The sequence below is a fragment of the Dermacentor andersoni genome, chromosome 8 (assembly GCF_023375885.2).
Source record: "Dermacentor andersoni chromosome 8, qqDerAnde1_hic_scaffold, whole genome shotgun sequence".
Classification (NCBI taxonomy): domain Eukaryota; kingdom Metazoa; phylum Arthropoda; class Arachnida; order Ixodida; family Ixodidae; genus Dermacentor; species Dermacentor andersoni.
The window spans coordinates 115,149,218-115,209,740 of NC_092821.1; the positions used below are offsets into that span (position 1 = coordinate 115,149,218).

Consider the following 60,523-nt stretch of genomic DNA (forward strand, 5'->3'; position numbering starts at 1 on the left):
ATTTCGTTTGCACTTTTCGTCTAAATAATGACATGGGGTCTAGTTCATCGAATGATCGCGTTTCTTCGTCTAACAAATGTTATCGCACAGAGCAGGGCGCGTCAGTATGTATCGGAAGTTTCTGGAATGTTTTCGATGCTTCCATCCGCTGTCTGTGGTAGCTAACCTTGTGCAATCTGATTGCATGTATAAGCGACGCGAATAGTGTATAACGTTTTGCAAGTCACGCGGGAACGAGCGATTACTCTGGAACGTTCCATGGCTCGTGTATAAAAGCTGACGTTCTTCACCTGCTGATCAGATTTTCGACGATCGCCGACTGTGTTTGCCCATATTGTTGTGCTTTGAGTGTAGCCTGTTTTTGAGGCCACAGGTTCGCTCAGTAAAACACTAGTTTCGCCATTCGCAGTTTTGCTGCTTTCTTCGCCGTTACAAGCGCAGAAGATACTCGCTGGCACTCCTCACTCAAGGCAGCGCCGCGTCCAGATCATCTGGGCCCCTGCTCACTCGGGTCTGGCTGGAAACGAAGCGACGCACGATATTGCCCGAGCTCTCACACACCGGGCTCATCATCCTTCTCCTGAGTCTTCAGATCTTGACCAGCCCTCTGTTCTGCATTGCGGTCACGCGCGGGACCGAATGGTCGAGTTCAGGGAAGTCCTCCTCCACTACACCACAAAGCGGTTACGCTATCCTACCGCACACAAAACACTGTATAAATCTCAATCCACCACTTGGCGACTACTTCAGATGCGCACTTACCCGAACCCCGTGCTATGCAACCGCATTTACCCCGATGCATACTTCCCACTCTGCAAAGCGTGCGAAGCCCGCGCTGACCTCGGTCACATTATCTGGCAGTGCCCCAAAGCCTCACCCACCAACACCTACCGCACTAACACTACACGCATCATAACTACGGCGGAGCAGTGGGAGACTTTGCTGCTCAGCTTGGACCCAGAGGAGCAGCTCTGGGCCTTCCGGATGGCGGAAGACGCCGCCAGAAAGCAAGGATTGGCCGCCGTCTGAGGAAGGAGGGGACTGGGGGTTAGTATGCCGACCGCCGCCACCCGTGGACCCCATCAAGGACATAATAAAGTTATATATCTCTCTCGCCGTCACTACCACGTGACATCTGGTGGAGGTGCTAGTTCGTAAATGTACCGGACGCACTCGACAAGCCGTGATCGAAGCCGGAACCGCAAAGACAACAACAACCTCGTTCTGGATCATTGAGCAAGCCGCCGACTGCAACAGCTGGCCCCGGAGCACGGACTTCTACCTGAGATTAATAAGAAGGTCGTGGCCAAGACAAAGGCAGTGGCTGCCCCAGTGTCCACCATTCAGCTGCAACAACATCGGGACCCACCAACGTTCCGTGGAACCTCGACTGAAGACCCAGAAGCCTGGCTGGATACCTACGAACGAATCGCGTGTTCCTCTAACTGGAACTCCGACGACAACCTGTGGCATGTATACTTCATCTAGGAAGGCGCCGCCAGAACGTTGCTTCACAACTGCGAGTTGACCCTGAAAACATGAGACCTGTTCCGTAGCGGCTTCCTGCTGACATTTACATACGTCGTAGGCAAGGGCGCAGCTACCCTAGAAGACCAAGTACAACGACCCAACGAGAACATTGTCATCTTCACCGAGGAGATGACACGCCTGTTCCGCCACGCCGACCTGGATATGCCTCAGAAGAAAATTTGGTCCCTCATGCGTGGGGTAACGCAGGAGCTCTTCGCCGGATTGATACCCAACCCACTCAGGACTGTTGCTGAATTTGTTTCCGAAGCCACAACCATTCAGAAGACGCTCGATGTGCACACAAGGCAAAATAGCCGCCGAAACTACACGGATGTTCAAACACTCGGTAGTGACGGCATGCGAGAGACTATCGAAAGGTCGTTCGCGAAGGACTGCAGAAGCTCTTCCCAAGTTCCAGCCTCAAGTGGCCTCAATCACCGGCATCGTTCGTCAAAGAAGAGGCCCAGTGATCACTTGGGGCTACTGAAATGCCGCCGCCATCGCCTCAGCCCCAGCTTGAAGCGATGACATACGCCGTCGTCACCCGTCCCCAGATCCCCCCTCCGCGCCCGCACCAGGGCCCCTTGACACCACGATTACGTTGCCAGATACCGCCACCACCGCGACCCCGCCCACCTGTCGGTCAGCGAAACGTCCGAGGAAGACAGACGTTTGGTGCAGCCCCAACCACCGCCCGCTCTGCTACCATTGCGGAGAAGCGGGCCATGTGTGTCGAGGCCATCTCCGAGGTTACAGAGTACATGACGATTCCGCAAAAGGCCAGGAGGCATATTGATGCCCCGCCTCTACCCCGCAACATGGACCCCGAGTTCCATCAGGGCCGCCGGCAGGCCCATAGTGAAGCCATTTGGCGACGCTACAGCTCGCAAGATGGAGTAGTTTATGCAGTCGCAGTGAGAAACCCTTGCGGCGACCTCATGACCGCGGTGGCAGCTGATCACAACGGACGACTGATAGAACACAACAATCACGGCTGGCCGAGTGGTGGAAGCAGAATCGGAGGAAACCGCGACTGCCATGACCATACACGATGAAGCGAATACTATCATCAGCGATAGCAAGCAGGCCATCGGCAATTTTGTCCGCTGTAGAATTTCCGGACAGGCGTACCGTGTCCTCCCGCGGCGCTCCCTAAGTGGCTGGAAAACCATCGTGTAGACCCCCGCTCACGCGGCTGTGCGCAGCAAAGCGTCAGCTCAGAGTTTGGCCCTAGATCTCGCGCTCCGAGCCTCGTCCGCGGATGCGAACGGCGTGAACGATGAGGAGATACCCTAGTAACCATGCGAGACGTATCACGAAATAGCTCATAGGCATCGCTTGAGGTATTGCGCGCTCCCATCACCGGCCAAGCGACTGAATAAAACGCAAGCGGTCGCGGTGAGGTGACTCCAGGCAAACACATACCCACACCCAAAATACGTTAACAAAATCACAGGGGGCAAGGAAAGCGACCTATGTAGGATCTGTTCACAAACAGGGAGACACACACACACACGGAAGTGGTTCTTATGGGGAAGGAGGAAAGGCTAGCACTACTTTCTGCAACCCATGCGGGAGCACGGCTCAGCGCCAGCAGGGTGGAGGAGATGGCATTAAAAGAGTGATCGAAGCATGACACTCACACACATAATGTGGTAATGCGCATCGTTCCCGTTCTCTCATTCCCCCGTCACCATCGAGACTGGCTGGACAACCTGGCTCAGGTCTGGGGACGTCGACCGACAGCTTGAACTAGTGGACTGGGAGAAGTAAGCCAAGCTGGCGCAGGGCCATACTTGAGCCCGATCCCTCCGCCACCTCTCTCTTTCCCCTTCCCGCTTTCAATAAAGCTTACCACCACCTACCGCCGGTGCCCACACCGCGACTTGGGACTGCGAGGGTTTGCCGTCAATGCGGTGCGTCTACAGCTTGGGGAGCGCCCTCGCCAATTACCTCGCCGCCACTGAATGGAGCTCTCGGCACCGTTCCTATTCCCTGTCACCAGGCCACCACCAGTCGCTGCAACGATGACCATACACTGGCCCAGCCCGGGACCGGTCTGCGAGCCCTTATTCGGAAAACTAAAAACAGCAACCGATGAAGGCGCGGTTGCTGCGCGTCGAACTGACGAAGATCCTTCACAGCAGACGAAGACCCCGAAAAGACTATCTCGACGATATATCAACAAGACGCCGCCATTCAATGAAGCCTGGAAGTAGAAGCCAATACGCCAGCAAAAGAACACTCCATGGAGACAAGTTCCAACCACAGGTCAACACGACGCAGCCGTAATCCGACGCAATGACATAACTGTAATGCAAGACAAAGACAAAAAATCAGTGTCATTTCACTTTGAGAAGAAGGATGACCAGCGAAGCTGTTTATGTGGGCCCCTGAATGGCGAACTGCACCACCGTCACGGGTAGGCCCTGCATTGCACTATCTTCGGGATCGGTCCACGTGTGGGGAGCGCTTAACGCCTGCTTCACCTCTGCTGCGTGTCGGGTCGGTAATGCACTATCTTCGGTATTGGCCGATGCATGGGGAGCGCTTAACGGCTGCTTCAGCTCCGCCGCGAGTCGGCCCGGCATTAACCTATCTTCGGGATCGGCACACATATGGGGAGTTTTTTTGCTTACCATGCCAACAACGACAAGAAATTTTCCTTGGACGCTAGAGGTACACAGCTTCACTGTAAAAACAGCCTTCATCACGCCAAACGGCCTCTACGTGTTCAAGGTTATGCCTTAGTAAGATCTTAATGAGGGCTAGTTGGTTCATACTTAGAACTGAGGTGAAACAGCGCGAAAAAGACGAGGACATAAGGAAACAAATACCACAGACCGCAGGTCTGTGGTATTTGTTTCCTTGTGTCCTCGTCTTTTTCGCGCTGTTTCACCTCAGTTCTAAGGTTATGCCATTCAGTCTATATTTGGCGCCTGCAACGTTCCAGCGCGTGATGCACACGGTATTAACAGGGTTGAAGTGGCAGACCTGTCTTGTCTACACGGATGACGTCATCGGCTTCGCCAGGAATTTCGAAGATAAACTTAGTCGGCTTGCGATAGTATTCATATCATCAAGTCATTCGGGCTCACTCTGAAGCCAGAAATGTTTCGCTTCGCTTACGATGAGCTTATGTTCCTGGGCCACGTCATCAGCAAATCTGGAGTCTGCCCCGACGCCCACAAGGCAGCTGCCATCGCAAAGTTCCCGCAGCCCATCGACAAGAAGGCAGTGCGTAGATTCCTCGGCAAGTGTGCCTACTGTAGGCGCTTTGTAAAGGACTTCACATGCATCGCGCAGACGCTAACACACTTACCCAAATGTTATGTCGAGTTGAAGGGGAAAACGCCGCAAGCCCGCGCATGTCAAGAACTCAAACGACGCATGCAGTCGCCGCCGGTACTGGCGCACTTCGGCGAGGACGCCGATACCGAAATCCACACTGACGCCTGTAGCCTAGGTCTCGGTCTCGTCCTAGTGCAGAGGAAAGACGGACTCGAACGGGTGATATCTTATGCAAGCCAGTCGCTTTCAAAAGTGGAAGGCAATTATTCTACGAATAAAAGGAATGCCTCGCCGTCATTTGGCCTACAGCGAAATTCCACGCTCACCTATATAGCACGGCATTCAAAGTCGTCAGGCACCATCACACAATGTGTTGGCTAGCTAACTTGAAGGACCCTTCAGGACTGCTGGCGCAGTTGACCCTCAGACCTCAAGAATATAACCTCACGGCAAACTACAACTCCAGACGAAAACACTGTGACGCCGACTGCCAATCACGCGCCCCCTTCCGTCCGCCGCCGCAAGACGACGAGGACGATGACCCCTTCCTATATTAAGCGTGAAGACTTCACTAAACAGCAACGAGCAGATCCGGAGCTAAAGAGCCTCGCCGAGTATTTGGAAGGGAATGCCGACGTTGTCCATAGTGCATTTAAGCGAGCATTGTCTTCATTTTCGCTGCAAAACAACCTACTCATAAATAACTTTTTACCAGTCCGCGGCACCTACCTTCTTGTTGTTCCCTCAACACTGCTTCCAAAAGTACTGCACGCCCTACATGACGATCCGACCAATGGGTAGCCCAGATTCTCGCGGATGCTATTGAGGATACAAGAAATGCTAGCCGCGCCTGGAATGCCAGTCCAGCGACCATGTTTGGATTTGGACCCAGATACGCCAGCGAGGACTTATCGAGAAGCTTTCACGCCGCCATTTCGAACCCTACAATATCATCCGTCGCATTGGCGCACTCGTTTATGAGGGCGTAACAAACGACATTTCGTTATCACAGCACCGCCATGCTGTGCGACTTAAGCCATTCTATCAGCTGTGACGTACTTTATAGGACTTTGCATAGCGGAACTTTGTACTTCGTTTCGATTTTGTCACTTTGGGTTTTGTTTCTTCGTTGTTTTGTTACTTTTTCTTAGTATTTGTGCTTTTGTTTTTCGCTCTCCTTTTATGTTTTGCAGCATCGCGACGATGCTTTGTAAGAGGAGGCATTGACACGAGTAATTATTCATCAAATGACCGCGTTTCATTATCTAGCAAATGTTATTGCAAAGCTCAAGACGCGCCGAGCTGCATGCATCGGAAGTTCCGCGAACGGTGTCGAAGGTTCTATCCGCTGTCTATTGCCGCCGAACCTTGCTTAGTCTAATTGCGCGACGCTACGCAACGCGAATGCTACAGAACGCGAGCACCAGCGATTACTCTGGAACGTTCAATGGCCCATGTACAAAAGCTGACGAGCTTGACACCACAGAGCAACATAGTAAACGGAAAGAGTGGACAGTTCCATAGGCGCCTGCGGCCCGACTTTGGCTTTCAGCGCATCTATCGGAATCGGCGAAACGCCCCAGCCTCCAAGATGGTCGCGCATGCCGCCGAATCTCGGAGGGCCTTATTTCAGTTTCGTTTCTTTTTTTTTTTTTTTTGTGACCTATAACGTTGTTTAAATCGAGTGATTTCATGCAGGCGCTTGTGCCGCTGTTTATATGTTGTGACGACGAGTGCGCAAAGGTGTTTCACTTCATGTTAGTTTCATTTAAATTCATTCTTGCTGTTTCAAGCTGTAACTTAGGGCAACTATCATGCCAACTGTTGACGAAGTAGAACTTTATTGCTTATGATATTGTACGTCTAGTAACTCACGCCAAAAGGTGTACCGTAAATAAATGTGCCATGTTCCTTAAATATAAATCAACTAGCTGCACAGTCAAGAACAGGAAAATAGCAGACAACAATTTGTTGCAGCAAGATTGTTAGAGGCAGACACATGAAAACGGGAAGAGCGAAATGCAAGTAATGCGGATACACGGCGCGCCCAATCCGATTTGAATTTCTCGCTCGCGATTGGTTCTCTTGAGCAAGCTGCGCGATGGAGCCTATAGCAGTCGAGAATTTCGATCCGGATCGGACTTGGTCGCGATCGCAAGTGGTCGTGGGACACCGGTATAATTGAGAGCAGTTGGAAATTATTGGCATGATGGCAATACCTTTGCACAAGCAAAACACATAGAAGACGTGTTGCAACTATCCAGATAATAAAAAAGAAAACTGAGCATACACGCGAGCAAATAATTTGCTGAATTCTTTTAGAAGGGAAAACATATTACGTTTCTTCTTGTACTTCTGCGAAGGAGGGTGAATTAGGGTAGCAAAATTATGTGAGTACTTGTTTGCCGGAATAAAATGGCTGCAAAAATAATTGAGCCTGCACAAACATCCTCATCTCGAATTTTTAGGCCGGTGTGTCCGTCATTAAACAGCTGCAACTAACATTGTGTTGGGGGTCTTCACCTGCTGTCTTCGAAGCCCTGCAATCGTATTCTGATACTTGGAATTTTGCCTTTGAATATGCATGATGTCCTTAGGCTGCACAGTGTATTTTGAGGAAATGGTGGAGAGTCCTGCAATACGTAGAATGACAGACAGAAGGTAAGCAATACTGGAAGGTGCAAAGCTATTAAGTGTAGACGCTACGTTCCTTCGTATAAGCAATACTGGAACCTGCAAAGCTTTATAATGGAGATGCTGCCTTCCTTCATGAAATGCGAATTTTCTTTTTGGTTAAGGAAGCCCTGTATTAAATATGGGGAAACGCGACAGCATCGAACTTACAGAAACTCTTCCTCGTTGAGAAAAAAGCACTTAGATCAATAATATATTCCTCGTTCTTAGAACACACAGAACCACTCTTTCACAAACATAAAATTATGAAAATCCACAATAAATACAAATACAAATTATTAAGAACCTATAAAAACGCCCCATTAGGTATGGCGGATCTATTCCAAGAATTATCAAATCTCAGGAAAAGTACAATTTCCTACCCTTTCCGATATCAACCGCCATACTACGTTCCCTTCTCGCGCACGCATGATGGGAAAGAAAGACTTCACAAAGCACTGGCAACTACACTAAATGAGCTAGACCGGAAAAATCTGGACGTTCTGGGCATTACTAAGAAAATTTTATTTGATTTGTTTGTTTGACTGTATTGAATCTGCTTATGCTTCTAATTGTTCATTCAAATATGTATGCTGTGTAATTGTTCTTGTAACTGCCATTTGTGATGGAAGTGTCTGATCGTTTCTTTATTTTCCAATGTTCCTTTATTTGCTAATGTTTATATAACGGAATACATATAACAAATCGCCGTGCCTAGTGGCTAGAGCTTAGTCAAGCTGCACAGATGCAGCTTGAATATTGCCCCCTATTGCAGCAGCCCCCTATTGCAGCAGTAACAATGTATTGTCTGCGGCGAAAATAGAACTTTATTGATTGATTGCTTGATTACACGATGCGCACCCTGACTTATGTACATATTTTACTCTCTCTTTGGGCAGCCGAACCCTTGCTCCGGCGGATACAAAAAGCGGCCAAGCATCCCGTCGACATTGGCGGCGTGAGCGTTGTCGCTAGCCTGAAGGGCATCGCTCTTCCTGAAAAAAAGAAAATAAGTGAACTGCGGCGTAGCAGGTTGGTAATGAACTACTACACTGGACGGATCATGACATCGGAGGGTAATTGAATGACGTGAAGGAAGCACATACCTTTTCCTCTGCTACGTGAGGCGAGCGTTTCTAAAACATTTTGAAAGAGTCTATTTGACGAGATTGTTTGGTTGGCGTATTGTGTATTCTGAGCACGAGACAACCCCATTTGCTTCGCCTGAAGTAGCGACTCCAGCAGCGGGATATAAAGGTGAAAGCACAATCAACTGTGGCGGATTGAAAGCCGCCCTGCATAAAACTTTCAAACACGATGACCATAATGAGACTTTGCTGGAAGTTCTTCTCCATAGTTCTGTTGATGATGACGTTTGCTTTCGTGTCGCTAACCGTTGCTCAAGTTCACTCGAATATGATCAGCGTAATGGCGGCGTCAAAGGTGACGGGGGCGCGCACACTCTTGATTCTCGCCAACTCCGACACAGAACGTTTTTATCCTGTGGTGAATGAGTTGCCGACTGCTGTAAAATTTGTGCCTCTGACGCGCCGCGCTATAGAATGCGAGTTTTACGCCATCAACAATGAACGGTATTGCGGTTTATCGAATAAACAGAGCTACTACTCTCCGGTTTTAACCAGGATACTATATCTGCCCTTCCTATCGAATATCCCTCAGTTTCATGTAAGAAAAATTATGGGGTTACGGAAGTACCATCGCCTTCAATTTATTATTTCTTCGGAAGGGCACAATCGAACACTGCGACTTTTTTCTCCGGAGGCGCTCTGCCATGTGGTGAGCGTCACTTCTCGAGGCATCAACGCTCCTGCTGACCGTTACCGGAGATGTGAACAACGCGTCAATGTCACAGCGTCCTGCCTTTTCTCTGGCGATGCAGCATTGCGTGATAAGTTTCCCAAAGGCCGGAAATACCGAGCAGCCGCGCAATTTCTCGGTAGCAAAAAAGCAAACATCAATACGCCGCCAGAAGTCTTGGCGATGATGGATGCCTTTAGAGTATTGAACAACACCGTCAACGTGATGGAAGTCCCAGGCCGGCCGTGCCTTTTGAACAAATCTATAGACTTTGTACTACTTCCGGTAACCACGGAATCTGTTACTGAAGCCGCGCTCTTTGAGGACGTCTACTATTCACCCGTACATTGTTGTTTTTACACCCGAAGACGAATCGACAATCGCATGGCTTTCCCCGCTTCTTCAAAGTCGTTTCTGGAATTTCTGATAGCTCTCACTTTAGTTGGCACATTAGTCGCACTGTGTGCGCATATTCGTAGCCGTATTCTGTTCCGTGGGCGAACGTTGCTAACGCTGCCAGCTTTTCTCTTGTTTATGGTTGGCACGTTCTTCGGTCGGTGTCATGCAATACCTGGGGCGCAGGTGCCCTCTTACCGTAGTCTGGCGTTGATGTCGTGGATGCTGGGAATGATTTTTCTAGGCAATTACTTGCAGACGAGCATCACGGCGATTCGCGTTATTCCCAGTCTCTCGCCTCCCATTAGGACGCTGGAGGAACTGCAACCGCACATAAAGACTTGCGCAATGGCTCCGTGTTTCAGTGATGTTTGCACAGGCATCTTCCTTTCTCGCTCACTACCCAGTCTTGAGCCATTATTCCCATTTCTACTAAAATCGGTGCTGGGGTGCAGGAAATTGATTTATACCCCTGGAGACGTTTCGCCATGTCACGCAAAAGCGCAGGCTGGTACCCACGTGGTGTTGGCGGCGTGCAGCGACCAAGAGATATCTGCAGCATCACAGTGGGGCCTCGTTCCCAGCGACGACCGCTTCACGCATCCTCAACTGTTCGCCATGCACTGGCTGCATCCCGCAAGGTGAGAGTACTTTTGCTCACTTGCTGCCACTAAGGTTGCTAAGTATCTTGCGGATCAAGTTGCACAGACGTGGCGTCCACACTATGTGAGGTCGCATTTCATAACAGGCAGGCATCTCCGGAATGTTACAACCGCCGCATTATCATTCGAGATAACTAAACAAATAAAAACTTTACTTCTTGGATATCATGTAGCAAAACGACGATCTGATTATGAGGCACGCCTGTTAATGAATGACTGGATTAATTTTGACCATTTGGGCTTTTTTAACGTTCAGCCAATGCACGGTACATGCGCATTTCTGCATTTCGCCCCGTATAAATGCGGTCGCCGTGGCCGGGATTCGATTCCGCGAGCTCGTGATTAGCGGCGCAGCACTAGAGCCGCCATGCAATCACGGCGGGTGAATCACTTGACAATCATTTGTGTTGAAAGAGTATTAGGAATTTTATCTCCTTGTTTTAGTGGCGACGCCCTCGTGTTTGTTCGACACCATTTTTACCTTTATTCTTGAAGAGATTAAATATGAATGAGCTTTGTAAACGTGGTTTAGCGCAGTGGGAGGAGCGAGTCGAGAACATCAGTGCGATATTGCCCTTACGTCTCTGTCGATGTAGAGCTCAGTGTAAAAATCAGGTAACCAGTGGGAAGTGAGGCGCGGGATCTTTTTGCAGTTTCAAAAATAACGTTGCGCAATGTTTTGCGTGCGTAATGCTTGTCGCATTTAATGCACGATGTTTGTATGAGGTCTTCAAGTGAACGCAGGAAGCACTGTGATGCGTATGAGGCCAACTTGCCACGTCGAAGGAATCGTCGCATCTGATTGGAGGCTTAGGTTAGTGATGCAGCCTGTAAGAAAACGACACGTAATTGTTTTTTTTTTTCTTGCACTTGAAGTGGCACATGATCAGCTGTTAAATCGGGTAGCACCACAACGTCACTTCCTGTTTTCGAGGACGCTCGTAACTGTGTTCCACCCACATGCGCAGATATCAGCATCGTCGGATACTCTTCGCCATCGCGGAACATGGCCTGGCTGTACCTTTCCGAAGGCGCGTCCCCCCGCAGATGATCGACCAGGACCCTGGAGCGGAGTCGTTTGATCTGTACTTTGGGGTCTACCTCGCGGGCTGCGTGATCTCCTGTGCTGCTTTGGCCGCAGAGCTGCTCTGCAGGTTAAAACACCGACCGACAGTGGGTGACATACGTAACCCCGATTGTTAGCGGTTGTCTCGGGGTGATCGACGTTGCTCGCGAAGGTAAGAACAAAGCAAGAAAGAATAGAAAACAGGAAAAGAGATCAGAATGCATATATACAGCGATTTAGATGACATGGTCGACACTTTAGCCGCGAAAACAGTGAAAGTCCACAAAGTGCGGGAAAATATGTACAGTCGCGGTCAAAAATACGCGGCCCACGGCTCCAGTCGGCGGAGCGGCCGCGAGCCGCACCGCGGCGCTCGCGTCGGCGCTGCGAGAGTTTGCGCTCTGACGACAGGTATCTCCCTCGCTCTCGGGCGGATACGTAACGGACGATACGTAACGGGCGGATACGTAACGGATACGGACGATACGTAGGGAGATACCTGTCGTCAGAGCGCAAACTCTCGCAGCGCCGACGCGAGCGCCGCGGTGCGGCTCGCGGCCGCTCCGCCGACTGGAGCCGTGGGCCGCGTATTTTTGACCGCGACTGTACATGCGCTGGTCAAGCGAGAATGCAACAAGTCGCGTGGCGTTTTGCAGCGAAGCTGTCAGCCTCTGATTGGTCGAAAATGTTCGAGCCGGCGTGCGCTGTGCTCACACATATATGTGGGCCGATCCCGGAGACCGTGCCTAGAAGCGGAAAGGGCATAGTGGGCTGCTCCTCTAAGATGCATCACATGACTTCATTAGGGGACATCATCACTGGAGGAATACTTCATCGTATGACGTCATGTTTGACGTGATGACGTAATATTATTATTTCACCCCGCGATATCGTAACGTGACGATGCCGGTATTCTGGTATACTCGGTTTGTAAGAATATTTGTACATTTGGTATGTTCGGTTTGCAAGTCTTACTTTCGTATTTCCGCTTGTCGGAGCGCCTATGAGATTGAGGATGTACCCTACACTGCCGAATGTGTGCGTGCGCACGTGACTTTCATGTGCGTGCAATGTATCGGTCCTTGGTGCGTGCTCACTATAAACATTGCATCTGTCATACAGCGTGTGCTGCTATCGTAATCAACACTATGGCAAACAGTGTCAAAGAACCGCATCTCCACCAAGAGGCCCTGGCCTCTCATTCAGACCTCAAACGCAAGCTGGAAACGGGCTTTGTGTATGAGTTTCCGCGTTGCAAATTGTGTTTTCTCGTGTATTCAAATTACAGCGCGAAGCTCTCATGTCTAGCTTGTAATCCGGTATTGAAAAATTTTCTGCCAAAAGTTACTTTCTGAAATTGCATTATCTCAAAAGGACAGTTCCGCTTGGCGGAAGGCCCATAGGAACTAGCACGTATGCTGCACTTCCACACATGTGCTTGCACGCGTGAAGTACATCGCTTGTGGTGCTTGTTTAACGTCGTCGAACGTCGGCAACAGCTTCGCTGTACATAGAATTTCACTTGGTTGAAAAAAGGCAGATATTTGTAGTTGGCTGCACACCTTTCTTTATCGTATTTCGATGTTGTGCGCTGCTGTTACTACACGAAGAAATATTTATTTAATATTAAGGCGGTCATAACCTGGAGAACGTGCCAGCGGAACCGGTACTTTGCACGATGGTAAAGGTGAACGGTTCGAAAACGGACAAGAGAATTAGGCGTTAAAAAGAAATGGAGCAATGGGCGTGCACGCCTGATAAATGCACACGAAACCCTCTAATATGAATGTTACATTATGCACAAACACCATGTCTGCACATGCGTGGCAAACAGTATCATATGTTTAATAAGCAAGCGGGATATTCATTTATTCGCATCGCATTTGCATACACACCGGCTGACCGATCCAAGCCTGAAAAGGTTTTTTTTTTCCATCGGAGGGTGAACATCTCACCAGGCACTCGGAAATCTTTCCTTCAGCACCGGGAGTCGAATCAATGCTGAGTCTTTTTACGTTTTTTTTTTGAGCTCTGTTTCTTAGTGCATGTGCATGGGGTCATTGTGAAATTCTGCGGTGCTCAGAAAAAGCTCAAATCAAGACTGTAACCATGTGCAATATTGTGTACGCTATTAAAGTGCATATTAACACCATATCACCGTTGCCGTTGAACCACACCTGGTGTTCACCGGTCCACACTGATTTCATCATCATCATCATCAGCCTGGTTATGCCCACTGCAGGGCAAAGGCCTCTCCCATACTTCTCCAACTACCCCGGTCATCTACTAATTGTGGCCATGTTGTCCCTGCAAACTTCTTGATCTCATCCGCCCACCTAACTTTCTGCCGCCCTCTGCTACGCTTTCCTTCCCTTGGAATCCATTCCGTAACTCTTAATGTCCACCGGTTATCTTCCCTCCTCATTACGTGTCCTGCGCATGCCCATTTCTTTTTCTTGATTTCAACTAAGATATCGTTAACTCGCGTTTGTTCCCTCACCCAATCTACTCTTTTCTTATCACTTAACGTTACACCTATCATTCTTCTTTCCATAGCTCGTTTATGAAACCATTTATAAAACCCTAAAACCCATTTGAGAAACCGGAGGTTGTGATTAGGATCGCCACGTTGTTCCTCCATAGCTGTCCTCATAAAGCGCGAAAGAAGGGCGATGTCGCTTGTTCAGAAGAACGTGATCTTTGCAGAGGTTCACATTCGTGTGCGCCATGGGTATTTTTCTGTTTCAGTTTTTTCATTGCCTGCATGTTTGTCGTTGAGGACTCGGTACGTACTGAAGTGTTAGCACGTCTGAACTATACGGCACGCTTCACTCAGCAGGATCTGTATCATGAGCGCATCCTTGGGTACAATATTGCACCTTACTTCAAGTGAAAGCCACCTATGCTAATCTTGTTCAATTTACCATGGTATTTATCTCAATAATCATACATTTAACCCCATTGCCATTAAATTTATTATGTAAGCCAGGAAATTTTATTTCACGCGCAAGAAAATTGTTTCGCATACGAGAAGCTATACAACGCAAGTTTTGAAGAGGAATTCGTTTCGACTCGAAAATAATTTATCAGCCCCATGAAACGCACATTTGCAGTCTTACGTAAGCTACAGAATCGATGTCACCTCACTCGGAAGCTTAAGTGCAGCTTCTGCTGGAGCTGGTGCAGGCGTTGACATGTAAGGTTAACTTGATAATTTTACGATAAAGATTGTCAGAAGTTTTCAGCAGCGGGTTTTGGGTGGCGTAGCTCAAGCTGTCTGTGAAGGATGGCATGTGTCGAGATGATCAGTATCAAATATCAATCACAGAAATTCCAGCAAAGCAGTCTGCGCGGATCCCCGAATGTGCTTTGAAGCGTTGTCTCAGTTATTATAAATGGAAGGTTATTTCGGGCATACGTCAAGCAAATTATAGATCACTTCGTAGTGTGCTATATTGCAGCGAGGAATATTTTTTCTCACGTCGGGTGTTTTACCGGCTCCTAGCTCATAGTCGTATTGGGGTGGCCGAAATCGACAGTCCTTTCGACGGTATCCCTGTGAGCCTTTTGATTAGGCAAATTTTAGCACCTATACTTAGGAGTACGTTGGTGTTGCGCTGTTCCTTTTTTACCATTTTAAAAGCAAAGTGCGAGTCTCAGTACAAAGCTCGCTTATTTGATGATGCCTATTAAAAATATTCTTAGTTTTAGCCGAAGGTGAAGCATCGAGTGCGACAGCATGGCTTAGCATTGCACTACAGGCGTCTGAGGCGTTTTGCGTGATGTGCGTGCGAGTTGCGTTTCAGTTATCGACCCTAGATGGCGCACGAGATGGGATTAACAGAAAACACACAAACGCTGCTCGGCGCCATCGGCTCTTTGCACGTTCCAGCTTGACCTTGGCTGAACCCGGTCTGATTTACGCAACCAAGCATTTGCGGGGTTTGCATCTGGAGGATTAGAGCCAACGCTCAGAACTCTGTGTCCTAAAGTGCCTAGATATCCGGCAAACTTGCTCCCTCCACCACCTAGCTGATGGCGTGATTACGAGGAATGGACCGTTGCAACGCTCGACAATCGTCCCCATGCGGCTGTTCAGCACTCAAAAAATGCAAGAAATTCTTGCCATTGTCATTTACACGCCTCTTCGAGAGGCTTACCTTTTTTTTGAAACCATCTTTGTATATTTTGTTTCCTTGCGTTTCAAAACATTCAGTGACTTTTGCTAAGATTCTGAGCAAATGAATGACAGTAATAAATGCTCAATCTGCGCGCTGCACTAACAAGTCAAACCCATGTTTTTCGTATTACGAACTTATGTAGCTTTGTGTTTGGGAGCATCGCGCGGTCTCGGAAGTGTTTGCTTTTTCTGCTGAGTGAGTGAGTGAAATTTTAATCTAAATGTCCGGCGATTTGGGCGGGGTGGAGCCATAAGCACCGCAGCCTAGGTGATGGCCTCGAGTCGTTGGACTCGGGCGGCTTCATCGGAGTGCCGGACCGCCCAAAGTTGATCAGCGAGGTCGTGGCTGAGCAGGGCCGCCTCCCAACGCGCCCCTCGGTTCGCGACTGCCATGTCTACCCCGTTAAGTCGGGGACTCCTGCTGCTCGCTACCGGTGCATACCCACAGCATGTGCTGCAGCTTCGCTCTGGCTCCGCACGCTTTACAATCGTCGGACGAATAAATGTCGGGGTAGCAGAGGTGAAGTATCGGCGGGTTTGGATGTGTGTGTGTCTGCAATTGCCTCCAGGCAATCGCCTATTTCTCGTTTAGTTTGGCGTGCGATGGTGGGTATTTACATCTGTTCAATGTGCAGTGTTGCGTGATGTCTCTGAAAGTGGCCATGCGATCAACCCACGTCCACTCCGCCATCGCTCTCACGGTGTGCGAGACGTCGGGATTGCCGGCGGGCGCCGCGGCTCGGCATGTAAGTCCTCGAGCCACGGCGTGGGCCGTCTCATTTCCCGGGAGCGGAGGGTCCGTGTGGGCGGGGGTCCACACGAGGAAACTGTCGTTTTTGCGGCAAATATTGCCCCGTATAATTTGCAGAATGCGGGCCGCTTCCCGGGAGATCCGGCCGCTAGCGTAGTTGCGTATCGCTACCGGCGAGTCGCTTATTATCCCCTGGGCGTCCGCGATGGCTACCACGAGGTAGCCATCAAAGTTGATAGTCGGCTTTCGTGTTGTCCGCTTCTCTTCTCTTGTGTCCATGTCTGCACGCCTTACCCCTTTTTTGCATTATGGCCAAACTTCATCCGGAGTCCTCTACACTGGCGTGCTTAATAATCGGATCATAGATTTATCATGTAAAACCACAGAGATTGCTTTTAATTTAGAAAGTCCCACCTGTGACTAATTGATAGATTCTAAGCAAATGGGAACTGCAAAGTAGGCTCTCGCTGGAAATAAAGCTCTGCGCCGATGCTGTCAAACAACTCCATGGTCTCTCTCTCTCTCTCTCTCACACACACACCCACACACACACACACACACACACACACACACACACACACACACACACACACACACACACACACACACACACACACACACACACACACACACACACACACACACACACACACACACACACACACACACACACACACACACACACACACACACACACACACGTGACATAATAATACAAACTACAGTCGCATTACAAACTCGAATTAATTTACAACACTTGACCTGCCCTTGCCTGACGTCGTCTCTAGAACTAGCATGCGAATTGAACTACACATGACGTCACACAAGTTCCTTTCGAAAAGGAAAAGGCTAGGTGGAAATGTGGGCGGAGAATATTGTCCAGGAGAAAGTTATGCAGTTTCAACCTACTATACGGGAATGAGTGTTATGCGAAGCGTTTTGCAGGTAGCTGGCGGTATAACCAAGGTATATGTAAACTGGTAGCGAAGTTCCATAGAAGTCCAAATGTCAAGAAAATAGTGGCTCGTTGCAATCGTCGCCATTTACGTAACCGGTGGACAACTAACAGCAAGCAAAAAATTAAAATAAAGTAAAATAAAAAATAAAAAGCGAGCTCATAACCGGAAGTAACAGTGACGTCAAGATCTTACGCTGCTTCGCGAGAATGTTTGAATTTCATAGCGTCCGGCATTTCAGCCGCTACGCTAACAGTTATTTTTCGTTTGAAAATGAGATGAGTTGGGACTCACCTCATCGGAAACGGCAGCGTTCATTGAACTATAAGAGGGGCGAATGTCTTAACGTGAACATAATTAGGCTGTTAATGACGATAATTCCTCCAGTAGGTTGCTTACGAAGGTGAACGAATAGGATGGTTTCAAAAGCAACTTCATTTTTATTCGTCTAGAATAATGCAACCAATATAATTAGCCAAACAAAACATGTTTCAGTGTACGGAAAGTACTATGGTCAGCCCGCAGTCGTAATATAAAGCAACATACGCGAAACCTTTCCAAAGAACCATTCGCAATTCCGCGCAACACCATGTCTTCATATCCAATAGTTATCAGACAAGATTGTCCCACATTTTCATTTAGAAAACATTCGACTTACTAATTTTGATGCTCGTCGGACACCCAGAGCCTGTGTTACGGAGAGGCACCAAACATAGCACGAAGTTCCTTCGGGAAGCGTTCCGCAGTTATCGTCGCGACGAGGCACAGCGTGACGGATGCCGCACCGTGAACTTGCACGATAACAAAAGGCCGCATCTTTCGCCGATTAATGCTGCGCGCTAGGTCAGGCAGAATTTGAAGTGAAGAGCACGCCGCACTTTCGACAAACACGCAAAAGAAATGATAAAAAGAAAAGCTGGGATTCAACCGCCGCGTTCAAGTGAGCAACGCCGTACCACGCGACATAATAGCTCGTTTCCGCAATCTTGCCAAGTCCTGCGCCAGAACCACGGGTTGGTAGGGGTCAGCAAGAAAGAACCCATAAATGGTCAAATAGAAAAAAAAATAATATTTGTTGTTTTACTACAGCAAAAATATTTTAAACGTAACATTTACTCGTATGATAGTGTTCTAATTATATTTTTCTGAAATTTTTTTTTCACATTGGTTGTCTAGCTTGAGTTTATCATCCCATCATCTGGTCGCGCTTCAATCGTGCACCGCTAAATGATATCTCTGGCGATAGGTTTTGGCACGCTTTTCGTTCAAAGCTCTTCGACCTAATTAGATGGACCTTGATACACTTTTGCTGTGGTTTCTGCTACGTGTTACCGGTGTTACCAGGTGGCGCAACGGGCAGTGGGAGGTGAATAATTTCGTGTGTGGCACGAGTGCGCGCGTTACGGTTCAGGCACGGACGTGTTCATCTATTCTCGCCGGTGCAAGAGTCGTCATACAATCGACGGAAGTGCGATCAGTCTACGGCACATTGGCGCTGGTTCTGACATGCTTCAGAGCTCGCATATATCCTTCGGTCGGCAGCTGCACTTTCTTGCTCGTTGTTTATGAACTAAAGATAAAATGGAAGGCAGGCTACATTAGAGGCGACTGTCCAATAATCAACTGAAATAACTCAGAAAAAGAGACATTTATTACCATAGAAAAGCTGACAGGTTGGCCTGAATTAAATTACTCATCTGTTACTCTGTGTAGGAGAAATGAATTTGGAATAAAAGAAGAGAGCTAAGTGTTATCAGTGTGAACGAAAAGGGTGCTGATTGAACTTGAATAGGGAATACCCTTGAAAGTCTGAAATCCAGAATATATTTCTGCAAGAATGTGTCGAGTCCTCGGAACGTCACGCCAAGGGCAAGGGTCTGGCCACGTTCACAACAGAACCTCTTGAGATAAATGTTGACGGATGTACTAGAGGATATGTCCCGGCTGTCATTGAGGGGTTTTTGCACAGCATATTGCGCGCAGATGTCCAAGTGTTCTGCAGCCTCACATATATCGCTCTCCTCGTGCTCCACCGCACGTACATGACTGATAAAGTGCGCGTAGTGTAGACTTAATTCCACATCTCGTTGCAACCAGTGCAGTAGGCTCGTGTTACTTCGTTTGATGGCGGCGGTAAAATCAGTGGTGTGGAGGTGTATGTGTGCAAGCCATGGAAACAGCTGCGTCGAATACGTGCCATAATTTAGGTACGACAGCATATACAGAGCACCAATGTCTGGATGATATGTACCAGTATTTGTGTGCAGTCGTGTATACGAAGCATTAACGTCTGGCTGAGAAACTAGCATGGTCACGGGCGTTATATTTTTTGCGGGTCATCTTTAACTTCTCATCAGCCAAGCTGATCTCCGTAGAAACCACAATGACATGGAAACCATTGAAAGGTTAAAGAATGACCAGTCATCAGAGTGAAATTACTTAATTCTATAAATTGTTGAGAAATGATGTAGAAAGGTTCTCGTTTCAACGCAAAATCAATCACTTGTGGCCCTGGTTTCGCGCACAATTCAGACCTGGGGGGGGGGGGGGGTTGCGTAGATGTAAAATTAACTACCTCACAAATGGCTAGAATATCCATCGTCACTAACAAAGTCTGTTCCAAGCGGAAGCACTTACTTATCGTGAAATCTTGTGTTACAAATGCCGCGGTGGAAGAAGCTGACTCTACCCCTTTGTGACATGCTGCGCACATGCATGAGACAATCGTGTAAGCAAATCAAGTACATAAAACGTAAACGTAAACTAAACGAAACATCCTCAAGCCCCACAGCATAGAGACCCGCGTTAAGCGACGAAACGCACACAGACTGAAGAATACATGGCAGCTGCCGAACGTTCTAGAAGCAACGTTTCTACATCGTAGGCGGAACGCATTTCCGGCGATTGTTTGTTGACAAATAGATTTGCGAAAGTCGATGAGCATGTGATTGCCGGTCCCCTGTGAATCGACTGTTGAATGAAATGCATACGCTATGTTATAGGCTACCGAATAAGGGACGGAGGCTCTCGAAAACTTACGCCCACAAATATATTTGAGGGATTATTATTGCCGGGAGCAATATCTGCATTTCTTGAAGCCGCGCAAAAAGAAAATTCAGTAGAACAAATGCAAAAACACAACTCATGTATACGTTTATTTTTACTTGTAGAAAATCAGGAGTTAACACATTTACGCCGTGCATAATATCGAATCCACTAGTTGCTTAGCTGTACGAAAACGACAACGTCATTATCTGTACTTTCCCACAATTTTATGCGCTCAAATTTTAGCATTGTGCAATAGTCCTTCGTTATTAGAGAAGCAAATGAAATGCCTAGTGTTGTGCGCAAAAGTATAGTAAGCTTTGCCTTCGGACTGGACCATGGTTCACTTTGATTACTGGGCTAACAGGCCGAACGGGGCCCAAACCAAACATTTCGAACCCTGGACGCGTATGGGTTAGGTTTCAAAGCAATGGGCCAGGCTCGGTTCAGCTAGCTCATGTCACTTTCAGGCTCCAACCGGGCCCGAGCTTGGAATACTGGCCCGTAGAGTGCTCAAGTACACTTCTCATATATGACGAGCTTCGGCCGTGGCAATATGTTGTCTTGCTACAGTGTTTCAATACTATTCGCAGTAACGTTGAAGGTCATCGGCAGATTGTTTCTGAAAAGACCTTGTCCGGTAGAGCGCTAGTCATCATTAGCTTACATTACCTGAGCGACCCGCTTTAGCTCCTGCACCTCACCGTCACAGGTGTAAACCAAAACCCGAATTACTATGGCCCAGTTGTTTTGTTATGCTGTTATTGTTAAAAGTGAGGAATAGTGGTAAATGTGGGGTATGCCTTATTTAGCTCTAGGTGAACTTCCATTAGTTCTGTGCATTATTTCCAGACTTACCTGTTAATTAGTATGTGGTTGCCCTCACACATACCCCTGAGTAGGGGGTACTAGGGAAGTAGGGAGTAGAGGAGTAGAGCGCTGAGTAGCTCTACGAAAGCGGCATTATGCCGTTCTGAACAAATATATTCAATAATAACTCCCCGTCAAAGTTGCCGTGAGCTGCTTAAATGGACAATAAAGAAGCAATAAATCAGCCTGTGCAGAAAAAAAAAGAGATTTTACAGCTCATTGTTTCTTAATTTCGCGTTATATAGGGGTAAATTAAGAAGAGATGGATGAAGCCCAAATTTCAATTTCCTAAATCTCGTGCGATAACTTCAGCAAAAATACGCCGGCGTGACGTTATGGATTTCAAATTGCTTTTTCATATTGGGGCCGGGCGGGCTCAGTAAAGGCTATTGAAACTTGCAAATTTCAACTGTTGGATTTTGGCTCGGTTAGAGTAATTCTGTTCATCTTCACCACTAAAACAACACCGATGCGCGAACAAACGCCGTCAAAATATATGACGTCACTGTGAGTGGTGGGGAAACCTGAAGGAAACTCAATTTTGGGCCGTCGCTCGCCTATCACGCCTTCCCTCACGGTATAAAAGCGGCTATTTTGTTATTGCTGACATGAGGTTTAATAGTAGAGGTTCAATCACTTTTCTCTGTGGTGTACTTTGAATACATGGAAACGTTAACCACGAAGGCTGAGCCTTTGTAATCTCAATCACCAATGTTTTTGGCATATAAGCGCCGCAGTGCTCAGATTGCATAAACGCGCTCTTATTGCGCTCCCATTGGGCTCGTTCGCTCCCCTCGCTCCTCGGAGCGAAGCCAGGCGCTCCCACGCCACGCTACAGGTTTTTGGTTGAGCGCATGTGACACCTGGTTCAGGAAAACGCAGCCCTTTATAAAACCGCTACGCACGCCACGGTCGCAGGCAACGGTGAGCTGACCGCGCCAACGAGGATAACAGTAAGATGACGCGATGACACGATTAGGTGAGTCATCGAGCACACTGGACGATGTCCTGTTTTGGGGAGAACGCGAGAAAGTGTTCTTTCGTGGTGACCTTTCGTGGCAAGAAAGCGCGATTATGATGTTAGGCGAAGGAAAATGATAAGTGCGACAGTTAGACGAACAGTAAATTACCTGTATGCTTCACAGCAGTGCAGTGGTGGCGTAGACGTAGAACATCCGCCTCGCCTGTAAGAAGACCATGGTTCGAATCCCGGGGTCGCGCAATTTTCCACCGGATCAAAAAAAAACAAAAGAAATCCGCGTGTTGACAAAATTGCATAAACAGGCCTGGAGTGTGGCCTGATCCCGGTGACCAGAAACAGTAACGCACTCCCTCACCAGAGCAGGATTGGCCATCCTGGTGCAGTACTTGACCAGAACCTCCTATATGAACACAACAGTAAAACCCCGGCCGTAAGTCCCCAGCAGCTGCGAAGCAACTGACCACTGCGGCGGTCAGACCCGCGCCGCTGCAGAGGTTGCTAAGAATCCCTGGTTCCGGACAAGCCGCCAATGGAATCTGAACCTGGCAACGTTTAATGCTAGAACGTTATCTAGTGAGGCGAGTCTAGCAGTTCTATTGTAGAACTTAGAGGGCCGTAAATGGGATATAATAGGACTCAGTGAAGTTTGGAGGACGAAAGGAGCACATACAGTGCTAAAAAGCGGACACGTCCTGTGCTACCGGCGCTTAGCGGAGACACGAGAACTAGGAGTCGGATTCCTGATTAATAAGGATATAGCTGGTAACATACAGGAATTCTATATCATTAACGACAGGGTGGCATGTCTTGTTGTGAAACTTAGTAAGAGGTACAAATTGAAGGCCCCTACATCCACTCATGATGACCAGGAAGTCGAAAGCTTCTATGAAGACATGGAATCGGCGATGGGTAACGTCAAAAGAAAATGCACTATTCTGGTCGGCGACTTCAATGCCAGGGAAGGCAAGGAGCAGGCTGGAGACAAGTCAGTGTGGCAATATGGCGCAAGTTCTAGGAATAGCAGGGGAGAGTTAGTTCTAGAGTTTGCCGAAGACAATAATATGCGGATAACGAATACCTTCTTTCGCAAACGGGCTAGCCGAAAGTGGTCGTGGAGGAGCCCGAATGACGAGACTAGAAATGAAATAGACTTTATACTCTGCGCTAACCCTGGCATCATCCAAGATGTGGACGTGCTCGGCAAAGTGCGCTGCAGTGACCATAACAAGGTAAGAACTCGAATTGGCCTGGACTTGAGGAGGCAACGGAAGAGACGTACATAAGAAGTCGATCAATGAGTCAGGGGTAAGACGGAAAATAGAGGAATTCTGGATCAAGCTACAGAACAGGTATTCGGCTTTAACAAAGGAAGAGGACCTTAGTGTTGAACCAATGAACGAGAATCTTATGAGCATCATTAAGGAGTGTGCAACAGATGTCGGTGGCAACTCCGTTAGACAGGATACCAGTAAGAAAGCAGCAAAATCGTACTAAAGAAAGGCGTCAGGCAGGGAGATACCATCTGTCCAATGCTATTCGCAGCATGTTTACAGGATGTATTCTGAGACTTGGATTGGGAAGAAGTGGGGATAAGAATGAATGGAGAATACCATAGTAACTTGCGATTCGCTGATGATATTGCCTTGCTTAGTAACTCAGGGGACCACTTGCAATGCATGCTCACTTACCTGGAGAGGCAAAGCAGAAGTGTGGGTCTGAGAATAATCTGCAGAAAAGTAAAGTAATGTTTAACAGCCTCGGAAGAGAACAGCAGTTTACGATAGGTAGCGAGGCGCTGGAAGTGATAAGGGAATACGTCTACTTGGGGCAGGTAGTGCCCGCGGATCTGGATCATGAGACTGAAATAATCAGAAGTATAAGAATGGGCTGGGGTGCGTTTAGCAGGCATTCCCTGATCATGAATAGCAGGTTGCCATTATCCCTCAAGAGGAAAGTGTATAACAGCTATGTTTTACCAGTATTCACGTATGGTGCAGGAACCTGGAGGCTTACAAAAAGGGTTCTACTTAAATTGAGGACGACGCAACTAGCTATGGGAAGAAAAATAATGGGTGTAACGTTAAGGGATAAGAAAAGATCAGGTTGGTTGAGGGAACAAAAGCGAGTTAACGATATTTTAGTTCAAATCAATTAAAAGAAATGGGCATGGGCAGGACATGTAATGAGGAGGGAAGATAACCAGTGGTCATTAAGGGTTACGGACTGGATTCCAATGGAAGGGAAGCGTAGCAGGGGGCGGCAGAAAGTTAGGTTGGCGGTTGAGATTAGGAAGTTTGCAGGCACATGGTCACAATTAGTATATGACCGGGGTAGTTGGAGAAGTATGGGAGAGGCCTTTGCCCTGCAATGAGCGTAACCAGGATGATGATGATGATGATGATGATGATGATGACGATGACGATGACGTTTGACAGCAATTGCTGTAAAGCGAAGCCGAGAAAAGGATTGCAGCAACAGTTTTCACACTTTTTATTTTAAAGTATTATGAATTCCATCGTGGCGACGCAGAAAACACTTGAGTTAACTCATATCACTCTCCAAGGGAAGGACGAAAAACGAAGAAGTGATCGTATTCGCGTGAATTTTAATTTGCACGTGGTTCTTTGCTCATGTCTCGCAATCCATTGAGGGTCAGCGTGCGTATTCCTTGCACGGACAGAGCGAGGCCGGTGTATTTCTCGATGACTGTGAGTGCCTGGACGCCCATTATAGAGTCTAAGCCCAACTCGCCGAGATTGGTGTTGTGGTTCAGCTTCGACGAATCTTGAAAGCCTGCGTGAATATCGTGGGATGAAGAAATTCAACTTGCGAACAACGCGGTTGAAAATCGCGACGAATGAAGCTGAAGTACGCTTTTACCGTAACAGTGCATTCGCGGAAACCCAGTGCATGAACGTCGGTCCTCGTTTGCCAAATTGAAGTACTTATCTATTGCAGAGTTATATAAAAAATGTATTTGTAGCAATATGACTGCTCTGGTGTGTGAAGCAAGCTTCTATAGCAATAAAAAGCATGAAAGCCAGTATATGGCATCCCTGCACACGGAAGAGAACGTCTGGTTTAGGAAGAAGCTTTGCTGGAGGAGCTTCTATATGAACACAAGGGAAATGAGAAATCCTTGCACTCGCAATCTATTGTAGCAAATGTGATAAGGTTTGTTGCATATAACGAGAGGTAAAGTCTAAAATCGGTACGGAGCCAATTTCTTATTTCACCACCAATGTTTTTGGTGTTTGCAAAGTAATTCTGCAGGAAAAGAAAGAAGAAATGAGGAACAATGTAGCATCATTCACACAACTATGTAACTTTGGGAAAGAAACTATATCACAGTTATTTAAGCTATGCCAATTAAGAAAGAGAAGAAAGGCGGTTAACTGAGGGGCCCGATTTTTGTTAGTCTCGTTATAAGAAGCCAACAAACACTGATACCAAGGACAACATAGGGGAAATTACTTGTGCTTAATAAAGGAAATAAAGCAACGATAAATATTGGAAAATAACGTGGATGAAAAAACAACTTGCCGCAGGTGGGGAACGATCCCACAACCTTCGCATTTCGCACCTGTTAAGAAATACACCTAAAGGAGGAAAAAAGTTATGTGACCGCAGTAAATTGTTCTTTGAATTTTTGGAGTAGGAGGTTTGAAAAATCTGTCTAGACATTGCAAAAAACTTTCGTAAGAAAAGCATTCATATATCACATTTATACGCTTCAGATGCTCAAACAAAGGCCATCTACAGAATTGTGATACTTGTTATTCTTGTTTCAAATGTGTACTCTACGCTTCACTTGTTTTATCTTACAGATGATATGGAATTTTGTAAAAACTGCCACGTACTCGATGAAACTTCTCAGATTGGTGGATCTCAGATTTTTCTAGTATTGCGTTGAATTACATTAATATCCGTTCATCAGCTGCCCAATGAAAGCATGCCGCGTCTCACGTTAATTCGAAACTGAAAATTAAAGTTGTTCTTAATCTAGAGCTTCCTCAACCTTTCCTTCCCCAACCACTGCTTTTAAATGTTAAATGATGTTTGGGGCGGCTAATAATCTCGTGCAATATTTTTTAGGGTAGTTTTTCTTCTGCATAAACATTTATCTGTGTGTGCAACGCTGGGTTCTGGCGCATCGTCTTGACTTGACCCACGCTTTCCCGAATATCTGTAGCTGGTACTGACAAAAGAAATCATGAGTGAAATCACAATTAAAGGGCGCAGCGAGATATCGAAATTTATACACCCCTATTGAAAAACACCAAATAATCCTCTTCTGAAATGCGCTGCAGGTGAATTTCTTCTTTAGTAATGTATGGCGCTACAGTGTTGCCCGGCAGCTGTCGTATGCTGTTTCGAATTTGCGAAATTTTATATATATGTATATAGTATATATATATATATATATATATATATATATATATATATATAGTATATGTAGTATATAGTACATATAGTATATAGTATATAGTATAGTATATATATATATAGTATATATAGTATATAGTATAGTATATAGTATATAGTATATATATATATATATATATATATATATATATATATATATATATATATATATATATATATATATATATATATACACACATCGGAAAGCCAAAATATTATTACGGTGCTGGACTAACACAAATTGGAAATGGCATTGATTAATACGGCAATTTTTGTTCTTTTTCGCATCTCGTCGTCTGTGTGACCTTCTCTTAATTTTTACGGTAGTTTTCTGTCGTATCCTATTGTTAGATTACATGTCGTGTTGTATTGTTCGATTTTGACACTAGCTGGTCCGCATAAACGTGACCGAGAAGCCCCTGTCTAGTGTTTTCAGAAAAAAAAATAGAATAATAATAGCTTGTTCGTTTCGCGTCCTCTGAGTATAGCACACTGACCTATTTGTCAATCTCAGTGTTATCGCGAACATTGAACAACTTGTTCTGTTAGCTATGCGCGGGTGAACGTAGTGTACCGGACTTCTGCGGGGAAAGTTAGAGATTATGCTTATGGTAGCTAGAAGCCTGGCTGCATGAAGCTCCATCGAAAAGCGCCAGATGCCACCAGCGTATTAGTGAACAGTCCATTCGACGAGATGCAATTAAAGAAGTTGAACAAATCTAGTTCACGGAAAAGACATTTTTTACTTGGCATAAAAATTCTCTGCGAAAATGTTTCAATCAATGATTCATTCTCTGAGGTTTTCCTTCAAGTGAATGCAGCGGACAGTCATTGAAATCATGTCCCAGCAAGAATACGGTGCATGTTATTCTCTAGAAAATGATAGTGCAGGGGAAGCCATATTTCATGAATGGCTCCGGGAGCAACGCTGCAGTGTGCCGTGTAAAGTGTTCACCGCTAGTCTTTGGTGACACACGCTAATATATAGGTGCGCTCACACAACGTATGCGAACTTTTGTGTTCCGAAGATTACGCTACACTACACACGCTTGCTTATTAGCTTTTCCCCGCTGTTTATGAATAACTTGGAATTCACCCTTCGAGACCATCTGCAGAACTGAAGACGCTTGGCCTATGGCAGTGTGCGTCCTTGGGTTAGAAACTAAAGGGATTGTCGTTGGAGTTCCTCAAGTTGACCAGCTCCCGCTACCGCTTACAGACCATGTGTGCACCCTTGCGTGGGCGCGCAACTGCGGCTAATACTCTTCCTTCTCTCTCTACACACCGACCTTTTGCCCTCGTCCAGGGTAACAAATTAAACGTGCATCTCATTACCCTCCCGGCCCCTTGCATGATTTTCGCTCTTGAATTCTACGTCATGCTACGGCCTTCTTGATTTCACAAACGGTTGCCCAAAACTTTGAATGATTGTACCGAGGGCGAAAAGAAACTGGAGTTATGACAATCTATTATGTGGAAACGCGCAAGGTTCGTGTGATTACTTCCGCCCCAAACACATTTGTTATATTCAATGAGCATCGAGTTACGCATCATTTTAATGCAGCGCTGCCATGCACAAGTCTCCTGGTTCGTTCAGGCGGTCCAACAACCACTACGGAGATATTGGTCCCGAGTTCGGTACCTGCATGAAGATAACTTCTTCAACTGCAAATCTTTCTTTGTGGCACTCTTGTCGGTTTCTTTAATATCTTTCGGCGATTATTTTAGGCTGAATGACTGTCCTTCATATTTATGAACTGCGTTACGCTGGCCAATCTCAACTTCGAAGTTAGCTAACGGAGGCGTTTAGCGATGACTGGCCAGGATCTTCGTAATGAACGCAAACATGCCATATGCAGGGACACCAATTTTTTTCTTGTATATCGCAGTCGAACAAAGCATAAAGGTTTAAGCCTCTCACCGAGAATTCGCGCCACCGAGTCAACCAGCGGATTCTTTTCTGGTTTCTTTTCTGAACTTGAAGTGACTTCAGCCTTGACCAAGCTGGAGACTACGGGGTGGTTTTGGTTCAGGAACTTCTCCAGGACCTCCAAGGCGGACTTTATATGCTGGGGCTGTGTTGCCTCGAATTCCGCTTGCTGTCCTTGGGCTTCACGGGCGAGGCCAGCCTCATCTATGGCGCCCCATTGTATGGCCACTCCTAAAAAGGACAATTGAGTAGACAGAAAGAGAGGGAGAATGAGCCTTGCTATTTTCACGCGTCACATCATACGCTGCCCGAGTGGCTCTTGTGCTTTAGCAGCGACACTCAAGTCGTGATGACTTCGTTTCTAGATTAGGCTGAATGAGAAAATGCGCCTTTAGGCATCTATTACTATTCCAGAATATTAGCACGACGTGGTGATATTTGCGAATTCTCAAAATGCCAGCATTTCCTTCCCTGACTTCTTTTTCAAGAAAAAACAAATATAAACAAATTGGGCAAGATATACAGAGAATGTCGAACACCATGGTGCATCTCGTATTCAAGGCGAATCTTCATAAGCGCGACGAGACGCCTCACTTGGGGCTGATGGGCACCTAGTTTGCACCAAAGTTTGAATGCAGCAAGAAAACTTGCCTCGTATCAGCTGCTAGAAATTTATAAAGACTTGCTATGCGTAAGAGAAATTGCTTACATTGAGCTAGACATCGATTGCACAATAAGAGACCGAATGTACGAAACCCATGAAAATTTTCTGCCACAAAATATTTGAGCCTAATGTTTGGGTAAAGCTGGTAGCCTTGTCTGTTTCACTAAGACAGAAAAGCCTATTTGAGTCCTACATTCCCCGCACAAGTCACGCGATAGCAACTTGGAAAGGTGGCCTGGCGTCTAGCAAACACAGTAAAATGTTTTCAGGTTTTGTTGTTTAATGACTGCACACATGTGATAAGAGATACTAGATTAATACTGGGTATCCCATTCATCCTAAGTTGCGAAATTGTAGCTACCCTTTCATTGATAAATACGCACACGCATACCGCAATGACAAACGTACTAAGTATACAAAAATAAAACAAATGTACACAAGACAAAATAAAAACTAGGCAAGAGAAGTGATTCATATGCATCGGCGTTGGGTAAAAACTTTTAGGTCCCACTATGTAATAAATCTGCTACAATACCAGTAACACACAAATGCCATATTCAGGTAGTCACGACATGAAACACCTAATAAACACAGAGTTAAGAATCTACAAAAGAAGCTAAATTAAATAGTGGTGTATAAAGAAATCTTGTAGGCGCGTCAGTATGTTTAGCGGAAAATGAGCAGGGACGTTGTAGTGCAAAAGTTACGCGGGTCCAAGTAACTTCACTTAGCCCGGAAACGAATTCACTGTTGATATTTTGGACAGTCTATGAGTAATTGGTGCACAGAAGCGCCTGGCATTTCAAAGAAGGGTGGAATCCACGCAGGTCTCCACGCATCTCTTGGTCTCCATGCCGCTCAAAAAGTGAGGTGTGTAAGGCACGTTCAGTCCCAAAAGGAGCAGGAGGACATCTAAGATACGGTCCACTTTGACGTTGACAGAAAAGTGTAGAGTAGGGCCTAATGAATACAGCAATGACGTCTTAGTTTTCTAGTTGAACCGATTCTTGAGACAGTCTCATTAAGAGCTTCAGATCTCCAGGGTCCGTAGAAAGTTTTCGGCGTTAAATTCAACGAGATTCATTGTTGAATCATCAGACTAATCACAGTCAAGAAGTGAGCATCACGTGACAGTCGGTAATCTACTCATTCGACAGTTGTAGCACTGTGGCTCCGAATCCGCTGAAAGTGAACTCGCTTCCTGGGAAAAGAAATGATAGTCAGTTTGCTTGAGACAGCTTGCAGGAATGAGCATAAAAGCAATATTCACTCAATACCTTCATTGCTGCTTTTCAGTCAAAATACATTATGCAAACTGTTACGTAATTCGTTATCCGATATATATTTTGCAGCCCGGGGGATCCCATACAGTTCTGCTGAGGTAGATGACGTCTCGCACAACAAACGACGATTCATGCTTTCATTTTGCATTGGGACGTAAACGACAGACTTGGAGACACTCTCTGCTCTAGATCAAAAAGAAAATACAAAGTTGTTGCTGTCTTACAATGGACGCATGCGCGGGAGGGCCAAGAATTTAGTTTCTTGTGGATGGGTTATTCACTTATGAAACCCTTAAACAGCCAGAGTAGGAAAAAGTATGGCGAGATGTTCCAGAAATAATGAATTGGTGATGAGAGCGCAATGCGTTACATATTAGAACAGCCATTTGAAGGAGAAAAGTCTGCAAGAGATGAATACCGCGTTGGTGTTTTTCGCCTGGCTAAATTTTGCAGAGATTAATTGACACGTACAGCATTCACAGATTGTTCGCTGGTCTCAGCTATAAGAAGGCTGCTAAATCTTGTTGTGAGGCAAACAAGAAAATTGTAACCTAGGTATATTAATATTCTAACTGACATGTGCAACAGATCTTGTAGTTGAGCATCCCGGCCAGGCACGTACCCAGGGGGGGGCCCGGGGGGGCCCGGGCCCCCCCCGAAATCAAGTGGCATACCCCCCTCCCCACCCACGCCACCACTCCTCACACATTCCTAAAGCGCCGCCAGATCAATGTTGAGACTTGGCAGCTGTTCATCGGTCAGCATTATGCTGCCTTTTTCACTCTTTTTAGATGGCGATAGTTATCGACATCTCTTGTAATGTGAAGGACAGTTTTCTCATAGATTCCGCACCCGCGTGATTAACTCGAGATGCGTTCAGTTGCCACCATCTATTCAACCGCCACGAGCAGGCACGTACCCAGGGGGGGGCCCCGGGGGGGGCCCGGGCCCCCCCCGAAATCAAGTGGCATACCCCCCTCCCCACCCACGCCACCACTCCTCACACATTCCTAAAGCGCCGCCAGATCAATGTTGAGACTTGGCAGCTGTTCATCGGTCAGCATTATGCTGCCTTTTTCACTCTTTTTAGATGGCGATAGTTATCGACATCTCTTGTAATGTGAAGGACAGTTTTCTCATAGATTCCGCACCCGCGCGATTAACTCGAGATGCGTTCAGTTGCCACCATCTATTCAACCGCCACGAGCATAGCTGTTGCTTATGTTAGTTTAACCTTCTTTGTTTAGGCTGATCCTGGGACCAGGAGAGGGATGCGGCTGTTACTCAGCTGGTCTGTACTCTGATGGAACGAGTTGCGGCCGGAGAAAACGCCAATTGCGTTTAACTTTTACCTTTGCTTCATTATTTCCTTGAGTTACGGCTCGCCGCGACGCTGGCAGATGCCCGGAACCATATACACGTGATATGGGTTAGGTAAGGTGGGAAATAAAATAATGTGAAAGAGCGTCCATCAAGAAACCCTGCAATAACCCTTAAACCCATAAGCAAGATGACTGTCGCCCGTTACCTCGTCTGTTTTTCCCTAATTGTATAGCTCTTTTCGTGCAAAATTGGCAACTGGAAACAAAAATCGCAAGGAGTTGAGAAATTTAGCGATCTACTAAGGGAGAGAGCCAAGGCAACAACCAAACTGCAAGCAAAAGCGAATAATAAAAAAGTTAACCGTCGTTTATGAGAATATTTATGGATCAACATCTTTTTATTTAAAAAGGAAGTAGAGAAAACGCCGCCGGAAGTGGAGAACAATTGCTTGTTTTGAATGACGCTTCTACAGTTATCGGTCGAACCGCCTCACGTAGCTACTTCTCTGTTCTGCTTATGTGGGTGTTTTTCTAACCTTTCGCGGTGAGCGCAGTGCGTCTAGAATCGCAGAATCCTGCGCTCTACGCGGTTGTATGGGACTGGCGGCCGCACAGCGTTACGCAATTCGCGGAACTGTCAAAACTGATCAACAAGGCGAAAATAACTGATATTCGAAACTATAACATGAGAAAGACTGAAGAAGCCGTAAAGAATGAACGCAGCCTGAACTCAGTAAAAAGGACACCTGGCATAGGACAAGCCGTGATGTATGTAGCAATATTTTCGAAGCTTTTTACGTAAGCGTTCTGTACTCCTTGATTACGTAGTGCCTCTATGACTGCTGGTATCTCTACTGAATCAAATGCATTTTCGTAATCTATATAAGCCACACAGAGAGGCTTATTGTACTCTGCAGATTTCGCGATCTGCAGAGTACAATAAAACTCTAAAACATAACACTAAAAAAACACTATAACACTTTAACACTAAAAGATAAGAAGGATAATATCATCAGCAATCTCGAAGATATAGTAAAAGCAGCGGAAAAATTCTAAGCTGACCTGTATACAGTACCCAGAGGAGTCACGATACTTCACTTAGAAACAGTAATGAACAGGATACAGAAACTCTCCTATAACTAGTGATGAGGTCAGAAGGGCCCTGCAAGACATGAAACGATGAAGAGCGGGAGGAGAAGGTGGAATAACAGTCGATTTAATTAAAGATGGAGGAGACATAATGCTCGGAAAACTGGCGGCTCTTTATACGAAGTGTCTATGACTGCAAGGGTCCCAGAAAACTGGAAGCATGCAGACATTATACTAACCCACAAAAAAGGAGACGTTAAATAATTGAAAAATCATAGGACCATTAGCTTGCTCCCAGTATTATATAACATATTTACCAAAATAATCTCCAATAGAATAAGGGCAACACGATGTTGTCAACCAAGGGAACAGGCTGGCTTCAGGAAAAGATACTTTACAATGGATCACATCCATGTCATCAATCAGGTTATCGCGAAATCTGCAGAGTACAATAAGCCTCTCCATGTGGCTTACATAGATTACGAAAATGCATCTGATTCAGTAGAGATACCAGCAGTCATAGATGCGCTACGTAATCAAGGAGTACAGAACGCTTACGTAAAAAGCTTGGAAAATATTGCTACGTGCGAGTGGTATTTGTTTGTTTGAACGAGGCGCGTGGGCGCCATCACTCCAGAAAAGAGGAGGAAGAACGAACTGGGCTCGCGCTGTGAATCTAACCGGTCAGCGCTGCAACCGTTGTCGTAAATATAATCTGTAAATAGTTTCTCGTCTTACTGACTCGTCCTTCGAGTAAGAATATCTACAGAGGTTCTACACCTACCTTAATTCTACACAAGAAAAGCAGGCAGATACCTATAGAGAAAGAGGTCAGAGAGGGAGACACAATTTCTCCAAAGCTATTCACTGCGTGCTTAGAAGAATTCAAGCTATTAAACTGGGAAGGCTTAGGAGTAAAGATCGATGGCAAATATCTCAGCAACGTTCGTTTTGCCGATGACATTGTTCTATTCAACAACAATGCAGACGAGTTAAAACAAATGATTGGAGACGTTAACAGAGAGAGTGTAAGAGTGGGGTTGAATATTAATATGCAGAAGATGAAGATAATGATAAATAGCCGGACAAAGGAACAAGAGCTTAGGATCGCCAGTTGGCCACTAGAGACTGTGAAGGAGTACGTTTACCTAGGTCAATTAATCACAGAGAACCCTGATCATGAGAAGGAAATTCACAGAAGAATAAAAATAGGTTGGATCGCATACGGCAGACATTGCCAGCTGCTGACTGGAAGCTTACCATTATTATTGAAAAGTAAGGTGTGCAATCAGTGCATTTTGCCAGTGCTGACATATGGGGCAGAGACTTGAGAGCAAGTTAAGGACCGCGCAAAGAGCGATCGAATGAAAATTGCTAGGCATAACGTTAAGAGAGAGAAAGAGAGCGGTTTGGATCAGAGAGCGAACGGGTATAGACGATATTCTAGTTGACATCAAGAGGAAAAAATGTAGCTGGGCAGGTCATGTAATGCGCCGGTTAGATAACCGTTGGACCATTAGGGTTACAGAATGGGTACCAAGAGAAGGGAAGCGCAGTCGAGGACGACAAAACACTAGGTGGAGCGATGAAATTAGGAAATTCGCGGGCGCTAGGTGGAATCGGTTGGCGCAGGACAGGGGCAATTGGAGATCGCAGGGAGAGGCCTTCGTGCTGCAGTGGACATAAAACAGGATGATGATGATGATGATGATGATGATGATGATGTTGATGATGATGGAAGTGGTGGGCCCCCCCCGAAAAAAAATCCTGGGTACGTGCCTGATCCCGGCATAGAAATCTAAAAGGGTTCAAAGCACTGTTTTGTGGCACAACCCGGCTTCATTCACAACGCGTGTTATAACCACTGCTTGTCTTCAAGAATACACTTACTTAATATAGTAAATAAGGAGCCACGGAGCATGCGACCTTACACTACCGACCTGCAAAAAAGAATGTAGCACCTGTATGCGGCTTCACATCGAGGATATTAGAAGTCATTCGCTTCTGGATACCGTACGAAACGTGCGATTCTGTCTGTCAAGCGCAACACAAATATGAATTCAATTGCTGTCTTTCGCTTCAAATGGCATCCTAGGAGCTAATTACGAGATGTAGTTGCTGATTCGACTTGCAGCACCTCCAGTCTTTGAATCAGAATGGAGAACGTCGGTTGAAAAACAGCATGGAGTAAGTCTGGGCGGACCCGCCGTGGTTGCTCAGTGGCTATGGTGTTAGGCTGCTGAGCACGAGGTCGCGGGATCGAATCCCGGCCACGGCGACCGCATTTCGATGGGGGCGAAATGCGAAAACACCCGTGTACTTACATTTAGGTGCACGTTAAAGAACCCCAGGTGGTCGAAATTTCCGGAGTCCCCCACTACGGCGTGCCTCATAATCAGAAAGTGGTTTTGGCACGTAAAACCACATAATTTAATATTTTTTTAAGTCTGGGCGGATAAACACAACATGGCACAGACGTTTTTTCAAGCAAGAATCACGTGTATTCATTCGTCCTGTGGAAGTTAATTCCTCGCATTTGTCGCACCATGAAACCAGACATACTTGTTTATCACATTGATGTCAGTTTTTTCTCTAAGCGGCGTCAAACACTTGACACATGGAACAAGTTTTCTTGTATACTTCAACCCCTAAAGTGTTTGACTTACCGGGAAATCCGTCGGCCACGCGGCATTCACACAAGCGCTCCAACGTGGAGTCGACGTAACCGGATAGCGCCCTCCCCGAAGTCCCGCGACCAGAACAGACCGAGGAGAAGACGACAAAGTGGTCTAGATGCGGGCACAATTTTCGGGAATGCTCGTCCAGATGTTGCATGCCCTCGGCTTTGGTCTTGTAGTCGGTTTGGAACACTTCATTCGCGTGATCGGCTACCCAGCTGTCTTCATGGCACTGTACGGAAAACAAAGCTTTTCGTGATTACTCCGCCAATGCATGGCGAAAAATGACCATTTCTGAGGCGAGGCTGCGAACAAAGAAGGCTTTGACAGACTGGAAAGATAGCCATCTGCCTCGTGAAATATCAATAAATTATCGCGACAATTTTTTATGATGAATGTCTATAATGCAGCAGCTACAGCGACAATGAAAGCGCCTAAATCAAGTGATTAGTATTGAAATCAGAAGGCCTCCCTACCTTTAAGGGCACTATAGTGATTTTAGGAACTATTCCGTCATCGCCGAGCTTTCATCATTTGGCGTCATTTTTTGAACCATTTAAATATTATCAAGAATAGAGTTCTTCAGTGCGGTTCTTGCGCTTCTTAACCAACGGGACCTCCTAGTGTTTGTGAACTTTGTAAAAATTTCTTGAAATATACTGAAATAATTCTGAATATTAATCTGGAAAGGCACGTTGGCGCGAGGTAAATGAGAGGCAAAGGCATGCTTTGCCTCTCATTTGCCGAGTAAGCTCTGAAAGCTGCATCATATCCGATGTAATTCTGTACAGCGATGGCTGATTCTTCGCACCGTCCCATACGCGTTCTTCGCTTGACGCAGATATAAGAAAAATCAATTCCACGACACTATTGTCTTCTCCAACCAATTGTAATTTTGAATGCGGGAGATGACTTTATAACAGAACGTATATTGCACGCTCGCTTTCGTCGAAACGCTCTGTTTGAGCCCATGGCCGTCGCCTCAATACGTCCCGCTACTTCTTGCTACAGTTTCTCTCACGTTGCGCTGTGCTCCAAGTCTTCCAACGTTGTGCGTTGTGTTTCGTTCGTCTATGAGGAATGTTGCGAAGGGATAGCAATTGAGAACGTATCTGGGTTTCTTAAATACCAATTTCGTTTCGAGTAAATCACAGGCCCCTGTCGTTCCTGGCGATCATAGAGGACACTGGGAGGGCCAAAAGCTCTGTTACCATTGAATCCAACCCAATGTCCACTCCCTTCTCGGCAAAGCAGGCGTTGACAGAGCATTTTGTTTAAAAAGAGGCTCATACATGAATCCAGAAAGAGCGGGCCTGCTATCGGAAACGCCGTAGGGTTGGGGCTCCTCGGTAATTTGGACTACCGGGTGTTCTTTCCTGCACACGAAAATATCAACAAATATGCAAACATTCCTGAATGCCAGCACACCAAAATGTGGGCGCCAGGCTCAGAACCGAATCCGCGACCTCGCGCTCGGCGTTGAGGACGTATTAAGCTACTTCACTACGGCGGTGAGTGAGCGGCCGTTCAGACTATCTGGAACAGACGAGTGGTTTACTTCCAGGGCAATGTATGTTGCGACGATGTTTCAACGGGCCATCTTTACGTACTACGCCGCAATGAGACGAGTCATGTGGACGATCAACACGCAGATTATATCACCCGAAGAATTTCAGGCAACACTAGCTCGTTGTGTCCAAGACTACAGTTGTAGCAAAGTTAGAATCGAAAGGGGTGATTTGTTGGTCCTTTGAATACACTTATGCTCATCGTGCTGCATAACGCAGCCTTCTGGCTTTTGGAGTGCAGAACGATTGATGGGCACAAAAATCGCCATCTGCACCGGATGGCGTGGGCTGTCAAAAATGATTCTGGCTCACCACAGAAACGTTGAAGATGCCGCCGATAGCACCCATTGCTTCGGCTTCCTTGATAATCTGCAAAGTACCGCGCGTTGTCGACACGTCGGCTTCGCTGAAGACTACCGAGGCGCCGGCTGTCTCCCACCGGTGCAAGCAGAGACGCTGGTACCCCGTAAACGCTCCATGACTTGCGGTGAGAAGAAGATTCCGGCAGCCTCGACTGACCATCCAGTCTACAAACTCCAGGGCGAAGCTTTTCACTTCTCCGACGATGATGTAAGCCTTGTGCCTGTAGAAGTATGTGCGGGGGACAGCTTCTACCGTGAAGGGTTGACTGCCGTCCTTGGCTTCCTGGCATTTGTCTGGTCGCACCTGCGCGAAGAACGCACGCATCTGATTTTTAGAGAGATAGCAAAAGAAAGAGAGAGAGAGAGTGAGAGAGAGAGGTAGGAAAGGCAGGAAGGTTAACCAGACTGGCCAGGGTCATGCGCAGGGTTTCTTGCCGAAAGGTAAGGATGGCCAAATTTTGAAAGCATTGATTTTCCTGGCGTTTTCCCCCACTTTGCTTTGGCGGCATTATCAGCGGCATGGTCATGTAAACTACGGCTATGGCGGGGAGAATGTAATCAAAGCTAGGCCAATCGAGCAGACAGTGCGATCAAAGGTTTGCCGGTCCTGACACCAGTGCGCTACATGTGTGTCCTCGTAATGGTTATAATGTAGTTCGTAACGTCAACCGCTTCTTCAGGCACGGCAGCTCCACATTGCCCGCACCCCACATACCACGCACAGCAGCAACCATACAGCTAATGTCCGTAGCAGCAATATCTTCGCGTGTCTACAGGAGAGCTATTCCTTACGAGGAAGGTTCAACCCGGGGGCTCCTGTATAAATTCATGGGAAGGGAGAAATCGGTTTTTCTCTACATCCAGGGCAGCACATTTGATTAGGTTTGTTTTATTCAAAGAAAAATGCCAGTGACTGCATCTAGCATAATTATTTTGTTTAAGCCGTCATTTCTACAAGAAAAAAATTGATGAGAATTCAATAAACCTAATTAAACAAAACGTTCGTTTGCAACTCTGTCGCTCGCCATTGAAGAAATGAACAACAATTCTGTAATCTGCGCCTAATAATACATCTAAAACGGACAAAATTGATTTGTTATACACAGATGTGACACAAAGCACTAATAGATGAGTAGGATTGTCGCAAAACCCTTGTGAACATTTATACAAATTTGCGGAACGTGTAAGTACATGTCCGAAATTTGGCCACTTAAGGTAACTTACACGCAGGTTACAGAATCGCCATGTCATTTTTTTCGACACGCAGATAGAAATCTGTAAATTTGGTGCTTCTATATTTTCTAAACTTATGAATTGCCGAGAATTATCCCAAATACCTTTAGGCCATACATCAAAATAGTTTCTGGTACATTCACTCGGATCAAACTTTCTTTCTAATTCATCCAGGGCCAGTTGCATAAAAGAATTTCCGCGTTGTACAAATGCTCGAAGAGGCGGCATCAGATTTGGCACAGCGCTAAAGCTGCCTCATAACACTGACGACCATCCTCCAATAATTTCTCACCAATTATTACCAACCGCGTTTTCTCGTCTACCATTTTTGAATTTGCCAGCCTGCTACGGCAAGAAGCAACTAGGCGTAGTCCAGCATTCGTTTCTGACTGTTGGGATTCAGCGCATGCAAAAAACAAGTACTGGAAGGATGTCCGAAAGCAAAAGAAAAAGGAGACGAAGTAGAAGCACAACACGGTCACTGGAAAACATACGATTAGCTCCAGCTGCAGCTACTAGCTTCGACGCTGAGGCCTCGCTCGTCAGGGACACGTGTGATCCGGTAGGTGCCGGAAGTAGGTGACACTGACATTATGCGAAGTGTGCAGTGGTACCTATTGCACGGTCCACATCAGCACATTAAGAGGGAGGTCCGCACCTACAGTTGTGGTGCATTCGTGTTTCGACATTCATAGCAGGCATAATGACATCATGATAATAAGCATATTAATCCATCTTCGATAGATGTCTGGCTAACGTACGGAGTCTGTCAGCTTACACATTTTCACAGAAATCAACGTGGGCAACGTCAACACATTTTACATTAGAGACAAAGTACACTGGTTCCACTTCTGCTTTTGTCGCTGAAGTCACGCTTTCAGGGCATCTTATGCAAAGGGGCTTCCGTTGCGATTTTGATTCTCTTTTGTTTGTCGGGACAAACTAGAAAACGCTCTTCCATTAAGCTGTTCACTTTAACTTGGATCACTGGATATTGGAAACGACGTATGTGCCTCACTTCAGTATGCCTCTTTGGTGTGAATTTGGCACACGGAATGTGCAGCGGAGTAAGTGTCGCTGTCCAACGAATAAAAAAAAATCTGGTTGAAATTTTTCCGCTGGTGGGCGCAGTAACGTCGACATTCATCGTCGCGTGGGTTCTGACGATTTTTCTTCCCTGTGAAGGAAAATTAAATAAATATATTCTAGTAAGTGTAGAGAGTACTGGACATAGCTACGCGTTTAGCAGGTCATAGCTACGCGTTTAGCCGGTCATACCGCGGACGTCCTGTTTCGCCACGCGTACGTGTTGAACCGCGAGTAGACTGTGACATACATAAGGAGGACTTGAAATCCAATTACCTGAAGTACAACTTTGCCGGCGTTCGCTTCAGAGGCTTCCAGCGTGAATGCATCCATAACCTGAGACCGCGGAAACACGGTGGCAGGCAGGGGCCTCACGGCGCCCGATGCGATTCCTCCACGCAGTAGTTCAGCGACTCGCCGCTTCTCTTCCGCTGCACTGGTGTCGTTCAAGAACAGGGAGTCTGTCGCAACGGCGCTGACGTTGATGACATTGCGCTTCGGGGACAGTTCTTCGCGTGGACGATGCGAAGTTGTGCCAATGGCATCAGTAACGAGGTGTCGGCCGTTCCACGCCAGACAGTGAGCGATAGGTTTACTACTGCCACCGCGAAGAGTGTCGAGCACGAGGTCCACACCTAAGGAACGAGCGAAACAAGAAACCGAAGGTGCTGAAAACAGTGATGATGACAGTTAAGATGTCTACGAAACCTTATCGAAACCGTAAAGTTCAAATCAAAGCTGAATATAATACAGGGAGCAGCAAATGAATCGACACTCAATACGAGCAAAATGAAACTGAGAAATCGCGCACAGAGAAAATGAGCAAAATGCAGTAAGAGATAATGAAGCGAAACAAAATACTGCGCCACATTAGTACAAAGACAAGGACAGTAGCGAAGAAAATATGCAGGAGTTAACGAAGTATCTCAAGACAGAACACTTTGGCAGTGGGGATATCTGCTGAATGACAATGTGCCATAGTAGTTCTTCGCATAAACGACATCTGTGCGACAGAATAGCCGTGTATTTGGTGCTGTGTTTATACGCGAAAGAGGGCCGTTGGAAAATTTGAAGCCAAACGAAAGCCATGTTTTCTTTGTAAACCTGCTTTTGGTTTGTGTCTACGTTCATAGGATGAGCGTGATTGCGTCTTTTGACAAGGATGAGTATTCTTAGGAAACTTCACGCAGTTACCGGTATCTATCTATCTATCTATCTATCTATCTATCTATCTATCTATCTATCTATCTATCTATCTATCTATCTATCTATCTATCTATCTATCTATCTATCTATCTATCTATCTATCTATCTATCTATCTATCTATCTATCTATCTATCTATCTATCTATCTATCTATCTATCTATCTATCTATCTATCTATCTATCTATCTATCTATCTATCTATCTATCTATCTATCTATCTATCTATCTATCTATCTATCTATCTATCTATCTATCTATCTATCTATCTATCTATCTATCTATCTATCTATCTATCTATCTATCTATCTATCTATCTATCTATCTATCTATCTATCTATCTATCTATCTATCTATCTATCTATCTATCTATCTATCTATCTATCTATCTATCTATCTATCTATCTATCTATCTATCTAATACCTCTAACCGCCGAGCATCAGTTTGCTGCGGCGCTGAAACCGCGTTCGAAACGAACCGTCAGGCGGTCGCTAGATACATTACACTAGCTATGTGCCGCTCTTCAGAGGACCTCGTACATGACAACTTGTCACGTGGTATGCGTAACCGATCAACGGATATATTGGATGCCAACTTTGGTCACTCGGTTACGCTATGCGTGTGTGCTGCTCTTCAATGACTATGAAATCCTCTAAAATTTCTGTGGGGCAGGGTGTAATTCAACTCGTGTCATACACTTTCAGTCAAAGCTTTATACATATATATATATATATATATATATATATATATATATATATATATATATATATATATATATATATATATATTCAGGCATGCGCCGCGCGCAGACATCGCAGTGCGTTCTCAGGTGAGCGCGACACAGAGGACCGGCTGCATACAGGCACCGCGCCTGACGCGTTTCGCTGGTGGGAATACGGCGTTTCGCTACAGTACTTCAATGCTAATGGAATGAGTGTCGACATTCGTTTTTGAAATTGGTTCTACCGAAATCGCCTCGATTTAAACGCTCATTATTGCGGGTGATTACGACGAATGTTTAGAAAACTTGCCACAACATAATTTCGACGCCGGGGCGGTGCATATCCAAGCAATAATCACAAATAATTTGATTATTTTTTACATGGCCTCCATCTGCAAACGTTCTCATAATACCAGACGGTGGATTCACAAAGAAAAGACCTGTTTCAGAAATGACGCTATCATACGATAAGACATCTCTTAGAAAAACTCAGCCGAATAGGAGTATAACATATACATTGTCATTGCACGCTTGTGAAATGTCAGATGCGTGTATTATGTGTGTTCAGAATCGTGATTTCCATCAGCGACGAAATTCAACCTCTCACCTTTATCTTTGGTCTGTTCAAGGATGTGTTCTTCTATGCAACGGCTGTTGTAGTTTATGATGTGCCTCTCTCGAAGCTGTGGGAATCGGTTCTTGATTAAGTGCCGCTCTTTTGTCGAACCTGTTCGCCACGAGAAGATGGTAAAACCAGTTGAAGCCACGAGCATTAAAGCTCTTCCAGCTTATATAAGCAGCACACTTTGCCTAAGCACGACGAAGCAGAACTTTGTTTTCACCACGTGGCACACCAGCTGATGGGAAGCGTTGAGCAATGAGAAAGACAAAAATAGCAGTTTCGATATTTTGTTGTTGAATGGAGCAAGCTACAGTCACCTAGATGTCACCGTGCAAGGGGCTCTGTGCGCGAGGCTGCCATATTGTAATTGTTCTATAGGTTAAAGAACGCGTGCCTGTTTTTTTTTTCTTTTACTCATAGCAACTGGATTGCGTTACTAGAGTACGAACTCACATGCAACGGCTCTTATGCTACACAATTACTGCATTCTATAGCCCGCCTCCATAAACTCGTGTCGCTTGCTAACAACAGGTTGGTACTTTTATCTGAGTTGTTTGGTGAAAAACTGTGCATATGCATGGCTTGTGCTCCACTTTGTAATCAATGCTGCAGAATATCGAGCGTTCTTTGCAAAATTGTAGTCACTGCAATAATTTACAGAGACCTGCGATGCTACGCCCGCTTACCGACAGTTGCGAAGACGGTGCACCCCATGGACAGAGCGATGGCGATTGCCGCCTGCCCAACGCATCCACTGCCGTTTTGGACGAGCACAGACTCGCCTGGCCGCATGTTTCCCCGCACCGACAGGGCATAGTAAGCGGTTGAGTAAGACAAAGGAACGGTTGACGCTTCCGTCAGGGTCCACGCATCAGGAACTTCCCACAGAAGGTCGGGGTCTGCCGCAACCACGGTAGCCAACGCCTGGCTTGACACGAGGCCCATGACGCGACGCCCTGTTTGGTCCGTTCCAGAAAACTCTTGTCCGAGAATGGACTCCGCATTTTCCAAGTCGCCTGTAGCAGCAGAAATAGCACGATGTTGGCCGGTGCCTGGTGGTGGATGCATCTGTTGGGCTTTTTCGCATAAAGTTGCCAAGGTTTTCAATTCAAAACATTTGCGCATTTAAATCATGAAAACAAATTTATATGTGAGGTTAAACGTGAAACGTGCTGCATATCTCACACCCTCGCCTATAAGGGATTTTATAGTCTGTTACGAAAAACACGACATTTGAATCAATGACACAGGTAGTTTCTTTCGAAAGACTAATTGTTCAAATTTTGGAATTTAACGTCCAGAAATACATAGTGCAATATGAGAAACGCTTAGGAGTGGGTGTTCCGCGATCTTTGAATGTGAATTTGAATTTGAATGAGGTGCACGAGCGTTCTTGCGTTTCACCCCCACTGAAATGCGGCTGAAATGGCAGAGCGTCAAACCTTCGATAACTTGACCCGTCGCAAAACGCGATAGCCACTGGGCCACAAGAGTGGGTCACAATACACAAGGTAAAACATTTTGCTACGAAGTTTGCTAGGAGACAGGCCAGCTAGTTAGCTCAAGTGATAAGATTGTCGCTCTAAGACCAACTGGATGATGGGTGAGTCAATTGATTCTTTCAAATTTATCGCCACAAGAAGCAGCAGCAAAAGAAACAAGAACAAACGCGAAAGGCGTGGAGGTAAACCAAACCATGCTCACAGCTACAGTGTGCGCCCGCCCGGCCTTCAGCGTGGGACAGTTCTTGCGCGTCATCAGGAGACGTGAGGTGCAAGTTTCCCGAATGCCACCCTACTGTTCTTGTAATTGGCACGCGGAATTTTTTCTTAGATGGCCACATTTAATGGTAAGTGGCCGCTAGGGAACGTTGGCGTTGTTTTTTCTTGGCAAAGCAGCCCTTGTGACGGTAACCGCGCTTGTGGACCGCAGTCAAAAATTGTTGACTTGACAGGAAGCAGATGAAGTGACGGGATAGTACACAACTTTGTGAGCAAAATGAGGCAATGTAGTCAGGGAAACCTAGACGTCGCTTTCACAGGAGCTAAGGTAGTCGTGGCACCAAACATACTTGCGGGATCGACACGCTTTTTCTGGCACACTGGAGGTTCACTTTGATTATCTATTCTTTAGTTCAGGATTGCCTGCATTCCACGGTTAACTTTTGGGCTATGTGACGTCACTCGGTGAACGGAAGAGTGGGTAGCAATTGCTGAATGAAAGCCCATATTGGTTCCCCGTGGGATCATATATACTAATTCTAGATGAACTCACCTACAAAGGCCTCTGGCGGCAGCTCTACACTGGCGAACGTGACGTCTCGACTGTTGACCGCCGCGAAGTGGACATCACACAATATTGGTTCAGTCGCAGTCTTGGAGGTGGGCAGAGAAGCGTAAGGCACCGGGGATTCGTACCAATCCAGACTGGAGAGTTCGCCACGTTTTCCCAAGTTCAACACTGCAAACTGTGTGCTGTTCTTCGTTGTTTCCACTAAAGCAGGCGTTCATGAAAGAAAAAAAAAACATGTGCAATACTGTACTCACTGCTATTTCCCTTAGTTTCAAAGCAAAATGCATCCCAGAAACACTGTTCCACCTCCCTCAGAAGAGATTTTCTTTACCCCAGACCATCGTTGGCAGCGTACTATTTAATACTTTGTCATAGGGCTCTTTACTTTGTGGCTCAAGGATTTCAACGTGTTTAGGAACTGCCCTAAAATACCATTTCAATGCCCATCCCTTGCTGCATTGTTTGTTGTAATTTCCTACTTTTGATATCTTTTGAAGTGTTTCCACTGCTCTTCAGGAACGGTCAAATGCCTTTCCCAACTACCACTCGCCTTTTGTGAAATCTTCGTAGTGGATATACGCAAATTTTAAAGAAGTATCAGAGCAAGAGCAATACAATATATTTAATAAAAAAATAGCAGACAGGTCAAACCAAACAAGTTAAGAAGCCATAATGACCACCAGGGCAGTGTGTTTAGGTTTAGTGCGTAGGGGAGAGGGGGCGGTAAGGTTACTTTAGCTGAGAATGTCTTAGATTGGCAACTATTTTGGCTCATTGTTCCGAAACGCGGTATGGCAGAAAGAATAGTACCAAATATTATGTTGCAAAAGTTACAATACATCCGAGGTAATCACTGAAGTTGCAAAATTTCTGAAGCGACAGTCACAGCAGGTGCCTTCGGGAAGAGCTGCAGCAAAGACTCATGCATATTTGCGAGCAAAAATATAATGAGTGCTAGTGATAACTCCTGATTAGCTGAGCGTCTCTTCTCTCCGCTGTTAAAAACATATCCTAGATGAACTAATAAATCAAACTAAGCGGCGACTAAAACAACATTTTTTCGCTGACACCTGTACTCTCTCGTAAGCGAACGAAGTTGCCCGTGTTGGGCTGTAAGAAAGTAAACCTGAGGCACCGGCGCCTGTAGGCAACTGTAGCACAGCATTTTATTTAGTTTTAGAAGCCAGAGCACTTTACCGATGCTTCCTGCGAAACACAGGGTGTGCCGCCGCTTTAACTCACGCTGTAACGCATCGTTCTCGGTGGCACTTCCTGGACGTGAAATATTCATGGCCACCTCAAATGGTCGATAGCACCCGTAATTTTAGCGTGCTGTAGCATACTACGGCGGCGTTTATTCCGATGAGTCAGTTCCCACCGCTTATACAGGCTTACAGCGACTATACTTCCCTGGTAAATAGAGTGTCTCCTACGATATTGAACTTTAGCTTTTCTTTACGATTATGGGTTCGGGCACAACGTCTTGTTTCTACGTGATGTAACTGTAGTTGCTCTTCATGCACTTAAACGCCGGTTATTATGTTTCCTACACTCGTACATACCACTTACAAATTTTGCATCGTAGGCGCTGAAACATTGTTAGTCTGCTGCTCAGCAGTAGAATCATTGCTCACTTTGATATCAACATGTGTATTACCGATGAACGCTGTTGTCATTTTCGCAATACTTCTTACCCAGTGAACGCACATGGTATTTTGTTGGTTTTCATTTTATTTTCATTTAGTTTATTGTCTTTATAACTTGAAAATGCTTTTCATTTTCCAAAATTTCGCCTGGCTACACTGCCGTGTTTTTTGCTTTTCAGTAAATGCTAGGTGCCGTTCTGCTGAATAAATCGTTTCGTTATACCTATCTCTTGCAAGCCTGTATGTGATCAAGATTTTGGTCGAACTCCTTGTGCTTCCTTGGTTGAACATACCCCAGGAGCGCTTAAAGAGATTGCCGTTTGTCTTCTACCCTTCTGCTGAATGGTTGATGAAAATGAGAGTTAATTTGAAGAAAAGTACTCCTTTTAAAGAAGTTTCAGCACTAACTTTATTAATGTGCATCTTCGAACCACCACGAATCGTCAGATGGGATCCTGTGAAACTAAAGAAGCATGGAAGAGGCAAGAACTCACATGATTTTGCGACCACATGCCGGTAGGAGCCCCACTGCCCATTTCGGTAAACGTTCATGACGAGGTCCTTTTGTACCACGCTCTGGTATTTTGGATTTCCCGGGTTGAAGTCAGCCACCGCGTTCGTCTCGGTGGAACCAGCATCGAACACACATCTACGTTTGATGAAATCACACAGACGAGTTGTGAACTCATTAGCGTCGTAATCCATAGCTGGAACCTTCAAACACTGAGGCACGAAAGTCACATTAGGCTAACTTTATGATCAACAATACAAATTCGGCCATTCGAAAGAATGCGACATCGAAGTCTGAAAAAAGCCCACAATATATTCGGTCATTGTGATGATTTCTCACCTGATATGTCTCCCACCGGACTCGTATCGGAGGCAGTTCGTCAAACCAACCACGCCGCTTGCTCCAGCCTCCTCCGCGAGTAGCCACATGTTCTCTCCTTGCGGCTTCCACTCGTAGTCAATAACCTTCTTCTTTACCAAATCGACCAAGCCACTACGTTTGCTGTTAACCTGGAATATTTCCTGCTTCGCCTCTTCGACGGGCACGGAACGCTTCCTGAACAGATAGAGGGCAGACACGTTATTCGACTTGAAAGCCACCAGGCTTAGCCCATGCTTCAAAAACTGTGCTTCCACCTCGTCGGCGGGCGCCACTTGAAGCACGACGCCCCCGATTTTACCGAGCAGCGATTCCGCGGGTGTCAGTGCTGTGCGTTGGGCAAGCAGAACGAAACCGCTTTCTCTGCAAATGGAAGACATTTCATCGGCGAGGTTCTTGGTTTCTACAGAGGACCACGTGGCACTTCGGGCCATAATCAAGTCCACTTCAGGAAGCTTCTTCCTGGATGTTGCCGAGCCCAGTGACACTACTGAGGAACCTTGAGGGATCTTTCCTGACAGTCTCTCTGGAGACGAATGGGCTATTGTGTATTCGATAGTGGGCAATAAATTGAACTTTGAAAGGTACGTTGTCACCCAGGAGACCAGCAGACAGTCGCTCCCTTGAGCAGCAAATTCCAGTACTCGGAGCCTCTCCGGGTTAGTGTTTTCCACCACGATGTCAAGGAGAAATCTGAGAGGATCTTCCTCAAAAAGAGCAGTGTTGAGTACATCGGTTTCCAAGTCTTCCTTGAGTGCAGGCAGCGCTGACTTGATATACGCTGCAATGGTATTGTCAGTGCGGTCTTTTTGCTCATGGATAGTGTTAAGAAAGCGCAGGAGGGCATGATTTTTATCGGACTCGTTAAGGTACTGGCTGACAACGTGCTCGGGAACGTTACGGACGGCGCTCATAGCGTCACGAAGAGAGCAGTTGCTCTCGCAGAAGTCGTTGAGGGCCCGTCTCGCAAGGCTGCAACAGACTTCAGCGTATTCGCGCGTGAGAGACTCTCTGTTGTCCTTGCTTCCTTTGTCGTCCAGGTAAGGCACGAAGCGATACTCTTCGACGAGCGGTGTCTGTTGATCGGCGCCGTTGTCGATGGTGTTGGTCTTTAGACCTCGTATGACGACACCTCCAGCGCGGCAAGTGTCTGTGATCTTATTGCAGATGACTTCCACGCCTGCGCAAAGGAGTAATGCGAGGAGCATAGCTGAAAAATATGCACTTGTAAAATTGTTGATAATCTTGACATCGTACGTGGGAGGGGTATCGAGAGAAAGAGTTAGTTGATGAGAATCGGTTGTGCATAAAACCGTGCCTTTCAGTCGTATTTAATTTCAATTTCCTGGACATGAAATGCTGCTGCTGCTGCTGAAAAATGCGACGGAATCGTATTTATTTACTTAAGGACTCTAATAGATGTTTACTTCAACAATATATATCTATATTTGTGCTGATTGCGTGTGTAGTTAGGGTGTGTAGAAGAATCATTTAGGCTTTCTTTCTTTATCTCTACCGTAGGTGCCCTGAATTCCTAAGGGATGCACCTCGAGGCGAAAACTGTCGAACAGCAAATAACATCATTATTGCGCCTATATTATTGTGGTACCCTTTGTGGGCGGACGCTTCGCATATTCGTTGCATTCTTGAGTTGAAAGCACCCAGCACAAAGGGTCTGGAGAAATAGCGATTTTTATTCTGCAGCAAAGTTGCGCCTTCGAGTATGCAGCCCATTCCGGCGTGAAACGGCAGATACGCAAGCGCATACCTGATCAGTCGTTCCGCAACGCATTTGCGAATCACCTACGTAGCGCTTACATCTAGCACGCGTTTTACTGATGTAAACACCTTGTGATTTTACTCGACATTCTGTGAATACAACCGAGATACACGTTTATTGCGTATAAATGTCCCTGGTTCCAATTTCACGACCATCTTTTGTTATTCTTTTCCGTCGGCTTTTCTTGTTCAGAGTAGTAGTTTAGTGCACAACTATAGCTCGGGCGTTTCTTTAAGACCTCACTTTGTCTCCTTCTATTTATATATGTGAATGTAAGCATGTCATCAATAATCACTATGTTTTTTCAGTTAAGCACACTGTTATATTCTGCCACCATGCTGCTTATATACGGTATTTCGGAAAGTAATGCTCACCTGTGTCACCGGCCTTCTTGATCACTTCAGCGTGTTCGCAGGGGTCCAAGCTACAAAATTCAATGCTGGTAGGCATGCGGAGCACTCGGACAGGGCTTTTGAACATGATGTACTGGATCATGCTGTCGACGAAGGTCACCCAGTTCTCCTTCCACTGGAGCTTTCCGCGCGGCTCTGGCCAGAAACAAATAAGGAAGCTAGTGTTATTTAACACAGTACAAGAAGCGTTAAAACATGTCAAAACTTATTGCAATTCATTCGAGAATATTGAGCAGTCTCCCGTGATGACAGCTTTGACGCAATGGCAGACGGCCGGTGTAGTCGGTTCATGGTCAGTAACTTGCAGCGCAAGACGAACGCACGGAGATGTACACGTTTGTATACTACATTTGTGTCTCTCGTCTTCCATGTGCGTTGCACGGAGTACTCCTGAGAACACGGCGTGTAGCATAGCTGTCTGTGTTGGCGAAAACAGGGCCAGATAGGTGAAAACAGAGGAGGGAAGCACTAGTAACGACAACTACAGATTTGCGGCAGTTTTAACTATGTAATAAATTATTCGAAAACCAAGAATACGAACACTTATCCAACACATTTCGTTGGGTGACGGTTCAGAACTACATTCCCCGGCCCAAAGTTGGATGTAGTTCGTGAACGCATAGTAGAAGAGCTTATACTGGGCTTTTGGTAAACATAACGCAAAATCGTGCTGACATAAAAAAACATGACTTAATTCACATCAAGAGCCATGAAAAAAAATTGAGGCACTACCTAGTGCAAATACTTTCAGGAATTAAACATAATGGGGTAGTCGTAGCACATATGTTAATGTCACAAACATACAGCGCCTTCAAAGTGAAACATTGAAATATGATAATGAAAACGCCAAGCCAGCTACACAATACTTCCTTGCATAGGTGTTTTATCAGCTTAGGCGGTCAGAAGTATCGCGAACAAGATGAGTACGGCAGAAAAATGCTAACTTTTTTATTTCGCGGCTACAGTATGTTTTCATATAAAATTTTTTAGACAATCGCAATCGAAGCCCACTTCATTTTGCTTGATTTTTGAAGCGAGCATATGTTCCGAGATATTCATTATAAAATTTCATTCTCGGTATGCTAATTTGGCATTCAGAGGCGCAAGTCCCAATAAGAAGACGAGCCCCGCAGGTGACCTAACTAATTCCACATAGCAGGCCAGTCTAGCTACAGTTACTAACTACAGCTCCGCCCCTGATGTAGGCTGGTAGGAGTAAAACTGGCGCCCGCCATTCTTTCACAATGAGCTGCGTCATAAAGGGGTTCCTCTATGAGTTCAGATTGGCACCTCCCAATGCAAAGTTACCGTACTGAGCGCTAAATTTGATTACATATACCTCGGAGAACGTTTTAGGAGTGTAAGAAAATGAATTTGGTTTCGGATGTGACTGTATTGAAATGTGTAATACCAACGCACACCGTAGTCGCTCAAATTACCAAAAGCCAATTAACAGACTCTCGTCAATTATGTGTTTGCTCATTTTTCTCATTCGCAAAGCTAGTGTCCGCCAAGGCGCATAAGCCGCCTGTGTGCAAGCAGCATTTGCGTAGCTGTAGCGATCTTATTAAAATTGTTGGCATCACTCTCTTATTCCTCCGCCATTAACACATGGGCGCGAGCTCGCTTCTTTTTGCTCTATAGACCAGGGTGGGAGCAAACAACACTATGGTTATCGCACACCAGAAATGAATGTCTCACCTTGTAAGTCTGCCTGCGTGATGCCTCGGAAATCTCCTTGGTAGTCGTAACCGCGCACGGTGAGCTCCTTGTATATGCCCTCGGCGTCTAGCTCGTAGGCTGTGCTCTCCGCACAGGTCACCGGCAGGTCCGTGTCGAACGCCGAGGACCCACCTTCGGCAATGCGAATGCAACCGCTTGCCGCCACCGCGCCGCCTTCTTCACAGACTTCGAACTCGCCGGAGGAGTACATGATGGTCACGACAAGGCGCAGGGAACCTGGTCACATGTGCGAGACATTCTCGTTAATGCTTTCAACAAAGTGCAGAGTGTCTTCCACACATACTATAATGACCTTTGAACCAGGGCATAACTACTGGTCAAAGGAGGACTCGCGTAAGATCACCGACTTGTCGCATCGTAGTGCTATGTGGGAGTCCGGATCTTCCAAATTACAGTGGGAACGCTTTGAAACTTCAGAGAGGCCTAAGTAGTTTACTATTTAAAAACAAAACACTGGTGTTTAACGGCGCGAAACATAACAGCGAGTTATGAGGGACGCTCTAGTGGATGGCTCCAGGTAAATATTGGCCGCATAAGGTTTTTAACGTGTAAGCAAAACATGGCACACGTGAGATTTGCATGCATTCCGCCCCCATCGGAATGCAGAAATCGGAAATCGAACGTGTCATCTCGTGTAACGCCTTAGCCACTGCGTCGGGGGAGTTTTTACGATAATGTTTTTTTGTTTTACGACCAAGTTACGATCTGGGCGCAAGTTCAGTGGATAGGACATGATGCACTGGCTCGTTCCGTTCTTGCGATCGATCGAGCCTTTCCTCTTTTATTTCTTTCTCTACTGTTCTGGAGGATTTTCCACAAAGCATAACGAATACTACAAAGTTCTTCGTCACAGACGAATGTAGTCAGAAGGAGCGCGTGCTGCCCTATTGGTGATCTATTTTTTTGGTGTCCAACGTCCTGATACTTAAGCGTTATTATAACACAACGTCAGCAAATTTTACAACGCCCATTGTGACAACACAACCATATTAGTGAAGCCAGTTCTACCATTTCGCGACAGACTTCGGTATGAAATTACCACATCTTGTAAACTGCTCCCGAACATTGACAGTTTGTGAGGTCGTTGTTTACGTGCCATGCTCGTGTGGTAAATTTTTTGTTACTTTGAATGTATATGCGCCAGTAGGCCTCTATATAGGACGCTTAACTGGAATGGTGTTACGTGCAAACAGGCAGGAGAACGATTATATGAAGGCATATTCATAAGCGTCTATACACGTAACACTGCCCAGAGCGAACAGCCCGCGCCAGGTTGTACAGTCGTTGTCCTCATCGTCCTTTCAATCACGTTAGGCTTGCTCTCAGTCAATAAAGTAATTAATCCGTCGCTATGTTGGGCTGGGCCGGAACACGGTACGACGCTTTTTGCAGTATCAAAAGCGCCAGTGTCACAGAGAGAGGAGGATTCGGGAAGCAGAAAGGAGGCAAGAGCAAAGCACAGGTGGCGACACCAGCCGAAAGTTCAGGCACTAGCTCAGTGGGGCGTCATGGATCATGGCACAGTTTTTTCGCTACTTGGTAACAGCTCATTGATAAATAGTTAGGTACCGTTTGGTCGGAACAAGCCAACCAATCTAGGAAGTTCCGCGAAGGGCTTCGAAATTAGTCAAGGTGACATATTGGCACCAAGGTTTAGCGAGAAAGTTCTAACAAAGCAAAACCTTAGCTTTCCTATCCTCTGCTATTAATTCACTATCGTCTGCCACAATAAGACTGAGAGCTTGGAGAAGATCATTCACTGATATAAGTTTACAGCCACTCCAGCTACTACGTACAGCTACTTAAAGTCGCGTTGTATTCCTAAAAAGAATGTAGCCACTCCTTCAGAACACACACATTAAGCATTGCCTGCGGGCATCTTGAGAACAGGGGAAGAAATCTGCTGCTTCAGTATGTAAACGCCACAGGTCGGGCATCCCGTCGACCGTTGTGACACGTTCACTAAAGTGGTGGTGCGTTAAAAATGAAGCAGTAAAGTCAGCACTGAGTAGGCAGAGGTTTCAGTTTTATCGCAGGGCAACGCCTGCTGTTTTCTCTCTGCCACCACGGGATAGCATAGGTGGGCCGGATACGTACGCGATTTTGCGAAACCTGGCCGCGAGATTTCTATGTTCGCGGTATCTGATAGTGTATATATACATGCACGCACAACTTCCTTTCTCTCTCTCTGGCTACGTACTCGTTTCAGGCAGGACAACGTTCTTGTGCAGTTTGACGTTCTCGAAGATGACGGGCACCTCCTCGATAACCTTGCCGCGACGCCTACTCAGAGATTTCCACACGAGCACCAGGTGACCACCCACAGGGAACGTCGCCTCGCCATGGGGCCGATGCCCAGCCAGGTAGGCGTCGTACTCGTTTCCGCTGATGTCAATATTCACAGTATCGTCCTTTCCCTGTGCATGATAGAGCGACTTGTTACCACGTGGTAATCGCCGTACTGCACGTTCAGTTTGAAGAGCTTGAAGAGCTTGAAGTTTGAAGTTTAATTAACAGCGTATTTTACTGTGAGCTCAAGTTACTCGACGTATTGGATCATTTGTTCAGACTTGTAACCCTCTTCTAAAGCACAAAATAAGCACAGCAGCAGCAAACAGGAGATTTCAGTGCGATTTATTGCTAACAACACATTTCAGTCAGTACAAATGGCCAGAACGTTCACACCCTTCGGCAAAGTGTTAAAACCTAAAAGGTAACGTGGAAGTTCTGTTTGTAATTATAGTAAGCAGCCCACCTAGAAAACCATATTTGGATGAAGTACTTGGGGTACCAGAGCAAAATCCGCACACCATACTTGTGTTCCTTTTTTTTTTCAGACGTACACCAGCTTGTTCGCATCGATTCATCTGGTCGCCGTCTTCATAGCACAGAAAGTCATTGAATATAGCGTCTTGCTCAATCCTGCCATTTGAAACATTGATAAATTATTCGTGCTGCTGTACGCTAACGAAAATATTGTGGCGTAAATGCTGACTCACCTCTACCAGGCCAGGAAAGTCTTTCCACGATGCGACGGCCCACTGCTGCGTGTGGTCCCAACTCACCAGGTGGCCAATATTCGGAGTGCCGCGTGGCACTGGCCACGGGACGGGCGGATAGAGTGCCGATGGGTCCATCTGCACTCCCAGAGTGTGGAGCTTGCCCAGGGAACCCAAGAAGAAGGAGTGGTTGTCCGTGTCTCTCTTCATCAGGCCAACGCAGGAGGCCCCAGAGCCCAGAGCACGGCGCAGAATCGACTGCGGATAGTTGGTTGCTTAAACGGCATTCGCGGAGTTCCCGGAGGCCATCGGTATTCAGTTTCGTTTTTAAATTCGCACAGAAAAGTGTGGGGAATGAACTGCGAAAGGGGCGGTGGAGAGATCAACCAGACGCGCATCCGATTTGCTGAGAGCGCAGTGAAGGCGGGCAAAGAACGGAAGTAAGAAAGGGGAAAGGAGGAAGGAAACGAGCAGTGTTTCGTTAGGTCCGGACACATAGGTTTACCTATCATGCATACAATCGGCTACTGCTGCCAATGAATTTTAGAAAGTTTAAAAATGCCTGCGTCGTTCTGCGTGCCTGCAGCCCATGGATCGTAGTTCGAGATGAGCTTCTTACGCATCGTGTGTGGATATCTTAATGACATTGCAGGTGTTCTAAGTTCTTAATGAGAAAAAGAAATCCTGAACTTTTGAAATTGCAGGAGTACAGCGTGGACACTGGTTGTAAACTAATGTTATTGCCAGAGGAAATGCAGCAGGAAAGTGACGTCATAACAGAGCGAATGGTTCAGATAGTGGTAGATCCGCTACACCAGCCTCGAAGCAGGTCGTGAATTAGAACTACACTGCTTGCGGCAACGCGCGTTCCAGAGTGGTGTTGTATTTAGGTTGTAGAACACTGTTCTCTTAATCGCATGCGACGCAATTGTCTCTCTGCATCGAGTTACAACAGCTTTGACCGTGATTCTACAGAGCAAGAGCCTCTTTCGCCGCGCGATGACTAGTAGTGTATAGTGATAATCCCATAAGAACGTCTACCGGAAAACATAAGGTGCATTGCAGCCGGCGTCAACAGTTTCAGGGGTGGAGGTGCGCAAGAATATGGTGCATTTCCAAAAAAAAATGTATTTCTTGCACCCTCCCCCCTCCCACAAAAAGAAAAGAAGAAGGAAGGAAACAAAAATATCATGCTTCACCTTGCTGTTGGCATAGTACAGATATGAATTAGCACTGCTGCCTGCGTGCCAAGGCTGCGGAACCGTACAGCGTTTCTCTCAAACATTATGCACCGTATACTTTTCACAAGTGGCTATGGCGACTGTGAATGGAATTGAAGCTCTATGCATGAAAATATGCCCATACTCGTTCTTACCAGCAGAAGGCAATGAGGCGCGATCTCGACCACAATGGCGTCTCCAGGCACATGTCGGAGGGCCTCGCAGAAGAGCACGGGTGAGACGAGGTTGTTGACGAAATACTCGGGCGAGCAGTGCTGAGCGATGGGCTCCTTCCAGCGGCTCTCCGGAACGGAGGAGCTCACCCAATTCTTTCCACGGGGCTTTGGATCCAGCACCACCTGTTTCAAGCACACAAGAAAAAGAAAGGCTGGTTGATCCTATGAATGAATGCTGGAGACGTTGCTTGCTGGCATGATGAAACGTTGTTGCAATGCACTGCGGCAGACCAAACAGACGGGAACACGAAATGCGCATGGCGGGCGCTGCACATCAACTGGATTTACTAAACAAAATCATACGTGCTTAAGAGCACATTTGTGGAAGCATTTGAGAATGTATGACCCCGCAATGAAATAGCCCATCACGCTCGCGTACAGCGGAGGGAAAGCGAAAACCGAACTTATTCTGGTTTACCTCCCTGCCTTGCATTTCTCCCGTTATCTCTCTTTTACATATGTTCAATTTCTTTATTCAAAGTTCGAATGGAAGTTGTGTCGAAATGCGGTTCTCGAATCTCGTTCAAATTCGAACTTTAAGCTCGATAACAAGACAATCGAGCTGAAAACGCTTTGTTTATGAGAGATCACCTGAGAACTGATAGCGCATTAGAAACGTGCTTGCGAGATCAGCAATGTTATTTGATCGCGTCGTTTACAACTTGCGTACATCTTTCGCAACAATCGGTAGTCGGAACAAACTCTTTGCCGTGCCCCGCTCAAGGTTAGATCAATCAATTACATATATAACGAATTTGAAATGCTGAATTATTTCGCCAAAGCTGGACATCAGAAGGCATATTGGTATTTCGAAGCGAGAAGGACTATGTTTAAGATATGTAAGATTAAGCGTCACTACCCTCTCATGGTTATACATGAGCAAGCAGTTAGCTCTGTTAAACAAGGCATAAAACTCTTTGCAATGCGAGACTACACTGTCAAGCGTGAACACATCCGTTATTCGAAAACGAAAACAGAAAAAGAAAAGGTTACGGCAGTCGCAAATAAAACATCTGTCGATATAACGCCATTTGGTCTCCGGGAAGACAGGATGGCTAGCTCCGTCTTGAAGATTGAAAGCGTCTTCGCTACGGCAACAATATGGTTTGTACAAAAAAATTTTGGAGGCCACCCTGGGTTTGAGATTCTGCAGCTACCAGACATGGGTATGATGAGAGTAACATCGATTTCTTCAAAATTGTGCATTTCACGTTTGTTGGAAGCTATCACAGAAATGTGATGTGGATTTGACATTCACAAATATCTGATCGTCAAATGTTAATCCTTTCTCAGAAATCTAGGAGAATTGTAAATGAAATCCGTTAACTTGAAATGATTTCAGTGTGCTACAACCATCGCTTAGTGGCTATAACCGAGACCTGGCTGAACAGAAACTTCGGTGATCATGAAATTATTCCGCCTGGTCCCTGCATCTATCTTCGCGATCTCGGCTCACGTGGCCGGGGGTGTCACAGTGACTGTTAGAAACAAACGTGACATGTGGTGCAACAAATAGAAGATTATGATTGTTTCTAAATACTTCACTGGGCGATTTATAGCATGTACTCTGGCCGACGTAGAGTGCACCAGATACTGAAAGGTCATTTCTTCCTAGACTGCATGATCATTAACTTGAAATTAAAAATGAAATATTATAATAATAGAAAATTTAAATTTGTCCTCGATTGACTGGACACATTTGTCGTTTGATGAATCAGACAAATGCAAATGCAATTCTATCTTAATATTAGGCTAGCTTTGAACGTCGGACAAATTGAATGGGGTTTAACGTGCCAAAACCACTTTCCGATTATGAGGCACGCCGTAGTGGAGGACTCCGGAAATTTCGACCACCTGGGGTTCTTTAACGTACACCTAAATCTAAGTACACGGGTGTTTTCGCATTTTGCCTCCATCGAAATGCGACCGCCGTGGCTGGGATTCGATCCCGCGACCTCGTGCTCAGCAGCCCAACACCATAGCCACTGAGCAACCACGGCGGGTCGACAAATTGAATGAGAATACACTAGAGAGTGCACTTTCAGAACTCTTTTTTTTTTTTTTTGTCATTGACGCCGTTTCCAATGGCTTTATTGCGGTTGAGGCGGGTATTTCTTATCATCAGTTGTTATCTTTTTCTTGGTCATATAACCGTGGTACAAAGTGCACTCAGCGTAATGTGACCAATGGTAGGAATTTTGAGTGTAGTATGGCATATCAAGTATTGACTACTTGGAGAAAACACTTCATATCTAGGTTAGTTTTCCAAACGTTCACACCTGATATGGTTGCATCTTAAGAAAAACTCCAGCAAAGCTCAGCTTACTGGTATACCGTACATATGTCAGGCCTAAAATAGAGTATGCTTCCGTGATTTGGGACCGGAAAGTAAACCGGATATACAAACGCTATAGATGTTACAAAAGAAAGCTGTCCGATTTCTTTTTCGGTAATGGAAAATATGCTATGTAGAAATGCATGATTTCATAGCTATTTAGAAAGAAACAGGAATATGAATTTCTTTATTAATTTTCTTTACGTATATCACAATACGCAGGCCATACTGGGCCAAGGAGGCGTGGAACATGATAAATATATTGTACGAAATTCGGGTACCAAGTATAAGGCATTAATTAGTTCCTACGCTACCTCTCGTTGGTAACCCTCCCATTGCAAAATCGTAAATCCGTTTGAATCGAGAGTAACAAAGTTTACGAAAATTTGTCTAATATTCACCATTCCCTTGCTGGTACGCGCGTCGCGTTCGCAGCACGCTTACACATTTGCGCCAAAGTTCTCTGCTGTAGTTTGTCTTTTTTTAGCAGGAAACTCCACGGCAGAGGCCGTTGGTCAAGATTGCGACACATTCTTTGTCCGTATCAAAACTCCGTTTACTGTGGATTCTAACGGCAGCTGCCTTGGGCACTGCTCCTTCATCACTCACCTGTTTGTACTCATTGAGCAGCGCAGGTCCTACGCGCCGCATATGAGTGCTGTGGAAGGCCACATTCATGGTGTTCACAACGCGAGCGAACAATTTCTCTTGTTGCAGCTCCTTCACCAGGTCGAAAATGGCGTCCTCCGGTCCGGACATGGTCACGGAATCCTCGGCGTTGTGGCATGCAGCTTCCACACCATTGCGGTCACGCCTTTTCGCTTCTTCCCATGTCAACCCTGCGTAGAGAGGCCCACGTAGTATGGACCGTCATCGGCCATACGTGTTGTCTGCCGATAAGAAGATGCCTTAGATGGCGAGGCTAACACCAATTTCCCGCTCAGAATGGACGCAAAATGCAGAAATTATTTTTTTTAAGCTACGGTTAAAAAGGGGTGAATGAAGTTTTTTCAACCTAAGAATGGTAGCTAAGTACAACGAAATGTATCAGGGGAAGAGCATGAAATGTAATGAAAGTGGGAAATTTGAGAAAAAAATTTAAGTGACAAAATACCATCTATTACTGTACATCATAACCACGCATCGAAGCTCTGTAAACTGCGTCTCTTAAAATGTCTGAAGAGACCAAGTGTCACGAGTTAGTAAAACGCTTATGCAAAATCGCTCAGTTGCTTAGCCGAGTTTTTGGAAAAGCCTTATTTCTAAATGAGTGGGGTATTCAAGAGCGATCTATGATAAATTTTGACCGCTCTCGACGTCGTAAATAAGGCTGTCCAGAGTATTAGAATATATCTGGTTTTATTGCGTACGTGCAATTTTGATTCCGCACACGTTTCAAATTTCCCGGTTATCGGTGCCTCTGGTTAAAAATACGAATGCGTGGATGCATAATGGCTCGCACAAACCGGTAAGCTCGAGTTTTCGCCTTCAGTGGCACAAAGCTAATAAAAGTACCTTGCATTGACAACTACTAAATGAACCCTCGTGTTCTCGTTCGTATTTACGAATAATATAAGGCATGCTCATGATTTTGTTCTGCTTGTTAAGTGGCCTGCAGTAGTATACCTTATCATGGAGCATTCGCGGCGATGCTACGGGAATGACCCAGACTTTCAACAATTGGGTGACCTTTTCCATTTTGCTTCTCACTGAATTTTTTTGCATGCTTTGCGTACTTACAAGAAAAGTTAGCGCAATATAGGATATTTATAGTGTTCATCCAATGCAGTCTCCGGAAGCGAGGATACATGCCATGCTGTTTTCCGGAGAAATATTATTTTGGATATTTGACATTGATTTATCCCACTTCTCCGTACTTTTTCTTTCGTGTTTTCCTTTCCCTCCTTCAAAAGCAAGTTTACGTGTGCTGATCGCCTTCGCCCGAAACACATGATCAACCTGGAGTGAAGCGTTCGTTGTCGACCAAGCGCGCGCTGGACTAGCTTCCCTTGGGGGAACACCATGACCACGATCATCATTTTTAGAAATGACACTGCAACATTGCCGGTTTTTACAAGTTCCTCTAGGCTGCACGCAACTTTGCGAACACGGACCCGAACGCTTACCGACAGCGGCCATGGCTCCTCTCGGGAGATTTCCTACGTCGGTGCATCGGCCGCGCCAGTAGGCGCACAGCATGGCCTGCTCTGCGGTGAGGCCCCCGTCGGCGTACCCACTGGCGATCTCTCCCAGCGAGTGACCCACGATCCCGTCGGGCCGAAGACCGAGAGCGTAAGTGACGTCGACGAGCGCCACCTGCGGACACATTGTGAACCATTCCCTCTCTTTATTTGTGCTATATATGCAGATGTTCACGCACAACTTAAGGCACCAGCTACTCCTTCACTCTCGAATAGGTCTAGCCTACAGCATACAGGGTTTAAAATTACACATCAAATAACCTTTTCATACAAGCAGTAGAGATTGTCAACCTACATTTTCACACTAACACTAGGAGGTAAGAAATACCTGACGCATACAATATACAAGTTAAGTGATTCCA

At 46.0% G+C, this 60,523-nt stretch overlaps 1 protein-coding gene across 1 annotated transcript; it reads right to left on the reverse strand.

Moving 5' to 3' along the window:
* Positions 1 to 24,693: 24,693 nt before the first annotated feature.
* LOC126529449 (fatty acid synthase-like) lies at positions 24,694 to 54,428 on the reverse strand. The gene is made up of 14 exons (XM_055069677.2): positions 54,170 to 54,428; positions 53,371 to 53,587; positions 51,129 to 51,386; positions 49,389 to 49,562; positions 47,196 to 48,414; positions 46,840 to 46,994; positions 44,682 to 44,900; positions 43,094 to 43,423; positions 42,393 to 42,512; positions 40,137 to 40,495; positions 37,492 to 37,845; positions 35,600 to 35,843; positions 28,567 to 28,806; positions 24,694 to 25,013 (listed from the first exon to the last, which is right to left on the reverse strand). The coding sequence occupies exons 1-14, from the start codon at positions 54,377 to 54,379 to the stop codon at positions 24,826 to 24,828; spliced, it is 4,287 nt and encodes a 1,428-aa protein (XP_054925652.1). The 5' UTR covers positions 54,380 to 54,428; the 3' UTR covers positions 24,694 to 24,825.
* Positions 54,429 to 60,523: the final 6,095 nt, after the last annotated feature.

Bases quoted from the DNA above. Each gene is read 5' to 3' on its own strand.
- LOC126529449 (XM_055069677.2), bottom strand. From the start codon at position 54,379: ATGAAGAGAGACACGGACAACCACTCCTTCTTCTTGGGTTCCCTGGGC. The intron at 48,415-49,388 runs GTGAGCATTACT...TCCTTTGCGCAG, and splicing joins CAAGAAGGCCGGTGACACAG to GCGTGGAAGTCATCTGCAAT. The intron at 35,844-37,491 runs GTGAGCCAGAAT...TTTTCCGTACAG, and splicing joins GCATCTTCAACGTTTCTGTG to TGCCATGAAGACAGCTGGGT.